Source organism: Telopea speciosissima, chromosome 1 (assembly GCF_018873765.1).
Source record: "Telopea speciosissima isolate NSW1024214 ecotype Mountain lineage chromosome 1, Tspe_v1, whole genome shotgun sequence".
NCBI classification, from domain to species: domain Eukaryota; kingdom Viridiplantae; phylum Streptophyta; class Magnoliopsida; order Proteales; family Proteaceae; genus Telopea; species Telopea speciosissima.
In genome coordinates this window covers 34,596,647-34,668,735 of record NC_057916.1, presented here as the reverse complement: position 1 = coordinate 34,668,735, position 72,089 = coordinate 34,596,647, and the positions used below count along the sequence as shown (strand labels likewise).

The 72,089-nt window shown below is 38.3% G+C and overlaps 3 protein-coding genes and 2 pseudogenes across 5 annotated transcripts; 4 read left to right on the top strand and 1 right to left on the bottom strand.

Moving 5' to 3' along the window:
* Positions 1 to 9,597: 9,597 nt before the first annotated feature.
* Positions 9,598 to 10,473, top strand: LOC122648587 (annotated as a pseudogene).
* Positions 10,474 to 13,616: 3,143 nt separating this feature from the next.
* Positions 13,617 to 15,829, top strand: LOC122648753 (trihelix transcription factor DF1-like). The gene is made up of 2 exons (XM_043841975.1): positions 13,617 to 14,225; positions 14,500 to 15,829. The coding sequence occupies exons 1-2, from the start codon at positions 13,639 to 13,641 to the stop codon at positions 15,827 to 15,829; spliced, it is 1,917 nt and encodes a 638-aa protein (XP_043697910.1). The 5' UTR covers positions 13,617 to 13,638.
* An 8,613-nt stretch (positions 15,830 to 24,442) lies between these two features.
* On the top strand, positions 24,443 to 39,725 carry LOC122638653 (serine/threonine-protein kinase Nek2). 2 transcript variants are annotated; one of them, XM_043831513.1, is made up of 15 exons: positions 24,443 to 24,501; positions 25,506 to 25,640; positions 25,804 to 25,870; positions 27,347 to 27,412; positions 35,215 to 35,261; positions 35,371 to 35,416; positions 35,538 to 35,618; positions 35,730 to 35,772; positions 35,859 to 35,908; positions 35,996 to 36,077; positions 36,160 to 36,209; positions 36,513 to 36,586; positions 36,847 to 36,898; positions 37,960 to 38,403; positions 38,967 to 39,725. In XM_043831513.1, exons 2-15 carry the CDS (start codon positions 25,555 to 25,557, stop codon positions 39,633 to 39,635), a joined length of 1,857 nt encoding a protein of 618 aa, XP_043687448.1. In that variant the 5' UTR covers positions 24,443 to 24,501; positions 25,506 to 25,554; the 3' UTR covers positions 39,636 to 39,725. The 2 variants fall into 2 exon arrangements, with proteins under 2 accessions (XP_043687448.1, XP_043687443.1); XM_043831508.1 differs by having other exon boundaries at positions 25,493 to 25,640.
* Positions 39,726 to 41,303: 1,578 nt separating this feature from the next.
* Positions 41,304 to 42,166, top strand: LOC122648742 (annotated as a pseudogene).
* A 329-nt stretch (positions 42,167 to 42,495) lies between these two features.
* LOC122672547 (protein IQ-DOMAIN 19-like) lies at positions 42,496 to 63,078 on the bottom strand. 2 transcript variants are annotated; one of them, XM_043870011.1, is made up of 6 exons: positions 63,066 to 63,078; positions 54,694 to 54,701; positions 44,420 to 44,916; positions 44,042 to 44,278; positions 43,095 to 43,778; positions 42,496 to 43,016 (listed from the first exon to the last, which is right to left on the bottom strand). In XM_043870011.1, the coding sequence occupies exons 3-6, from the start codon at positions 44,867 to 44,869 to the stop codon at positions 42,948 to 42,950; spliced, it is 1,440 nt and encodes a 479-aa protein (XP_043725946.1). In that variant the 5' UTR covers positions 44,870 to 44,916; positions 54,694 to 54,701; positions 63,066 to 63,078; the 3' UTR covers positions 42,496 to 42,947. The 2 variants fall into 2 exon arrangements, with proteins under 2 accessions (XP_043725946.1, XP_043725953.1); XM_043870018.1 differs by having other exon boundaries at positions 42,496 to 42,915.
* Between the last annotated feature and the right edge of the window lie 9,011 nt (positions 63,079 to 72,089).

Genomic DNA, 72,089 nt, shown 5'->3' with positions numbered 1-72,089 from the left:
GCCAGGTCAGGTGAGATCATTGATTATTGGGGTTTGCCTCTGGGTGGCGAGTGGCTTCTACCGGCGCGAGCTCCCTCGTAACAATTGAGGTTTCATCGATGGTGATAAGATAAGTGATCCGTGATGTTTCCAGAGTTATTGCAGTAGCAACTAGTGACTTAGATATACTTGCTAGGTAGATAACTGGTTAATAATTCATGCATCATGGACTATATGTTATTGCTTGTATGTTCCCCATCCCCTCACTGGACTCAGTGGAGCTTATCCCTCTTTGTGCAACCATTTTTAGATGCGTTGCAGGTGATGTTTTGGTGGAAATCTCTGTGGCTCTTTCTCTTGGATATGTTTTACTCGGTGTTGCTGACGTGCAATCGGTGACTTATATCGATGATGTTGATGACTGTGCCAATGGGGCACTTGGATCGAGATTCTTATTTCTTTATTCTTTTTTAGTTTCATCAATTGTATGGTATAAACTCTCTAATAATTACTGTTTGTTCTTAATTTTAATTAACCTCTTGAGAAAGAATGTAATATATTATTTGTCTATTACATAGACTTTTGAACGCTTTTATAATTGTAAACGCTTTCTTTCTTTTGCATCTACATGTACTTTTATTGTAAATGTATTTCTTCCTGCACTCTGATGTACATATGAGTTGTATTGAGTTGACTGTGATTTGAGCCACTGCATCGAGATCCTGACGGTGTGAGGTGACATGTGTCATCCTAATTATACCTCTTTTATTGTATTTTATCCCTTTCTGGGATGGGGGTATAATAATATGGTATCAGAGCGTGATGCTCTGCACTTGGAATCACAATCGAGCGGAATATCAATTTACTCTACACAAGTAGGTTTTATTTAAAAGACTTACAAGACAATGATATTGTATAATAAAACCTAGGTAGAAGACTAGATAGGCGTGAAAGCCAAAAATATCAATAATAAAACAACAATAATATGACACAGTAATGATGAATTAGCGTTCCATTCTTAGATTCAGCTTGATTACATAGACCTCCCCTTGAAGCCTCCACTAAGGTTGAATTCTCAAAAATTCAACTGGGTTTCTTGTTATTCTTACATAGAAGGAAGTAAATAAACTACAACAACTTAAACTAATAAATGTAAAGAGCATAAAATATAATAAAGGTGGGTCATGGATCCTAAGCCTAGCTTCATGTCACTGTCATTGTCAAATCATCTTTAGGTTTTAGTACTCTTTCCTTATGACTTCCCTCTTTGCTTTTGATTTGTCGTATATATATATATATATGTATGTATGTTTTTAGCCAAAATCCGTCGGATCTTCGATCAGATCATCTTTCAGAAAAATTCAACCGAGAATCTGATTAGGCCAACAACACCTATGTTTTGGCCCATTTTGTGGGACCAACTCATTCCTAACTTTTATGACTCCTCTTATATACAATTGCGGACGAAGTACCCCCTCTCTTTTGAGTTACAAGGTACGACAAATTTTGGGGACGAAATTTCTTGTAAGGTTGGGGGAATGTTATACCCGAACCCAAATTACACCTTAATTCTTTGGGCCACATCAAACTTTCACTGGTAGATGTGACGGCGCTGTCAACGGTCAATACTTGTGATTTTGGGTCGTGACAGTCAAGGAGTTAACTAGAATAAAAAGGGTAAAATTTCGATCTGATGGGCGATGTGACCGCGTGAAGGTGAGCATTTAATCCTTAAATATCATGTGTATGTGCTCCCTTCGTAACCCTCAAAAGGTGGGCCAAAGCCCAGAATTTATTACCTTGGGTTTATCCTATTTCTGGTGGGCTGGACCCTGAACTGGACCCGGCGGTGAGTCCACACCTGCCATATGATTTATTGTGGATAAGAAATTATGGGCCCCATCATCTTCTTCTGTATTTTAGTGTGGGATCTTAAAATATCTTAGGGACCCACTAGAGATAAATAAGGGTTTTGGAGTTATGTGGATTAATTCAACTATCCACTCACCTATTATAAATATCTTTGGGACCCACTAAAGATAAATAAGCTTTTTGGATTTTGTGGATTAATCAAATGACCTCACTAAGCCATGTGTTGATCTATGGATCCACTCACCTAGCCAAGTGGCAATCTATGGATTCACTCACTAACCACTAAGCTAATCCACTCACAAACCACTAAATATCCACTAACTATTCTCTAACTCATCTACACCTAGTAAAACCGTGGAGATGAGGAGAGAAAGGAAAAAAAAAGAAAAAGAGAAAGGAAAGAAGAAAGAAGAAAGGAAGAAGAAAAGAGAAGGAATGAATTGGAAGAACCCTAGGGCTTGTGTAGCTCTACCCTAGGAGTGTTTGTCTTGGTTGAGGTAGGTCCTTAAATCTATCTCTCTCTTTCTCTCTTCTTGAATTTCTTTTGGATTTGGGGAAAAACCATTCAATTGGGGGTTTTGACCTTGGATTCCATTTGGAACCCAAGGATGCTTTTGGATTTGATATCCTACTTACTTGGGGGCTTGAAGCTCACCTTTAAGACCTCTCTTTACCTTCTATTGGGATCTATTTCTTGGATCTAGGGTTCTTGATGGAGAAACCCTAGTTTTGAATCATTTGATTTGATTTACTCTTTGACCCCAACAATCCCTTGATTGGGTTAAAGTATTATGACCCTAGGTGGTTTAAAGACCCTTCCCCCAAGTCCTTGCAGACTAAAATCCGAGTGAAATCGGGTTTGGGAGCTCAAACCTTGGGATTTTTGGATTCAGCAGAGGGTGGACCCAAGAGTGGACCCAGACCAAAGTCCGCCCTGTGAGTCAGCATGCTTGCTGGTTCGCGCTGGACCCAGGAGTGGACCCAGACCAGAGTCCACATGCTTGCTGGTTCATACTGGACCCAGGAGTGGACCCAGACTAGAGTCCGCATGCTTGCTGGTTCGTGCTAGACCCAGGAGTGGACCCAGACCAGTGTCCGCATGCTTACTGATTCGCGTTGGACCTAGAGGTGGACCCAGACCAGAGTCCGCCCTGTGAGTCCGCATGCTTGCTGATTCATGCTGGACCCAGTGGTGGACTCAGACCAGAATGCACCCAAGAGTCCAGTCATGGGTTTTAGAGTATTTTGCCCGGGGTGGACCCAAGCACTGTGCCTCCACTCAAGAGTCCACCTAAACTCTATTGTGCTACCTTTAAGCCTAGACTTCGAGACCCCTCTTACCTCACCTAACTCACTTTGTTACACTTCTTTAGACACCATTACTCTTACGGTGAGACTTATCATACGTTGATCGACGATGAATCCTAATAAACGAATTCACGAACTAATAGGTGAGTGGGGTTGGGATTTTACTTAATTTGGGAGTGTTTTACATTATGTTATGCTTATATGTCATTTCTCATGCATACTCATTCTTGCATTTTTATAACTATATTTGTGAAAATTACGAATAGCGTTATGGATGGGCTTGTTAATGTCTTCATCATGCTTATAATTGGTCTGTTATGCGCCGTGTCGTGCTGGTACCCGGTACAAGATGGTATGGGACGTCATGTGCCAAAATACCCCTCGACACAATAGTTCATATAGAATGGCTAGGATTTTCGATCCCCTTGCTACGACCCTTACCAGCAAGGGTTTAGGTGTTGGGTGACCAAGGCTACCTGTGGTGCCTGAGGAGTGATACGAGGCCAGGTCAGGTGAGATCATTGATTATCGGGGTTTGCCTCTGAGTGGCGAGTGGCTTCTATTGGCGCAAGCTCCCTTGTAACAATTGAGGTTTCATCGACGGTGATAAGATAAGTGATCCGTGATGTTCCCGAGTTGTTGCAGTAGCAACTAGTGACTTAGATATGCTTGCTAGGTGGATAACTGATTAATAATTCATGCATCATGGACTATATGTTATTGCTTGTATGTTCCCCATCCCCTCACTGGGCTCAGTGGAGCTTACCCCTCTTTGTGCAACCCTTTTTAGAGGCGTTGCAGGTGATGTTTTGGGGGAAATCTTTGTGGCTCTTTCTCTTGGAGATGTTTGACTCGGTGTTGCTGACGTGCAATCGGTGACTTATATCGATGATGTTGATGACTGTGCCAATGGGGCACTTGGATCGAGATACTTATTTCTTTATTCTTTTTTAGTTTCATCAATTGTATGGTATAAACTCTCTAATAATTACTATTTGTTCTTAATTTTAATTAACCTCTTGAGAAAGGATGTAATATATTATTTGTCTATCACATAGACTTTTGAACGCTTTTATAATTGTAAACGCTTTCTTTCTTTTGCATCTACATTTACTTTTATTGTAAATGTATTTCTTCCTACACTCTGATGTACATATGAGTTGTATTGAGTTGACTGTGATTTGAGCCATTGCATCGAGATCCTGGCGGTGTGAGGTGACATGTGTCATCCTAATTATACTCCTTTTATTGTATTTTATCCTTTTCTGGGATGGGGGTGTAATAGTTTTAACATCCAACTGCTCAAGTTTTAAATCAAGTACAACTATCATATATAGCACAGTACAAATAGTCGTCAAACGAACAATTGGAGAAAAGATTTCGTTGAAATCAATACTTGACTTTCGACATTGTAATAATCTGGACTGTGAAATTCTTTTCAGTGAAGAAACTAGTTGGAAAGCATTGCCAATGGTATTTTTAAACCTCCACAATTGCAAAATTTTACATTTTTCTTAAAAGTAAATATGTGTTCATCTTTTCATGGTTCAAAACTTTACACTTAATTTTCAAATATGAACTTACATAACCCATGACTCTACACCATATATTAAATCTAACCAAGAACTAAGTCCTTATTATCCCTAACTAAGGCTTGATGATCTGCAATTAACATGGCTTTTTATTTATCGTCGTGATTTCTTCATTCTCACCATCATGTTTATCATACTTCTAGTTTTAGTGGCGTCAACCAACAACGACGAGTTGGCTTCCTCTTCCTTCATCTCCAATGACTTTCAGAATAACATTCGTAAGATCGTCCAAATTCTTGGTCTGATCCATAAAGTAGTGCTTACTTTAGTACTCATCTGGTACTATTGTAACGCCATCAAGAAATTAGAAGCAGCACCGATACCAGCCCCCTCTGTAGAGTTGGCAATGGGATGATTCGGTGATCATCAGTATGTCGATTGTCATAGCGTCTTTCAATAAGTATGTAATGGTACATTGGTTCAAATAAATTGTATGGTTTTGTCTTATGAAATAGAACAACCCAGTAGTTGACGTTAGGGTAATCCTATATGTCTTGGTTACATATTTGCATTAAGATGATCTTGTCTATCGTAGTTAGAGATTTGTCATAGTTATACGAATGAATTTGTGCAGCTCCTCCATCTCCTCTTCACAAGTTTTGTTTTTGTCCAGAGCCTCCATCTCTCCTCTTCCATAGATGCTCTCTATTGGGGAGCGTCATTAGACTCACAAATCTCCTAATATATACATTGCTCACACTCTTCAGTGATACATGCGTAAGCCGTGACACAATCATTAAGCCAACCGAGAGGTTTTGTAGCTCCTTTGGACTGTCCTTGGCCACCCTAACTTTCAACACCTGGCTCTTCTATATGCTCTTTTTAGCTTCATCTCCACCAACTTCATTAGTATCAGCTGTTCTTTAACATGTTGATTTTGAACATCTTTGAGAGATTGAAGTTCAAATATCTGTGGCAAGTCAAAAATTGGTTCTTCTTCATCTTTTTGCAATGAATCTTCAATGAAGACAACATCTCGGCTAACGACCAGCTTGTAGGCAGTATGATCTCACCACTTGTACCCTTTACTCCTGTATATTCAAGAAAAATACACTTTCTGGGCCTCGCATCAAGCATAGTACTTAGCTCTTGAGGAATCCACATATAAACATCAAAACCAAAGGTACGAAGAAACAAATAATCAACAAGTTTGCTAGACCATATATCTTCATGAATTTTTCCATTCAGAGCAGGCGTTGGGGAACGATTCACCACAACAAGCTATACATACAACTTCAGCCCAAAAATACTGCTAAAACCAACAAAACTTAACATTACTCCTAGCACGATTCATAAGTGTATGGTCCATACGCTCAACCATTCCGTTTTGTTATGGATTTCTCAGAACTGTGTAGTGTCTCTGGACGTCATGCTCAATGAAAATGTCTTTGAATTCTTACAAGGTGTATTTTCTTCCTTTACTAGTTTTCAGACATTTAATTTTCAATCCTTTTTGATTTTCCACCAAACCTTTAAATTTCTTAAATGAAATAAAAGCATCACCACTCGTCCTTTTAACGATAAACCCAAACTAATCATCAATAAAAAAAATAAAGTACCATGAGCTACCCAAAGGACTGATCAACATCTATTTCCAAAGTGTCAGAATGTATCAAATCAAGTACATTCGCACACTTAAAAGTGGAACGGAGAAAGGGAGCTCTGTGGAGCTTTCCGAATAGGCAATCCTCACAAAAATCTAAATTAATAGATTTTAAACTAGGAAGGAGACCACGATCAAGAAGTATCTGTAGTCCTTGCTTGCTCATATTTTTCAACGCCTATGCCAGGTTGTAGTAGAATCTGTCACTAACATTGGTGACAATAGTTTCACCCACTATGGCATTTCCTATCAGCCTATATAAGCCTCTTATTAATTCTCTGAGTCATAATGAGTGGTCCTTTGACAATCTTCAATCAATCATTTTCTAGTGTAATTTTGAAGCCATTTTCATCGAACTTTCCCAAGGATAATAGATTCTTCCGCAGATCTAGTGCATGTCGTACACTCGTACACCAGAAATTATACTAGTGATGCCATCAAAATTGTAACTTAAACATCTCTAATCCCCACAATTTTACATGAGTACTCATTACCTATGTATATTGTACAACCACTACATGACTAATATGTATGGAACCAGTCTCTAAGTAATGTCATATGGAAAGAAACACCTGCACAAATCCAGAATCCATTGATGGTTCACACTTTTAGTTGGAATTATAAACATTACCATGCCATCATCGGATGAATCCTCATTCTCAACAGTATTGCCTTGAGAATTGTTGAGTAGATGTAGCATGAGATGATTTAAAATCTTGTCGAATTTTCCTTGGATTTACAATCCTTACGTAAATGAACCTAGTTGGCCTGCAATTGATAAATCGGCTGTTTTTCTCTCATCTTGACTTCGTTTGGCCCGATTCTTATATGATAAGGGTGGTTACTCCATTACCGCCATTTTTCTTGTTTTGGGCTTCCCAAGGCCCAAACTCTGACTAGATGGTCCATTAAATCCACATGAAACCGATGCTTCATCTTAATCTATACAATTGACAGTCTGTTCTCTTTACTGTAGGACACAAGTAGGGTCCACAGTCCATACAATTCTTAGGGTCAATATAACCCACTCAATGCTGTAAATAATGAAAATTCATATTTACATGTACTGTTAATAGATATTCTTTGGGCTGACTGGAACAGATTCCGTCAAAATGAACCCGTTAAACACCTATCAGTCATAAAAATCAATAATTAATACTTTTATGGATATAGGATATAACGATTTACACTTATTTAGAGACTCATAAATACCCATTTAATTTTACCCATTTACCAAAAAAAAAAAAATACCCAAAAAAAAAAAAAAAACCATTTACAGGCCAAGGTGATAAAGGCCTCTAACATCCTAACAATGTCAATTGTCAATGCGTGCTCAATTATTTTTTAACGGGATTTTCGATTAGTACGAAAGATCAAAATCAAACTAATTAAGATCCCACCCTTAGTGAGGAAATGTAGAATCTTTCTTCCTAATCTAAATGCAAGAATAAAAATTAATACAATCAAAAATCTCAATATATGTAAGATGATTCTCTGAATTGAGAAAAGTTGCCACATTTTGGTAAGAATAATGAATACAGATTGGACTAATAGGGGTACATTACATCCGAATAATACCAAGTTTATAGGTATCGGTATTGGTGTTGGTTGATGGTGTAACGGGTAGGTATTGAATGCAAATTTAAAATGAACCATTTTTTGGCCGATGCAAGTGATCCATATCAGTATCATATCGGTGTAGGTCTGCGGTTATCCCGACCTAGTTATACCTCAAACATGGCCTGGTTTAGGGGCTATGATTGGAGCATGGACTTAGTTATCGTCGGAGGATTAAATGGTCGAAAAATCAGTGGTAAAATTATTTTAAGAGTAAAATGGTCCAATCCAACCTGATATAGCCAGTCTGCATTGGTATCAATAACAATACTGATTAGACCACCGATTCCGTGTACTAAAAGTTTTGATTTTTTTTTTGGGTAAACAAGTCTTTATTAGATAAGACATGCAAACTCATGGTATGGAGGAGAAACACATCTCTCACAACCATGGAGTGGATATAGGCCAATTAGTTGCGCATGTAAGCGACAAGGACCTCCTAGCCAAGGAGTCAACCATGCTGTTAATCTCCCGTGGAACATCAGTGAAACTACAAGATACAAAGACAAAAGATAGTTGGATGATGCCTTCAATAATCATACGAATCATCAATGGAGATGTCCTTCCACCATCTTTGATGTATCTAACCAGATTCGAATTATCAGACTCTACCATCACTCGCACGTAGCCATTTGCAATCATCTCCAGCATAGCCTTTCGAACAGCAACAGCCTCACCAACCAAAATATCAAAGAATGAAAATGGGTCTGACACAACAAACAATGGCACTCCACCGTGACTTCTTCAAATAAAACCAATCCTCAATTTGCATGAATCCAAGGATAAACTAGCATCATAGTTGCACTAAATAGAATCAACAGTTGGTGCCATCCATCGTTGTGGTATTGATGAAGTGGTAACCTTATAGGCTGCCAAAGTAGGAACCCATGCATCATGCCATATATCAATATCAGTACCAGTTCCAATCCTCCAATATAAACCCCTCCATAAGACATACTAAAACCTTTGATTGAAACAATGAACCAATCACTTCTAAAATATTCATTAATCTATACCTAATTAAAATATGAGAGAAAGAACACCATCCGATCGCATACTCTTTGCGCTTAGACACAGAGACGCGCATAATGACTACCACACACCCTGAAAAGATGGAAATGATCAAGAGTGCAACGGTCTGACCCTGTGTCTGGGCACCGGGCCGACATGTGCTCTGCGAACGGGTGGCGTTATTTCTCCCTTAAAATATTGGGAAAATTATACTACCACCCCTGAGGTTTGTACTAAATATAGTACGATCCCCTGTGTTTTCAAAATATACACCTTGACCCCCTGAGTTTAAGGTACTTGTTACACTCAGCCTCACTCCGTTAGAGTATTCCCGTTAGTTGCTAACGTGTTGGCCATTGATGCTTTAAAATGATAAATATAACCTTAATGGGGTGTGAGTTTACCATTTTGCCCATAGGGCAGCCCAAACTTCACACCCCCTTCCCCTGCTACTCGAATCCAACGTGGGTTTAGGGTTCATCTGCCTCAGGCTATCTTCAAACCCATCACCGACGACTTGCCTCAGGTTCTTGCTGTGGCGATCTGCTGAATTCTTCGTCGGTCTACTACTACTACCAAGTCTACATTCCAGTACATAATGGGAGAATCCGAATCCCAAATTATAAGGCGACCAGTCTCAATTAATCTCTTCTTTGTAAACCTCCATGGAATCAAATGCTCATCCATTACAAAACCCAAAAACCAATTCTGTGAAATCATCGAAAGAGAGAGATTTCCTGAATCATCTCGAAGCCTACCTCGCCAAGAGCGATGGCGTCGACAAGCTCCTCAAGATCTTCCGATTCGCATCCAAGATCATCCTCGTTTCCTCGGTGCTCCCCGAAACCCTCCCTCTAAGCCGTCATCTCAAAAGCTTCGAATCGAGTGTCGGCATTAGCTGTAAAGCCTTTCAATTAGGTAAATTCGTTCAAGATTTGAACGCTCTGAGGAACTTGAATTTCGATTCTAATGAAGAGTTAATCCTTTCCGTCATCGCTTACGGGGGTGAGACTCTGTATTACTTCATCGAGCAGTTCAATTGGTTGGCCAAAGTGGATTTGATCGACAGTAAGCACTCGTTGAGGCTATAGAAAATTAGTGCTTGGGCGAAGTTCATCGGGTATTTTGGTAGTATTACTTTGAAAAGTAGGGATCTGAAGAAGATTGATGAGGAAGAAGGTCGACTAAAATATAGGATCGAGATTGCGGCATTGAGAGGTGAAGGGTACAGCAAGGAAGCGGCAGAGATGCAAAAACTGGAACTTAAGAGATTGATGAAGAAGCTCTTGATTGTTCAAGATTTCATGGATGGATTGATGGCGTTCTCAGATATGCGGCACGGAAAGGGGTTTCTGAGTCCACTTCTGTTAGCTTTTGCAGGGCTTCTTTCAGCTTTCATTAGTTCTCACAAGAATTGGTTGTCGTGTTAAACTGGTTGGCCATTCGCTGCTTCAGGCACGACTGCACTGGAAATACCTAATTCGTTGTTTTCATTTTTCTTATTTTTGAATCAATATATAATCTCTTAGTGAGAAGGAAGAGGAATTTTCAGAATTTATAGAAGCGAAGCGTTTGAGCTTTGAGATAAAGAGAGGGAGCTCTTCAACTGTTTGCGTAGAAGAAGAAATCGAGAACTGTAAATTGGGTTCTCTTGCCTTTGAGTCTCTTTTTTCTTATGAATAAAAAGCCTCAATTGGATACAGGTTTTCTTATTGGTTCACTGAGCTCTTGAATGTGACATATTATTATCTATGGAACGATGGAATTCGAATGAAGCAATTATAAAAAAGAAATTCAATTGAAGCTCCATATTATCGTAGTTAGTATTCCTTTTAATACTTCCTCACCTTCTACTCCATCTTCGTTTCTTTTTCTGTGCAAGCCCTCATCCTCTGTGATGCTTTGATTGTAAGGAGTGGGATGAAGGTTGTAGTGGTGCTGGGGTGGTGGTTGAAGAAGAAAAAAGAAGAGGAAGAAATATTGGTGGGTGTTAGAAACAATATCATGGGCCGCAAGTATAGGACTAGAAATACAATAAACAAATACCAAATACAAGAGTTATCTGATTGGTATGACAGATAGTATCGCATCGCACCAACAATACAAGTCCTCTTGTGTAACCCGAACAATAAATGGTAGAGTCGAGTCGCATCAAACGATACTCTCCTTAAGGTTTTTAGATGCCCCAATTTTGCAATCCGGGTTGACCATGCATCTATACCCCCAAGATAAAACAACTCTCTAATCACATAGGTTGCAGTTCCAAATGTGATTACAAAGGGCGTCCAAAGGCTATATTCACTAACTCATCGACACTGACCGACTACGGTGGGAAAGAAAACATAATATAAAACTGCTTCTAATTATGTTTTTCAAAACAACTATTAGAGAATGAGCAAGACATCTCCTCTCTTTATATAGGAAAAGAAAAGACACCACTAAGGGATGTCTCTAAAAAAAATGCTCCAAAATATGTGTCTTTTTCATAAGGCTTGTTTGTTAGCCATTCAAACAAGTCTTCCAATAGGCACCCAGTGGCTATTTAGGTGTCTATAAGGAAAGACATAACCCTCTAACACATCCATCAAAAACGTGTTTTGAATCTTTAATTTTAAATACAATTAAAAATCCAACAAGTTTCATTTTTTTATATTAAAAAAATAAAAAATTAGAATAAGGTTATTTTAATTGAAGGGTAAAATTTTTATTTTAATTTTATATTTAAGACCGTCCACTTGAAGATGCTAGGTGTATATTTTGAAAACACAAGAGGTTAGATTGCATTTAGTATAAACCTCAGGAGGTGAGGGTATAATTTTCCCTAAAATATTTCAATCGTTCCTAGGCCTATCACGATAAATCAAGGCACTCCCTCCATCAGGGGTCAATTCCTTGGATCTACTCAAGTGCTCACTGGACAAACGAGGCCTGGACAGACGCGTGTGACTCGTGTGGCTGGTAGGGCTGAAAAGGCGACCTTTCACTCGGTCACTCCAGTTTCTGTCCAAAACAGCAAAACGCGTTGCTCAGGAAACGTTTACGTACTAATAATGGCTGGCTAACAGCAAAGTACCATGAGGATGACAGCTTATACAGAAATGAAATCAGATTATTCATTATTATGAGGATGCATGCATGAGTGCCATGACGGGGGGCTTATTCAGAAATCAGATTAATAGAAACGGTAGCTACTCAGCTTTGGTAGATTTACATCCGAGGATCAAACGTCCGTCACATATATATATATATATATATATATATTTATTTATTTGTGATTTTGATTGATATAAATTGAATTTGAATTGTTCAAGGTCTGACATGACCCATTTTTTTGATTGAGTTGTGTCCTTATTTCTAAAGACAAACAACCCGAGAAGAGAGTGTACTCGAATGGAATCGGTGATTTACATTTCATGATTATTAGGTGCATTATACATCATCCACTCTCAACTCTATCCTCTATCGTTTTCTTTCTCTAATACCTCAACCTATCATTACATTACGTTGGTGATGATGATTGCGGAAGTGTCTCTTCACATGGTGGTGGCTGCCAGTGCCGGGTCGGGATCTTTATCCTTTCAGTTAGGGTTATAAACGGATCAGATTTGATTCAGATAGTGCCATATTTGCATCTGCATCTCATTAGTTATCGAACGGATTCAGATAGTGCTAAACGGATACGGACACGGATACGGATCAGATATTTTATCCGTTTACATGTAAATATAGCTTTTCGAATAACTATAGTCTATCTGTATCCACATCCGTTTAGCTTTTGAACGGATTCGAATAGTGCTAAACAGATACAAAAATCGATTTCGGCTATTCATTTACGCCCCTACTCTCAGTTACACTGCCCGTACTTGACGTCAAGTACATCTAACAGTGGAGGCAAAAATGACTATCCTATCCCTTGCCCGAACATAAAAATTTCTTTAATTTGGTTTTTCTCCTAAATGGTTTTTGATCATTTCAAAGTTGGGATCTAAGTGATTATTCTTGTATATATTTTTGGTCTTTTAAGTAAGCACATAAATTGACCACCTTACCCCTGCTAGAACACTTTGCCCTAATGGGATCCACCCCCCACATTAGGGAACTAGGTTGGACATGGAATTAGAGGAGATAATTTTCCATCTTTGACTACGTAAAATGATACATAGTGATCGATGCTGTATCAATATTAAGTCACTCTTGATATTAATACGTACCGGCCGATACAACACCGCTGCCTCATGATTAGAGATGATTGAACGACATGAAATTGATATTGGTGGGACCCATGGTGAGCACGTGCAGTGTACGTGAGCTATAGTGCAGGGAAATCAATGGAGGAGGAGGAGGAGGGTCCATGGGGAGTTAACAGGGGTAGGTCAGATGGTTGGTTGAATCGCGCTGCTGGTTATTGATGGTATTCATGAGTGAGGGAGCGAGGGAGAGAGAGAGAGAGAGAGAGAGAAAGCACGTGGGGTCCTCTGCTGTGCTTGTCGTCACGTGTGGTGATTATTCAATATTGCGCTTATTGCACCATCATAGGCATCAGGCATAAGCTTTTCTCTTGCATAGGATTCTAAGGGAACCCCTCTCTTCTGATCTCCCCCCCTCCGAAAGCCAAAAATTAAGTGACCTTTTCCATGATATGAGACAAAGTCTTTGATGAAGAGAGAGAGAAAGAGCTTTTTGTTAGATTCATACTTTCTGATAGACCTAAAAGAATTGAATTTCCCTTCTACAGTGAGCAAAAGAGCAGAGAGAAAGAAAGATCTTCCCTTCACTCAAACCATGTTTAATGGAATTCCAGACCAATTCTACCAGTTCATAGATTCAAGAACACCTCTCACTCTCCCACTCCCACTCTCTCTACCTCTCCATGTCTCCCCTCCTAATTACTTCTCTGTCCTTGATCCCCCTTCTTCCCATCCTCACCAACAACAACACCAACAACAACAATTCATCTTCCAATCTCATCCTCCTCTTCTCCACCACCACCACCACCACCATCACCACCAATTGCACCAACAGTCACCAACTGTGGAAGATGATGAAGATAAAGAAGAACAAGAGCAAGAGGCCGAAGAAAGGGAAGCAGTGGGTAGAAGCATGGAACTCCTTGGGTTGAACTTGAAACCCTTTTCTTCCCAAATAACAGATCCATGGACAGAAGAGGAGATACTTGCACTGTGGAGGATCAGATCTAGCATTCAATCTGGCTTCACTGACTTCATCTGGGAACATATTTCAAGGTACATATTACTGCCCATTTAGTAATTTTAGAAAGTAGATTAGACTGATTAGTTGATTTGATCTCCCTAAAGAATGAAATAAAAAATTAGTTTTAATCACTTCAAGGAAAGTGGAGCTTGAGACTAGATAGAGTATCTAGCTTAAAATCTTCTATTTTAATTCTCTGTTTTTGAAAATCCCTCTTCAATGGGAAATGGGTTACTCGGTAGAAAACCAATACAAATGAGAAAACTGAGAAAAAACCCATTTTGATTTTTTTTTTTGTAATTTCAGGAACCTTGCAGAACTTGGATTCAAAAGGAGTGCAGAGAAATGCAAGGAGAAGTATGAAGAGGTGAGCAAGTACTGCAATGCCACCACCACCACCACTACCACTAGCTATAGTAAGAATTTCAGGTCCTTTAATGAGCTTGAAGCTTTGTATGAAGGGGTAAACCCCAACCACTCAGCTGAAAAGGAGGTAGTAATGAGTGATGAAGGAGTTGCAAAGATGAAATTGGATTCTGAGGAGAATTCAGGGAATGAAACCTTAGTAAATCCTACTGTGGAAAAGGAATGTGTGACCAAGAACTCAAGGACTAAGAAGAGGAAAAGGCATCACAAACTTCAAATGTTAAAGAGTTTCTGTGAAGAAATAGTGAACAAGATCATGGTCCAACAAGAGGAGCTGCAAAATAAGCTTCTCCAAGACATGGAGAAGAGAGAAGAAGAGAAGATTGCTAGAGAAGAAGCATGGAGGAAGCAAGAAATGGCTAGGATGGACAGGGAGATTGAGCTTAAGGCTCATCTACAAGAGATTGCATGTGATAGAGAAGCTACAGTAATTGAGATCCTGAAGAATTTGGGGTCTACTACTCCAACCCAATTCCAAAATCTCTTTCTGAAAAACAAAGATCTTCCAAAAACCTTGAACTCATCACAAAACCCTAAAGTGCCCACTTCATCCCCTCAAAACCCTAGTTCTTTGCCAAATCCTGCAGATGTCCCCTCCTCTTCCACTGTAGCCCTAAATGTCCACATCAATACTGATCATACAAAAGTGCCCTCTTCATCATGTACTCCAAATCTAACTTCCAAAAACCATGATTCCCTTGTTACCCAAGAGAACACAGCTCCTCAAAACCCTAATTACACATCCAGTACTGATAGAGAAGACCATGGCAAAAGATGGCCAAGGAATGAGGTTTATTCTTTAATAAACCTCAGGTGTAGTCTCTACAGCAGTGGTGAAGACAAGGAAGGCTCAAAGGTTCCTCTATGGGAGAGAATTTCACAAGGAATGCTGGAATTGGGTTTCAATAGAAGTGCCAAAAGGTGTAAAGAGAAATGGGAGAACATAAACAAGTACTTCAGGAAAACCAGAGATGCAAACAAGAAGAGGTCTTCTGATTCCAAAACTTGTCCTTATTTTCATCAATTGAGCAGCTTTTACAATCAAGGGAAGCTGGTAATAAACTCTGAAGGGCCTGAAAACCATTCGACTTCGCCGGAAAACCGCTCGGAACAGCCGGTAAATACCAATTTCAGATCACCCGATTGGGGTTTTAAACAAAATGACTCCCATGTTGATGAAGATCATGAGAACAACTTAGAATTTGAATAATCCCCAACCCTCCTTTTCATTTTTTTTTTGCTTTCTTGAGATCAAATCAATGATCAATGTGGCTAGGGTTTTTCCCTTTCCTTTTAAGTTTCTGTTATTATTTGAAATGGTTATTGTGGAGAAATAATTATCACTTAAGCCTAAGAGGCTAAGATCCAGAGAGAGAGAGAGAGAGAGAGAAAAGCACCGACATTGTAGCATATACGGTAACAAAACGATGTCTGGTTTTGTGTTGGGTGCTGAGGGGGTCCACCACATGACAAGGTTCTGAGAATTACAGAAGGGATTTCTTGTCATTTACTTACTGGGCGTTGGGGATTAACACCATACACGTAAGCCGCCACACCGCCGTGTCCCAAAACTTTGCGAAATCCCAAGTCAAAACTGTCAAACTGGTGGGACAGCATCACACGTGATGATCTACCTCGAGTGCCGTAAATAGATCTATATATAATAATGATACAATACAATACGGTGGGAGACGAAATGACGAACGCAGCGCCTTATATGTAAGGGTAATGATGTAAAATTCTTTTATATGTTTTAATATAATCTTACTTGTATTAAAGTTCAGGCTGTGAAGGGCAATCTAGTAATTAGTCCATTTGACCTAAATCTTAGTTTTCTTATAAATACTAGCTGGAGGCAACAACCTGGGTATTTCAAACTCAATATTTAGAGTATAATACTTTAAACAACCTTGTGCTTAAACCCTAAACCCTAACACCCCTTGCACCTGCTTCAGAGCTACTTGAAAGATTAACTTGATTGGGCGTTTGTATAACAATTGGGGGAGCATGAAACCCATGAAGAGTTCAACGAATCCAGATCTTCTACGGTGCAGCTACCCCGTTCGACCTGTGCTATGCAGACACAGGGTTGCTCGTGTAATGATCACCTTACTCCCGTTCGTATAAGGTGCTCGGGCAGGGGTAAAGCAATCATTGCACAATCCTGTGCCTGTGCAAGACAGGCCGGACGGGGCAACGCACCATGGAGGATCTGTTTCCAAGTTGAATCCATTCAATGGTTTTTAGAAATCCAACTAGATTCCTTCTTTTGATTTTAGTCATAATTGTATTTGGAACTTTGTTTATTGGATTAAGTTTTTCCTTCTTTCACATCCATGTTGAAAAATGAATCCTTCCATCTCATCTGATTAGACATAGGAGGAGTATTTTCAATCCTCTACCATAGAGGTGGGAGTTTATGATGACACATTAATCTAATCACAATATCAAATCACCAGTTGTAAGGGGGTTGGATCTTCCTTCTCTTTAGATAAAAAAAATCCATTTATAGTTTTTTTCTTTTTTTGATTAATGAACTAATAAAAATCAATAAAACTTACCTCTTCTAATATGATCTACAAGATTTTTGAATAAAAAATTTCAAAAAATCACATATTTAATAAACAGCGAATGACTTTGCACTTACACAGATGTAATAGGATGAACAACGAATGACTCCAAGGTTCAGCAACCTTTAAGTATGCCATCTTTAACCATGTGAACTCATGATCAATTACTACATGAGCAATCTCAAGAATCGCAAACCAGTGCAGAGGGAAAATAAAAAACGTATTAGAAAGAACATGTGAATAACACCACTGTTGTTACAAAATAATTGGAAGAATAATGGCTTTAAGTTGAAAAATTGGGGGTGTACGTAGAATTTTGAGGGGGTGCGTGTGAAATTATCAGAACCTTAAGGGTACATGAGGAATATTGGGTCCATTTGAAGGGGTATGCATATTTAACCCTAAAAATAGAGCACAACCAAGCTTGTGCTCAACAAACATATGCTAAAAATATTGTAACAAAATAGTAATGGTAGTATAAGACTTATCTTTTGTATATGAAATACAATCCTAAAATTTGTTGTAGTAGAAATGTTCAAAGTGTTGCACCAAGTTGTTGAGTCGGTATTCCGAAGACAACATCAAGTAGAAGACAAGGACGCTTGTTGAGTCGGTATCCCAAAGACAACATCAAGTAGAAGACAAGGACGCTTTGAAAAACTAAAGTTTCTGAAAAAATGGTGGGAGGGGATAAGGGGGGGGGGGGGGGGGAAGAATGAGTGAAGAAGTGAATCCATGTTTTTTGTTGTATTATCTTATAGAACAAGGTGAAGACAAGAGATTCAAACCCTTGATTTCCTTGGAGCCTGCTCTCAACCGGCAAGCTACCAACCAACTGAGCAAGCAATTGTCTTCAAGCCTAGCATAATGATTACTCTGCTATCATCTTGCTTCATCTTATTTTAATATAAAAAAAACTTATATTATGCAACTCTTTTAAGGTAAAATATGGGCTATGCAATTCTTTTAAGGTAAAATATCGGCTATCAATCCCATCATATATATATACACATTCATGTACATATACACATACAAATTAAGAAAGAGAAAAAGACCTCTATGCCGACATTGTAGAGATGTTTTCACTCGTCCCTCACATCCTAATCATGTGGGTTCCACACTGACACTCTCTTTCTTCCCTGACCGTGTAAACTCCTATTAGAAAAAAATGTTTCATATGCCGTAATTTGTGTAAGGTAGGAGATTCCCTGTCAGCACGGAAAATCCTCTTCCATGAAGGATAAGCTTACTTTCAAATTGAACAAGTAAAATTTAGGGTGACCGAAGTTTTATCAGTGGCTAGGCCCATCCAAACCATGTGCAGACCTATATACAAATTTTTTGTATTTTGATATTGAGAGAGTATTGCTTGTAGGCATTAGCAAGGAGTTTTGTTTTTTAATTGAATTCCTTCACCATGGTCATCAATACCGTTGGATTGCATTAGAGAGATAATTTTGATTTTGTAAATAAATGAGAATATAATGATAACATAAGACTCCAATCATAAGGTTACATCCCCATTAAAAAAGATATTCTCTATGGGTTAAGGAAAACTTAGTCATTTAAAACAAAAGAATAAGTCATCTTGACAAATGCAAAAACTGAGAGTACTGGCCCTGTTATCCACTACAACATCGATCCCTTGAGTCCTTCCATGGTAATTACTCCGCAAAAAAAAAACATAGTGGTAATGATATTCCAAAATTTTCTCTTAAAAGGACAAATAAAATAAAAATATGTATGGTATGGGCAAGATGCATGCTTATTGCCCCCTAGAACTAGAAAAGATATATATATTCTTCACAAGAGAAGCTTTTAGAACCAATAATTGCTCATAAAGCAGTGTCGTGGTAGCAAATGCATTCCTAGAAGTCAACTAAATCTATTAAATTTTTCCATTCCATTACTATCTTTGAATTATCATCTTAATAATAAAAAATAAAAATAAAAAATAAAAAAACTCCTGAAACCACTCCGAACAGTAGAACCTTCTAGAAAAAGCTTCTTCTTCCAAGTCAAGGCATGGTTTCATCATTTTAAAAAAACTTATATATATGAGGATTTCTGTGAATAAGCTATATGTTATATTTGTTGACTAGCTCTCTTAATCATATAACCCACAATATGTTAGTATTAATTCTCTTCAACATACAACATCGATTTGTGATGATATCTTTTTTTTTTTTTAAATTAATCCAAAGGGTGTTGGTGAAGGTACTAATAATTATAACAAGTCAAAAAATGAAAGAAACAAGAAACATAAAGAAGACTAAAGACTATAGAAAATCCAAAAGAGGCATAGCATGGGAAAGGGGACTATAGATATGAACTGAATTACATGTTATCTAATAACTAGACAGTGATGTTTACAATATCTCCACCTGATCGGTAGAAAAAACAAAACTGTATATGTATGCTTAAAGCAGTACTATAAATTTGTTTCAACATTCTTTTTTTATATTTATATTTGCAAAAGGAATAATTTGTTATCACCAAAGTGGTGAACTAAAAAATTGTAATCTTTTTTTAATTGTCCTTTGTCTTATTCTCAAAAGTTATTTAATGCAGATGTAAAAAAAGTTTTCAAAAAATTGAAAGTTATTTAATACAGATTTTATGTTAAATTATAAGATCTATCTTCATTAGGAGAAAAAAAACAAATGATATATTAAAAGGACAAAAAAAAAGTAAGATTACAATATTGTTGTAATCAACCTTGGTTACAACAAGAGTTCTCCATTTGTAAAATTCACGCATTCCCCTCTTAATATATACCATTTGTGTTCATGTATGTGCATATGTGTGAATTAAATATTAGTGATTTCAATACAATGCATGCAAGCAACTTAATTCAATAGGTTATATTCATCCTTATGTATTACATGTGATTGTTCCTAGTAATGTTTACATTTGCGCATATACAATAGAGTAGCCATATGTGTATGGTGTTGAGACATTGCATGTCTAAGGTTGTTTTAATTTGGTGATTCCTCACTTATGTTAAATTTAAAGGTGAAAATGTTTATTCTTATTGGTATTTCTAAACTTACTTTTAGCTTCATAGTGTGCATGATGTTTTGTGTGCAATGGTTCCTTGGTTGGTCAAGTCACCTTTGTGAGCTTGGTCTTTCGATATACAACATCAAGTGATATACTCAAAAGGAGATTAAAAAATAAAAAAAAAAAACCTTAAGTAAGCCTATCCAAGGTAACAATTGACAACTCAATTGACATCATTAGCCTTATATAAGTCCAAGCTATTTGAGATGTTTCACAAACAATGGGCTAAGAACTGCAGAAGTTTACTTATCAAGAACCATTTATTAGAAAACATCTTCGGAGTTAGGATTTTTCATATTGTAATTTGTATGTCTTTTGTGAAACCCTATGTAAGGCGATTCCCACATTTGAACACTTAGGACAACTAACCTAAAATACCTAATATGTACCCTACTGGCATAGATTGACTTTGGTTCTTTTGGTATTTTGCCTTGGGATGACCTTAACATGTTTAAGTTGTTTTTGACTCAAAAGAAATGCTTGTATTAGTTAATATTAAAGAAGTAAAAATCCTACCTTTACATAACCCTTTTTGGACTATTGATCGAAGCAATCAGCCGACTCGCTGTGTGTCCCATGAGCTCAAGGGTCCACCAGTCTGATCAACCAGACAACAGGTTCCTACCGGTCAAAAGGACTCCAGAGCTCCTTGTTGATCTTCACTTGTTGTATTCTGACAACTGAACTTTTGTAAACACTCTTCAAAATGTGTTGTTGTTAGAGATTGGAGAATCTCTTCATTGTTGTTAGGTTGTTAGTGGTGAGCCTAGTAAAACCACTAAGTTGGAATGTGAGCCTTAAACATTTTGGTTACTACTGAACTAAGTAAAAACATTGTAAGTGAGTTTGAGTTATAGAGACAGCCAATTGTGGTATCACTTGAGACTAGACATAGGCAAGTTGCCGAACCATTATAAATCCCTTGTGCATTGTTCTCTCTCTCTCTTAAAATTATATTTGATACTAACTCATTCACACCCACACAACTTGGGTCACTTAGTTGCTCTGGGTATTCAAGAATTCATTTGACAAGATTTTTATTTGTAACCAATTCACTTCCTCCCCTTACCTTTGGGTTGTCTCGATCCTAGTTTATGGGTCAGTATTAGACCTCATATTATAGAGAATTAAAGTGGGATGGATAAAATGGAGAAGCGTATCCAGAGTGATGTGCAATCGATGTATCCCTTTAACGCTTAAAGGAAACTTCTATAGGACTGTGGTACAACCGGCTATGAAGTATGGGGTAGAATGTTGGACAATTAAGAGTGTCATATTGAGAAGCTATGTGTAGCAGAGATGAGGATGTTAAGATGGATGTACAAAAAAAATGAGAAAGGATAAAGTAAGGAATGCGCATATTAGAGCTGACTTGGGAGTCGCCTCGATCAACGACAAGCTCCGAGAGAGTCGCTTGAGGTGGTATGGTGATGTTCAACGGAGGTCTAGAGACGCCCTAGTAAAGAGGAGAGATATGACCTTGATTGAAGGAGATAAAAGAGCGAGGGGTAGACTTAAAATGACTAGAGGGGAAGTTATGAGGAAGAACATGCACAGTCTAGGTCTTGTACTAAGTATGACCTCAAATAGAGCCTATTGGAGGGTTAGAATCCATGTAGTAGATCCCATTTAGCTGAGATTCTCTTGACTTGTTGGGTTGTGCCTCTTTCATCTTACTTTCGTCTTTCATCATTTTTTTTTACCTTTAAGTTTCCATCTTTTATTTTTCTTTTTTTATTTTTTTATTTCTCATCCCTCTTTTCCCCATCTCTTCATTACATTTTTTTGTTTAGACCTCAGTTTCTCTTACGTTGTTTTGATTGGATCCATATAGCCAACTCCATTAAGTTAGAATAAGACTGAGTTTGTTGTTGTTGTATATAGTCATGTTGGATATAATGATTATCAAAGTTTTCTTTTTCGGTTTATAAATTTTCACTTCCCTTCCCTTAAAGAACTATATATATGTACTAGCATTGCCGGGTTAACGAAAAACTCGTTTTCACGTGTGCAAACAAATGCAACTTTTCACCTACCAACAACCTATTCTTATGGCCATTCTCTACAACTTTGGTACATCTTTGCTACTTCAACAACTACGCATAAGGCCATAAGGTTCATAGGCTGGGTTAATAGTCCCATGTTTTTGGAGATAGATTTCATTTTTTTGTAGATCAAGATTTAATCTTTATCAAGAAAAAGAAAAACTTAATATTTTAGGATCCATAATAAGATTATCTTATTGGGTAACCTAATTTTGTCACAAAATGATGTGACTTTCGATTATTGGATGAACATTAGACATTCTAAAATAGATCACTTGTGAAGTTTCAGACTCATTCCAATTATATATTCCCTTGTATATTAGCATGCATCCCATTTATATACATGCATGCTTATGGTGCTTCGATTATTATTATGCACTTTCCCAAGGTCTTGAAATTTTCTAACCCTAATTTTCCACTTGGCAAAATTCTATATAGTCTAAAACTTGACATGTGAGCTACAAACATAAGGAACTGCCATTCCACAAAATTTGAACTCCATACCAATTGTCACATGGCAAATTTCAGGTTGCCTAGGTATGATAGATTTTTAGGCCGACCAGATAAGGTTATCTAACAGAATCAACCACTAAATAGTTCAAAGACTAAAAGACTTGATGGTTTGGACCGAGTTTTCAGATACCCATGATCTCTCTTCAGTCATTGTAAAGTTTAGATGGGACTCCTAGACCTTGAAAAACCTTCATCATAGTAGTGGGTGAAGGAAAGCTTTCCCCATGGTTTTGATTTGAATCATCATTGAATCGGTTGAACTCGGTCAAAATCTATTCGACTCGGCTTAACTCAGTCCAACCCAATATATAATTGGGGGTTATCGAAGGATTTTAATCCTCCCCAATTCCCTAAACGGTGCAATGCAGCAGTTTGGGATGGAGATGCCGACATGTGGCAGCTCAGACATCCAACGGTCCGAGCTCATTGATTTTTGATTTTTTTTCTCTTGAGCTCGGCACTGTTGGATGTTCGAACTGCTACGTGTCGGCATCTCCACCCTGAACTGTTGCACTACATAGTTGTAGAGAATTGAAGAGGATTATTTTCCGTTATGGAATCTGAGTCGTATCGCTGAATTCAGCCGATTCCGATCTGATTTTTAAAACAGTATTCCGACGGCTCAAGGCATGCCATCAAGAAACCTCCAACATTTACGGTTACTTATAACTACTTAATTAATTAAATCCTTTCCATGAAAGCGTCCTTAAAAATTAACTGCCAAAATAATAATCCTATATGTGACTTTTTTAATACCTAATACGTCCCTCAGACATTCCTTTTATTTTAAAAAATGCTTCTCATAAGAGTAAGGTGTCAATTTCACCAAAATTAAATCTAATCGTTTAAATTGGAACCAGTTAATTGCTTATAGTTCAGGTTTGATTTTACGTATTGTTAAAGCAAATTAAATTGGTTCAGTTTTGGATTGAACCAGTAAACTTTTACGATTTCTAAAATGATAAATCAAACCGATTAAACCAATTATAAACCGTATATAAAAATCAATAACAAATTGAAATGAACCGGTTAAGTTTTTATAATCGGAAATTGGGAACTCGAAACCAATTAATAATCTGTTCGATTTTGGCTTCTGTGAGTTACAATATGAACCAAACCGAACCATTGAGATCATAAACGAACTGATTAGACCCTTAGAGGAGGATTCTTCGGGTTGTCAACCGACCCGGACGGCGCCCAAAGCCACAAACATGAGGACGATTTAAAATGCTCGTGATCGAGTTGGTGGGGGATGGAGATGGTGGGGTCCATTGTTATTTTGTTCATTCAGGTCAGGTCGGTCCGGGTCGAATCGGTAGGCACGAAACTGACAAAAATTGCCAATTTAAAAATTTTTATACAGAGAAGAGAATCTGAAATAGTATAATAATAATGAAGGATTAAAATAACTACCAAATTAACCATACAAGGAAGGCTCGAAGCTCCTGCAATTGTTTGTTTGCTTCTTTGAACTTTAAAGTTTAAATCCCTCGCCACTACTTTTTCTTTTTTTAATCTCAAATTCTTTTGCCGCTCTTTCTCTCTTTCCTCCTGCAAATATGATACGACAGCTTCTTCGATGGTTCGATTTCGTCTTGTCTCTGAAAATGTAGAATTTCGGGCAATTCTTTCCTTCTCTCTTCGATAGAGATAGAGAGAGAGAGCTGGAGATCTCGTTACTCCAACTGTAGGTATTATGTTTGTTTGCCTTTTATTCTGTGAATCTATTGCTGATATGTTTACTTCGTCTTTCTTCCTCTTTCATGCTAAATTTTATTTTATTCCCTGTTTTTAAGCTTGAACTTGAACTCTCATCACTTCCTTTTGCTATTTTCAATTTCCTGAAGAGTTTCAGAGGTTCATTAACTGTTGAAGGTATTTCCTTATTCAATAGTTTAACTGAGTGTCTTTATTTTTCTTTCTCTTTCTTCCTCTGGTCGTGGAGCTCTGTTTTTTTTATGAATTTCATGGATTCTCGCGCAAGGATATGCATTTTTACTGTATGATCATCTCTTTTCCCTTTTGTTTTATCATTTGTGAAGATGTTTCCGTTTTTTAAGAAATTTTCCCGAGTTCTCGATGGTTTACTCCGTGATTCTGGTGCCTTTTACACCCTTTATTTTGGACCAGCGAGTAAACATTTTTATCCTAAGGTATCCTTTCAGAGTTCCTTTTTACACAATTTATTTAATTTTTGGGGGACGATTCCTGTCGTTCATCTCTCACAGAATTATCCGTTTTTTTTTATATATATATATTTTTTAAAATTAGGGTTTCTTAGTTCCTGAACTTGTTAGTACTGTAGTACATTCAGTCCTCTAAATGGTAAACTTGTTGCAGGTTCATATATATATATATATAACAGAAGTCATCTTGTTTCTTTTTGTTGCAATTTGTGCTGTTATTTTCTTGGACGTCTCTTTGGTTTGAGTATGTTGCATTTCATCTTTCCGGCTTTTTATGTTTATTTTCATGTCATGCTGCACTGTATTCACGATTTTCCTAAGAGTTGCATATATGGCCTATGGAGATATCTCCCTATAACAGAAGAGTGACCTTATTGTTCTCTCTTTGCAAAATGGAGCATTTTCCCGTGAATTTTCTTATCATTTTTATGGTTCAACCTTCTAGCTTTCGCATTTCTTTATATGTTATAGTGTATGTTGTACTTTATTTTTCAAATATGTTATGCTAGGTTCATAGATCTTTGAAGATATCAAGGAAGAAGAAGTACTTGACCAAAGATGGAGGAGTACGAAGTATTAGAGCAGATTGGGAAAGGGGCTTTTGGTTCTGCTCTTCTTGTGAGGCATAAAATTGAAATGAAAAAGTGAGGAATGCAATGCAGCATATTCGTATCGTTCTCCATGTCTATAAATTTTGTGAATACTACTAAACTATATAATTTGAAACTGGTAATTATTGTTTAAAATTTTTGTGTTTTACCAATTAATTTGATGTTTGGTTCTTTTTTTCCCCTGGTTTTTGTTAAGATATGTCCTGAAGAAGATTCGACTTGCCCGCCAGACAGACAGATCCCGCAGATCTGCACTCCAGGAGGTTGGTGTCGTGTACTTGTCCCGTTGTCTGGCTCCTTGGACCATTTTCTTTTTGCTCAAAGGCTGAATCAATAGAAATCTTGTGGTCATTGGTCACCAGTCAAGTTTTTCCCCTTTGTTTTTGAGAGATAATTCTGAAATCTTCTTGTTGGTTTGGAAGGAGATTGTTCCAATTGATGAACTTTTGGTTCTGAGGATAACCAAAACTGTGATACATGGCTACTTCATGTTAGAAACAAAACAAAGTATGATTCAAAGATCTGCTGGTACTAATCTATTAGAGTAAGTGAGTAACAGTTGAGTAATCTGTAACGTAAACTGGGTGTCTTGGTGCTCTTGGGCCTTTTGGTTTAATCTTGTTTTGGTTGGGCTTGTTTAGTCCTTTCATAGGACAGTGCCTTGCCTTTTTGTTTTCTAGCTTTCATTTGTTGTTGCTAGTTTCTAGTGTGCTCCCCTTGTTTCTTCCTTTTCCCTTCGGGTTTTAATATATTATTTCAACAACATAGCCTTATCCCAACTAAATGAGCCGGCTAAGGGTTTTAATATATTATTTGTTCACCCAAAAGAAATCTGTGATGTAAACTATGTAACAGTATAAGCACAGAGAAAACCAAGACCAAGAGGGAGGAGAAGAGAGAAGGGGACTGGAGATAGAAGAGATCGAACTGTCCAGTCCCCTCTCACAACCCTTTATTTATACGTGAAATCAGATTACAACTTAAGACTCCGAATCTTACTAGGAATCACTCCTAATCCTACTAGGAATTACAAGAAATAGAAAATACCAGGATTCAAAATAGAACTAGGACTAGGACTAGGACTAACTATTACACAATTACAACCATATTGTGAGACACTTAGGAGTTAGGTATCTTGATTAGGGCTAGGAGTACACTAATCGAGATACAGTAACCCTAGGAGCTTGATAGACACATCTTCAACAAACTATAAACTATGAAGTTATCAGTTTGGCTAAAGCATGTTGCAGATGACAGAACTCTCATTAAGGGTATACTTCACCCCGGTGGGATGTGGATATCATCTAGTGCTGAAGGGTATCTGGCAATCTTATTCCAGGGTTCAATGGGTGAAGCTAAGAAAATTGTAATATACCGGTAAATCTTGTTAGTGGGGAGAGATAACAAATGTTTTTGTTCCTCTGGCCTGAGAAAGTCCACTCTTCATGTCAAAAAGGAGGATTAAATGCAGAATCACCCCCCCCCTTTGATTCATTTCTTAATGAAAGCCAAAAGCCACACATCAAAATAGAGAAGTGCAAAGAAGTAAGGCAAACTTGAGTAAAATATTGCTTCTGAATCCTATAGGGACAGCTTCCAAGAATTCCTACTTGTTTACAACTTGGATTTTTCTTTCTTGATATGATATGAGTTTGGATGTCAGAAGAATATGATGCTTGTCTGGTACATCTAGCCATATGCTTGGCTTTTAAGTGCTGACTGGTTTCCTGGTAATGTAGATGGAGCTTATTTCCAAAGTACAAAACCCATTTATTGTTGAATACAAAGATTCTTGGGTAGAGAAGGTTAGTCTATTTTCTTCTACAAAACTTTCTTTTAATATAGTAGTTTACATTTTTTCTATGCTAGTAAGTAGTATCTGTTACCAAATTTCTGTTGTGTTTTGATCAGTGAAATAGGGTAAATATCTACTCTCTCTATTGCCTTTTAATGATGGTGTTGTTCATGATATTTTCTTCCTTGTGTCTTGAAGGGTTTTTATTTCCTGTGAAGATGTTTCTCAGACTTTTTCAAATTGTGAAATTCATGGGATCTTTGGATGCTGCTTCTTGTATGCACTATGAATTTATCTAATTTCTTCTTTTATATTGTGTATGATATTTTGTCGGAGGTATTTTGATTGCCACTGGTGGGCATGTGTTTGAAATTGATCCCATGTTGCAGCATTTTATCTTGTCAAGGTTAAAACAAGTAAATGGTTACTTTTCAAAAACAGAGAGTGTTTTGGTGGCTTAATAGACATTAGACAATATATTCTCTGCCAATATTTTTAATTTAAGGGTGTTAGATTTGGAACCTGATAATCTTGTCTGGTTGAGTCCTAGTGAGTTCAAATTTCAAAAATCCCTTTTGTTCTGTTGCTGAGTTGTTATTGGTCATATAGCTATCCTACTTATCTCTGCAATGTTTTAAAGTCGAAGAGGAAAGGATAGTTTTCTGTGGGCAGTATTTACAGGGGGGGGGGGGGGACCCTAAAGTGAGAAAAGTATTGGCCTTCTTATACTGTACAAGGATGATGCCTGAGGCTACACAATAAACCAGTATATACTTGCGAAAAGAGGTTGAACCAAACATGTCTAGTGTATTTTTTATTCCTGTAAACTCTCTACATGTCTCTGTTTGTACTCACTAAGCAGAAAACAATTGCACCACATCAAAGCAGCAAGAATAGAAGACCATGTCCTTTAGCTTCTCAAACTGTGCCTTGTTTCTTCCAAAATGTCACTAGTTGACTGATGCAGTTACATGCTGGGTAAGTTAGGAGTTGATTTATTTGTAATTTCATATATTTTTTATTCCTTTGATAGAGTCGTAGTGGTGGTGGTGGGGGGGGGGGGGGCTAGTAGAGAATTGGGAGAAATCTGAAAACGAACTCAGAGTTGCAAGGGGGAAGAGGGGTCACACACGCACAATCACACTTCACGCACACGTTTAGCACAATACAATCAATTTTCTATTCAATTCTGTCTATCTCGTTGAATACATGCAAGTACATAAAGAGAAAAGCAAAGACTCCTAATTAGACTCTGAAACTGAAAATAACTTGTAACCAAACTCTATCTATCTATCTCCTACGAATCCTACCCAAAGCAAACATCAGGAAATAAAAGACATTACATTAAACTAAACTACTTCCAACCCTTGTTGGACCAAAAACCCGGGCTGGTCTGGTTCTGTCTGGGTTTGGATTTCCAAACTCGGTCATGCTGGTCCAACTAGTCAAGTGCTACTGCATCACGTAGGAGATGGGTTGTGGTGTTTATTTCAAACTCTACTTCAGTTATGGAGTCTGCATAGGTTCGGTTTCTTGTTCACAAATCTTTAATAGATGCATTTAGTCCATCATTGGACAGATTAGTGGATTGCTTCACACTTGAGATAACGTCATTGGCTGCCAAGAGCTGTGATGCGCAAGTCAATCTCTCTCTCCTCTGAACTCCTCTCTCATTTCTGGTACAACCTATCTACACTCTCATCTTTATTCCATTAAACTTTGTTAGTATGTGTCATCTCCTTATTATCATCTTTCCCATTAAGTTTCAGAATCCCTTAGAGTTCCCTGTTCCAATGCTTATACTGGTTTGATGAGAGAGAGAGTTCAAACTCCCTCAGGTCACATCATTTCCACCTCAAATTCTGAGGTCTGAAACTCACTCTAGGGCCGACTAAAACTATCACACCCCAAACCACCCCCTAGGAGGTTTGAGCGGGTGACCCGGATATCCCACGATATCCGCCACTCCCCAAGGATCCAGAAACAGTACTTACATGTCACAAACCACACAATGAGGGTAAAAGATAATAAATGAATATCAGAGTGCAACGGAAGATCGAACTACCTATAGATGATTTATATTATTTATAATAAAATCCCAAATACCTATGTTATACCATATACATATCCATTTATGTTCAAAAAGTACATTGTCATGGTAATTACACTTCTTGAAAGAGAGAAATTCAAATAATAACAAAATTTCCGTAGATCAACAACATGAGGAAGATCTATAGTCCATCAACAGCTCCATCGTCCATTGGCAAACCAGTACCTGCAAAATCACCTAAAAGAGAATATACAAGAGTGTGAGCTCCACCGAGCTCGTGAATGAAATATAAACCATGCGTGCACATGCAAGCACAACCATGAGCCTATATGAATGATATTCATTGTTATTATTAAGCCACCTAACGGACAAAACTAAGGCAGATATAGTGCTACTACAATCCCCAATACATGTATCCTTGGTGCAGGCCTCTAACCCCTTCCCGCGATACACCCATTGAGTTGTTGGAGAAAACCAGTCGACTCCAGCATCCCTTTCCAAGGTCAGCCTGACCGGCCTTCTAGGTTACCATTGAGTTACCACTAGCCCTATTAACTGATGGGCCAACAGACATCACCTGTCCTAGTGACCCGATGAGTCGACTGACCGAGCAATGCCCTTGAGGACATTGGCCTCACACTTTTGTGGTATCCAACACCTAAACCCCTTTTGGCAAGGGTTCGTAGCACGGGTGATGATTATCTAGCCATATGCATTCTATATGACATAGCATGAGTCGGGTGGTGCCCTACATCCTATTCTACGGGCCACCACTAGCCTCATTTCCAAGCCGGCTACGGCATCTAGACTAACAGTTTTAATGATATCGTACAAGTCGGGTGGTGTCAACCGCATCCCATTCTACGGGCTACCACCGGCCTCGTTTCTATTTAGGCTAACAATTTATATGCAAGCATTCCATCAACAGTTCTCAACATAATTCCAATAAGAATATGAGAATATAAATATAAAGACAGAAAAGTAAATTGTTATTGTTATCATAACTCATTAGTTATGTTACATCTACATGTATGGTGTAATTCCTCTCCCCTTGGCTATGCTCCACTTGCTCGAAGGATTGCCGGTTCCCAAAAGCACCTTGATATGTGTCGTCGGGCAAATAGTTAAAACCTATGGTAAATAAATTAGGATTTTATATTAATACACATTAAATTACCCTAGGAGACTAGGGGTAACCATGGTTTAGCTCCCAAACCAGGGCCAGACTCAAAACAGATAGGACAGCAGCAGTGGTCGATTGGTATTGGTCCATCCAATGGACCAGTAGGGCTGCAGTGGCTAAAATAAGAAAGGAGTTTATGGTTTCAGACCAAAAGGGGCCTAGGTATTATTCTAAGTAAGCTCAGATGTTAAAATCATGTTTTTCAATCATGGTTTGTACTGGTTGATTGGACTGGTCCATCCAATGGACTAGTGGCAATCAACCCATTGCTCAAAATGCAAGGACAGGGCTGAAATAGCCTGGTCTTCAATATGGATCACACATTGGTCTCCAACAAGGTGTTCCAGACCCTGGGGTAGGTCTGAGGCAACACAGGTTCCAGTTTCCTGTAGTGGTCGATTGGTATTGGTCCATCCAATGGACCAGTGCAAGTACAACTCGAAATTCGTAAGAGCCCGCACTGTTTTGGCTTGGATCTTTGGATCAATGGCTTGCATGAATGATCAGGAGGCATTGTTGGGTTCCATGCATGATAAACAACACATCCATGGTGAAAAATCAAGCATGCATGGGGTTTTTGGAATATTTGGCTTGCTTGGCCACATGCATGGCTTTGTACACTTGGATTTGCAGATTTTCAGATAAGGAGGAGTCTCATCAACTCCAAGTCAGCACTGCAGTGTGCACATGGTTAAGGAAACTATATGTTAACAAGGGAAATCATACCATACACCATAGAATCATGTTCTAGGCTTAACATAGGCATTAGGATCAGCCATCTAAGGCTGGGAATGGCTGTTACAGCATGTATTTATCATAAGAAAGGTAGATGGAAGGTCAGACATGGCAGATCCATACATGCATGTAAGGTTCCTAGCTCCTAAGCTAGCAATACATAGTTATTATAGTAGAAAACATGAGATGAATCAAGGATTGATCATGGCTATAGCCATAGAAAAGGCTAGGAATCAGTATAGAACTACTGGGTTTGAGATTACCTTGTTGAATCCAAGCACAAGGGGGGTTCCAAGCCTCTTCCCCTTCCTCTTCCTCTTCTTCTTTCTCTCCTTCTCCCTCTCCAACGAAATGAATAGGAGAGGGCTTCTATTTTTGAGTTGGCTTATATACAGGCTTGCCTTAGGGTCTGTTTGGCTAGAAACCATTTTGCCCAAAAACACATTCTAAGGTTCCTTTTAAATGCACATGGGCTATTAGGTGGGTCCCACATGGCCACATTGTCGGGACAATATTCTTACGAGTCCATCTAAGCACGGGGAGGTGATTCGGGGTGCGAGACATTGGGCCCCACACATCTGAAGTGAATTTCGTGTAGGACAGCGACCCTGTAGGGATGAACCAGTAGATGAATCCCTGCTGTTTTTGCATTTGGGCTCCACAGAGGCTTGTGCCATGGCTTGGGCATTGCCCATGCATAATTTTGATCAACATTCAGTGTTTTAAACATTTATAAGTAATTAAATTCCTAATTTAATTAAGTGGAAGCTTTACCTTAGGTTGTACATCAATTGGTGTACAGAACAGCAACACAAGGTTGGTGGTTGCCTCCGGACTGGTAGGTATGAAATCGTTGGATTTTCCCCTTAAAAAATGATCACCTGGTCAGTACACCATAGGTTGCTGGTGGGTAAGACTTTGGATCAATCGGGTTCCGGACCTACGTTCGGAGTTCGGGTCAGGGTTCGGGTACAGATGTAACAAAAACCCTAGAATTCGAGGCTCAAATTTTATCCCCATCATGAGATTTAAATCTGAACTAAGTCCTGGTGCTGATCTTTCCGCTAGACTTCGTTTCACACCATTGTTGTTGAATGCCACGTTATTAAATCCCTTGGTTGTGTGTAGCATTCAATCAATAGTTTTCAAGGCGGGAAGGCGACCATGGCGTTTTAGAGGGTAAAAAATCAAGGCGACACCGCCATGGCGACAAGGCGCCCAAGGTGTCCAAGGCGACCAAGGAGCCTGGACGCCACACCTTGGCGATGCATTGATAACTATGCATTCAATAGAGGTGTGAGCTGTGAATCCTTACCTGAGGTTTTGAGATCATTGGTTGCCCTCTTGACAGAGAACTCTCCTTTGATGGCAGATCTGGTTCTATTGCTGGGTAATAATTGTCATGAAGTTGAAGACAACCTCCTTTGAGGGCTTATTCTGCCTCTATTTGTATTTCTGAAAATACCCTCTCTTATGAATCACCTCTTTAGACTAATCCCCGATTGGTTCCATAATTTGTTATTATACCTCTAGGGCTTGATATTGTCTCTTAATTACAAATCTACCACTGCCATTGTTAGCTGTGCTATTTATCATCTGGGCGACCTATAATCGTGGTTATTGAACCCGAGGTTGCATCATTGACATTTGCGACATTATCCACAAGACATGGTGATCTTTCAATATGTAAGACTGAAATTGCAAAGGTCAGTGACTGAGAAGATGAGAAACCTATGGTGTCAAGGCGTTGCCAGCGCCTAGCCGGCAAAGCATTTCAGAAGGCCTAAGTAACCGGTCAGCTTTCTTGTTTAGGGCACCTAGAGCTAAAATGTGGGAAAGGGAGGAAAGGATGGAAATGGGGAAGAAGAAAACAAGGGAAATGATGGGAAAGTGGGGAAAATAGGGAAGAAGTCGAAAAGGGAAGTAACAACATGACAGTCATCTCTGCTACTGCTACCACAGGAAGAAAATGGGAGGAGGAGAAGGAAGGTGCCACCTGTCTACGCTTGAGGTGTCCAATTGATTTGTCTTTGCTTGTGGTGTTGAATCGATCTTGCAACTCATCTAGCTTCAAGGAAAGGAAGGGGATGAAGGCAGTGTCCTCTTTTCTCTCTTTCCTGTTTTTATACATAGACTTAATATGGTTAGAGGATAAAACTTTAAAATTTTACAGATAAATCCTCCCCCACCCCCCCTAAGCATAGTATATACACATAACACCCTCAAACTTACCATTTTACCCCAAACCCTCCCCTCCTCCCACTTTAGGCAGTATGTTTTAGTTGCTTAGGCATTGCCTAGGTGCCAAGGCGTCAAGGTACCTTGCGACCGCTTAGGTTTGCCTCGACACCATGACCAAGGTTTAAAATAGCGGTATCGGCTATACTATCAGAAGGGTGATTTTAAGAGACATCGTATCAGAGAGAGCAAGATGTGCAAAAGATATGTATGAAAATAGTCAAGAAACGTATGGAAATGCTTAGGATATATGCAAAATTCAGTTTTGAAGCATTAAACACTATACATAAGTAATATGTAAAATATATTATGTATGAGAAAGAGAAGAAAGTATGATGAGATAAGTGCATTCAATTTATTATACATAAAAGATGAGGTTTCTTATATGTACTAACTACTAATACCAAATTTCTTTTAGGTATCGTATCGGTACCTTAAAGATACAATACATATCGGTTAGTATCGGCGGATATGGAAGGATACTTAAAACCTTGACCATGAACCCTATGGAGGAGACTTTAGAAGATCTATAATTATGCCAGCTCCATATATATTTCTCACAAGACCTTTTTTCTATTCCAAAACTCCTAAATCCTAACGCCTTACATGAATATCTATATGGGAAAAGGTTGACCCTTCAAATTTCCTATCACCACCTATTTTTGTTGTATGGATTACTAGTTTTTTCATTCTGATGATTGGGTGGATAGAGTATCCTTTGGATTGGCTACTGTGAGTTAGTCCATCTCAACCATATGCCCACCGTGTATTGGATTCTTCCTCTTGCATTTTCAGTGGTCCAAATTCTTTCAAAACTTGATTTTCTGGTCAGTCTTATACCTGTATCTGGATGTTTAGCAAACTTCAATTGAACTAAAACTTGACGCATGAGTAGAGTTGCCATGGACATATCAATGTAGCTTGGGTGCCAACCAAACTGCCTTATGGTAGATATGGACACCAAGATAGGAGTTGTTTCCCTATTTTTTATCGTTAACTTTTGGGTGTCCTTAATGTTGTTAAAATACTTATTGGCCGCTTATAATTGTCCTTGCTTTGTAAGGAGAGATGAAATTTATAACTGAGTTATCATTATCCTTAAACCTATATAGAATCCAAGTCAGTTTTTTAGAAAGCAAAGGCCTGAGACAAGGTCTTTGGACCTCTAAATGCATAAGGTGAATGTCTCAAAACATTGGGTTCAAGTCTCAGAGACCTTGCTTTTTGTACATAGGAATTAAGAATAGTTCTTGTGGCATCATTACTGCAATACTGTTGTGTGCCTCTATGCAATCTAGTGCAAGATGACCAATCTGCACGTGTCCTTGTTTAGGGGACTGAGAAATACTATTTTCCTTTTGGTCACCTCAGCCATTAGAGCTCAAGTTGGACGTTGAACTCATTAATTCTCATTTTGTCTTTCATATTTCTTCAGAGGATCCAGATGACCTTATGTGAAATCTATGTTTGCACATATATCCCTCATCCTTAACAGAACATATAGAATAAAATTTTCATAGAACTTCCTTTCACTTGTTATTGATTATGAAATTTATGATGGATATGGCCTAATATTGGTCGGGGCAACGTTGATTACTTGCTACAGAGTTGTTACGTCTGCATTATCATAGGTTACTGTGAGGGAGGAGACATGTAAGTATCCATTTTTCGCAGTTACTTATTATTGAATTGTGGATCCACCTGAATGAAAATAGATCTTTGGGTTATTTTGTTTTCTTCCCCTTATGTTAACGTCTTTCAGGGCAGAAGCTATAAAACAAGCCAATGGTGTTCAATTCCCTGAAGAGGTTGTAAAATTAGTGTATACTTTTCTTCTGTGCTTCTCTACATGTTTCAGTTTTTAGTCTTGAGGCAACTATTATTCTGCAAGCTTCCTATCTCATACTTAAATATTTGAACTGTATACAGAAGCTTTGCAAGTGGCTGGTTCAACTCTTAATGGCACTTGATTACTTGCACACAAATCATATTCTTCACCGTGATGTGAAGGTCAGTGCCATTCCTCTTTGTAATGGATGATGGTTTCTGTTAGGTTTTCCCTACCTGGAATCTCTGAACCGGTTGTGCTGTTGTACTGATAGTGTTTGAAAATTTCTTCAGTGTTCAAATATATTCTTGACAAAACAGCAAGACATACGGCTAGGTATGTTAATCATGTAGTCTTTTCAATGTTTAATTCCTGAATAACATCCAATCTTGCTGAGCCATATATATTGTCTTTGACTGTAGGTGATTTTGGACTAGCTAAAATTTTGACTTCTGATGACCTTGCATCCTCTGTGAGTCACATGAATGAATTGGTTTCTCTTCTAAGTTTTTTTTTTTAAAGTTGATACTGTAATTACTAGGGCTTTCACATCATTTAGGTTGTGGGGACTCCCAGCTACATGTGCCCTGAGCTGCTTGCTGATATACCTTATGGTTCTAAGTCGGACATTTGGTCTTTAGGTAATCTGTCTTTAACACTTGTGTGGCTGTATTATACTTTCCACCTATTCAGATGGATATTTTAATGTATGTATTTATCCAGGATGCTGCATATATGAAATGACTGCTCACAAGCCTGCATTTAAAGCCTTTGTAAGTGTAGAGATCTTTGTGATTTCTTTTACTGATTAGTGGATTGCAGCGGATCTTGTTTGTTGAATGTATAATTTGTCTCTAGATCCTTATTTCCTTGTATTTACACTTTTTCTCTGCTGTGTTAGTGATCTACTGTGTCATTTGTTATGGCTTAGGCATCAACTCAACAAAGGACCATTTTTTAAAGTAGAATGTCTCAATAGAGTGTCAGTTCATTGGGGGGGGGGGGGGGAAAGAAATTGGGATTTATTCCATGCTACTATTGTGCTTGGGCAATTAATTTTATAGCTCTCTGAGCAGGATATGCAAGCGCTCATCAACAAAATAAATAAGTCCATAGTGGCTCCACTTCCAACCATGTATTCTGCTGCAATGTGAGTACTCATCCTCGCTTAGTATTTGTGTTGTTCAGCAATCTTGCAACAATTATAAATTTTGGAAACAGTCTTTTTGAGTGGATGTTTATTGAGATTGGTGTACGACTAGAGTAGATGTTATAAGATCTGGGATGTGTAGTTATTTCATGTTATTTGGGGATTTGGTTGTTATAATTATTGTTGTCAATATGTCACAAGAAACTCTTGCTTTGATTACTAATGAAGGATTCTTGTGTTTTTATCATTTTTATGTTCAGTCGGGGACTCATCAAAAGCATGCTGCGAAAAAATCCAGAACTCAGGCCAAGTGTATGTCCTGTAACCTTACGTACAATTACAGACGGTGCACATATAGATAATATCTGGATGTTAACTGTCCATATCATTGTATACATGTCTGTGGTTTTTTTTTTTTTTTGGGGTGGGGGGGGGGGGGAGGGGCTTTGGTAACCACCAGTTGCTTGATCTTCAAACATGACACATAGAAGCAGATATTAACCTGCTCAATTGTTTTCAGCTACCAATCCCTGGAGTATGTTTGATGTTCTTTTTCATCCTTAGCTCAATCATAGTTCGAGAACTCGCGAGATCTCGCCGAGTTTCTCGGTTTTTGGAAAAGCCTACACGAGACTGCCTACGAGTCTCAAAAGTGCAATATCTCGGCGAGATCTCGGATCTCGGTTGGATCTCGGTTTCGACCCATTATTTTAACCCACCTACCACTTAAATACTTTACCTAATTGGACAAAACTCGACATATCTCGGCGAGATCTCGGGTCCAGATCTCGGGTTGACCCAAATTTGAGGCTTCGAGTTGAAAAAAAAAAATGCACCAACTCGGCGAGATCTCGACTCGTCTAGGTTTTTCCAAGAGTTGAGTTGGTAACGAGACCCGAGTTTTAGTACCTTGAGCTCAATCAGCATTTCATATAAAAGTAATGATGTTAGCAATTTTCTACCAAAAAAAAAAAATGATGTTAGCAATAGCATCTTTACCCATGACAAACTTTAATTATTGGTGCCCCAAGTTTTGATATAATCAACATGTTCTAGTATCCCAAATTAGTTTTAAGCATTCATTGCTCAAGCATCATTAGGTCTCCTGGGCAGGATAGCAAAGACAGTGAGTCCTGGACACCTGCATGAATGTTGTCCATTTAGTTTCCCTGTTTTCGGCAGAAGACTTGTCAAGTTGAGTTACCCTGTTGTTAGCATATGCTTTTTATATCAAAATGTCCTTGGATTCATCCAAATTTTAGTTGGTCTGCTAAAGTAAAACATGGCTCAGATTTTTAGGTTTCATTCTCTTATTTTTCAGTTGTTATAGTTGTGCACTTGTTTCAACTTTGAGCTGTTCTCCATTATCTCAGGCGGCAGAGCTACTCAAGCATCCACACCTTCAGCCTCACGTTCTTAAGATCCATCAAAAATATAATAGTCCTAGACGCAATACTGTACCAGTCCACTGGACTGAATCCAATTATATGAAGAAAACAAGATTTTCTGAACCAGAAGATGTTCATCTTGTCAAGGATAGGGAGAACAGATATTCATTCAGCAATGAAAGGATCTTGAACCCAAATGTATCTGGTTCTGAGCGAGAGTCTCTTTGTTCTACTGAAGGAATACAGGAGTTCCCAAGTTATCTGAATGAAAAGCTAGCAGAATTATCAGTTGGAAGCACCCATGAAGAGATTGATGTCTACAAGCCAAAAACTGTAAAGACATCAAATGTGGCGAAGAACCCTGGAATGACTCCAGCTAAAGCTTCTGCAACACCAAAGAGAACCCAAATTCGTCCAAGTCATGAATCAGTGAGCTCATAATGAACAGATAATATTAGAACCACATGTCTTAGTTTTTAAATATTCCAATTTTTACAGCAATTACTTTCTCTGCACCAAGTATTTTCAAATTGACATAATTAAACTTGATTGGAGAATATAAAACCAATTGAGAAACACCGAGTATTCTCAAGAGGCTACAGAGTACAGACTACTTCCATGCCTGTTGTTAGAACTGTACATACTGTGGTAGACATGGAGGTTCAAGGTACATAGTGAATCCCACCTCACTCTTATTTTGGGTGAATACTGAGACATATGCTTAGTACTGTATTATCCATTATAATTATTCATGGGGTGATATAGAAGACAAAAAGAAATCCAATGCTTAGAGTGTCCACCCCAGTCCTTTAACTACTTTTTGGCATCAGATATCTGCTGAAGCTTATACAGTACATGTCACTCGAATGGTGATCAAGAATTGGGCCGCCATTGAGCAATATATCCGCGGCTGCTTCTAGTTAATTTGACTTATTAATTTTGTAGTTCAATCCTTTCAGTTCTTGATTGTTTCTTATTCTTTGTATATGCAGGTTCCTGTATCAAAAACTCCAGCAAATAAATCTGTTCAGCCAATACGTAGAGCCTCACTGGCTTTGCTTGCTAGAGCTTCACCCGTGGAATCCCCTCGCAGATCCAATGCTAGTCCCCTTGGGAAAATGAACTCTCCAGATGTCTCTGTAAATGCTCCTCGAATTGACAGGATTGCCGAGTTTCCCTTGACCTCATCTGAGGATCCCTTCTCTCCCTTCCGCAGAACTTTGTCCCGGTCCACATATGGCTCTGCCTCACCACATTTTGTTGACCGTTCCATCACCAAAGACAAGTGTACAGTTCAAATTCATGATAGAACGTTTGCAAGGCCAAGTTTCAGTGATGCATGGCATGGAATTCGACACAAAACTTATCAGTTGGGTGTGGAAGATGGAAGTGAATGCTCGGACAGGAACCCTACTGCTGGGCCATTGGGATGGACCTCACCTGACTATCAGCAGCGTCGGTTTGACACCTCGTCATACAAGCAACGAGCTGAGGCATTGGAAGGTTTGCTTGAATTCAGTGCACAGTTGTTGCAGCAAGAGAGGTTTGAAGAGCTTGGGGTTTTATTGAAGCCATTTGGGCCTGGGAAGGTTTCTCCTAGAGAGACTGCTATCTGGTTAACCAAGAGCTTCAAGGAGACTACTATGAGACAGGAAGATTAAGAAATTTATGGTCTCAAATGAAAATGAATTTAATCACTTGCTTCAAATTTGATAATCAGGTCATCAAGCAAATTGATTTCATTTTCCTGTTATCCTGAGCTTGAGTTTATTGGCTTCAACATAGCTTTGAAAATCCTACGCCATGGGAGACTGTACAATAGTTAGATTACCGTAGGCATGCATGAACATAAAAATACATGGGATTCATGCCAATACATGTATGACATGTAGAAACCTTTTTTGTTTCCTTGTAAATTCATCCCCCGAAAACAAGAAAATTGAATATTTTTACACTTCAAAATTAAGATTAATTAACCAAAAAACAAAGATATGTCAAAATCTAAACCTTTGCACCCCGAATCCATTTTCTAGGTTTTTGGCCTATTTTGACTGATCCAACTTGCCAATCTAAGTTTTAAAACCTTGTATTTAGGAAGATTTAAAGATAAGTCAAAATAGACAGATACATGGGCAGTTGGGCTCTTCAGTATTCCTTCAGCCCGGTCCAAAAGCGGACATTGTGTTAACCCGGCGAGGTTGCAGGTATGACTTGTCAGTTGTGAGCCACTGGACAAGAAATATGGAGTCATGAGAGGCCAGGAACTTCACCGTTGGCGTCATGTTCCTATTCTGGTCTCTTCGGATGCTGTGCCCGCGATAGAAAGAGCAATGGAAGCTGATGCAGAAATTGTTGAACCAGTCCAGCTCCATCCATAGCTCATATCTCATACGATTATCTATCTACTGTTCTTCTTCGACTGATCTTGATGGTCTCGATTCTATCTCGCCAGCCATTTAATGGAAACCCTAGGAACGTTGCCGGCGTTGGACCCACTCTACTGGCAATTATGGAGTCTCTAGAGGTTCGGAGCTCCATCGATCTCTCCTTCCACTTTCTCCAAAGCACTACTCACGATCATAGTAGCGGGATTCGTAAGTTAATTCTCTCCTCTCTGGTATACTAGTCTGTGTGTTACTTAGTTCAAAGTATTTCCGACATTATTATTGATTACCGGTTACTTGTCTGAACGAATGAACCTCTCTTCCGATGGAATTCATTTTAGGGTCACGAATTATATCAGTAGTTGAAGTACAATAGATTAATGAAATCTTTGGATTTTCGAGTTTCATTGTCAAAGTATGATTGCTTCCAATAAATTTTAATCTTTAACCTTGATATCCTGCCACATTTTGTAGATGTTAACCTGCTGGAAAACTCCAACTTTGCACTAATTCTTGGCCAGGCAGTCAAACATGCCGCCTTTTCACTTGTATCTTCACCCGAAAACCTCTAATCCGAGTGTTCCTCCATGGACTGTACATAAAGATCTGGTGACAATTACTTTTGGCATCCTTTTACTCTCTTCACATCTTAAAGAGTAATCTCAATACCATAAATACCTTCACCTGCGATGCATTGCTGGCTTACTAGTTTCAGTTGTGAATCATAATTATATTTTTTGTATGGACATTGAATTGCTTTTGGCTGTTTCTTGAATTTATAGGCTATTGAAAGTGGTTTCTGGACTAAATTTCAATCTGAACTCAATATTTTGTCATAAGTTATTTATCTTATAGCACAAATACTATTAACGCATTATGATTTAAACCAATTTCTCTATGCTTCTAGCTTTAGTCGGATCTATGTCAATCAGCCAGCAAATTAATACTCTGTTTTTTTATTCATGAAATTCCAGGACATTGGCTTTGGAAGTGATGTTCCTCTGAAGAATCTGGATGGAAGTGTGTCATATTTTGTATTGGAACTGAAATACATACAGCATCCAAGTTTAGAACTCACTTGTTGCGGGTCAAACCATGGGGGTGGAGGCAGTCACATTGAAGAGGAAAAGATTGAATGAGTTTCAGGATAATGAAGTTAAGAATCTAGGAACCAGTTTTAAGGAGCTAGGATTATGCATGATGGAATTTGGGCTCTGCTCAGAATAGGTATGCGACAAGGCCCTCGGTGGTCAAGAGCTAGAGCATCGTGAAAGGGTGTCTTGTACACTATCACTTGATTCTGGATATACCTTATTCTAAAAGAAAGTAAAACAAAGGATAGAGTAAAGGATGAGTTAAGCATCAGTTCAACTTAACTGTGGAGCAAGAACAGCAGATAAATGAACAAAAAGAGCAGAAAACCTGACCTCCTAAGGAAATGAAAGATCCTGCAAAACTCTTTCGAACTTGTGGCAGCAGTGCCATTATGATTATGACATTTTCACTGTTTTAACATCTCTAATCTTTCTTTCTCAATGCCAATCACATTTAATTGAGCTAGTGCGGCCTCCCCACTAGGGGCACACATATTTGCAAATATACGACCCAACAAGAATAACTTCATACTAGTATTGCAAGTTGCATTGTTCAGGTTGGTGAATCAGCTGATATCTTATCAAAAGGAGAAGCTTTTAACTCTTCACTCTGTGTGCAAGCCAATAAAATAAGATAATTTGAGGAAAGAAACCTTTGTTGTTTTATGCAAAATGCATGGAGCACAACTTTCACCATTCTGGGTACCTTACTGAAAATTTAAGATCAAATGGGCAAAGTTCTGATTCTTATGGTGAAGAAATCCATTTTGCTGGGCAGGAATAACATAAACTATGTCAACAGATCCACAAGACTATGTTTGGAATGCAAGAAAAGAAAAGTAAAGAACAGAAAAGAATTAAGTTGAAAAAAAAATAAAAAATGAAGAGAGAAAAAGATACATAAACTCATTACTTTCATTATTACTTGTCTTATTATGCTTTTCTTTTATGTTCTACGCAGAATTTTCATGTGGAACTTCCAAACTGTTTATCCAAGCCTAATTCTTCACATTCCTCACTGCATTCTTTTTAGTAAGACATAATTCAGTTCGAATTTTCATTCTTAGAATTATCTTTACATGCTTTATGTGTTCAATTGTCAGCCACATTATCATTCTCTAGCCTGAAAATCTTTAAAGCTGAGCAACAAAAAATTGTAGACACCCAAAGCAAAAACCAGGAATTTGTAAGTGGTTCTTGAATTCCCCTGTTGAGACACTTGAAACTCCAAATAGAATACAATAGGTTATTTTGAGCTGCATCTACTTCAAATACTCTGTAATCTGAACAATCTCCGGTTGAAGCTTGCATCACCCTCTGTCTCCACACTGTTCTTCTATTTTGAAGGGTCTCAAATTCTGGTCATAGTGGTGGTGAGGGATGAGCCGCCAGTATAGCAAAGAAATAACAATCTTATTTTGGTGGTTAAGAGATGAGAACTTTCAGAATCTGTACCCTTGGTGCTTCACTCACAAAATATGAAAGTAACAGAAAATTAGACTTTGAAGAAACCAACCATTAACTGAAACCCAATGCAGCAACTAACTGCAAACCCATGTCGAATCTTGAAATTACTTTACAGGAAGAATGTAACAAATTCATAAACAGTGCAAATTGTTTATATTTTGGGTCAAAAACAAACCTCATATGGAACAAGAGATCTGCAGTAATTGGTATTTGTCAGCACTGTACTGGTGGAACCACACTCACTATCCTTGAGTGACACAGTGGATCTATCAAGCTTGATTGACCATGGATATTGGTATCCATTAACAGCAGATCCCACATGTGAAGATGAGCGCTGCATCCGAACACCCCGAGGAATGTTACGTCCTTCCATTGATGGCCTTCTCCTGCTAGGTTGTCTCTCATATGATTCAGGTCGTTGCTTCGGTGCACTGTGTGACCGCACTTTAGCTCTGGATGATTCTGTGTTGGCCATGTAATGTGGATGGAATGGGTAATCAGTGGATGCAGAGTCTGCATATTCATGCCGAGGGGAAGCAAAAGGAGCTCTTGTTGGGTCCAGTTTGGATACGGCAGAATAGTACTGAGGACTGCTTTGTGCTGTAGCAAAGGAATACTCCTCAAAATGACCACTGCAGGCTCTTGGGCTCATCTCAATTAACGCTGATGGAGCAGGTGAGGTCTGGATTTGATCCTGCTTCGTGTTCAAACCATTACTTGGATAATACGCAGAGAATCTTGGATCTATTCGTTCTTGTGAGTTGTTAGAATAGCTAAGCCTGCTCTTTGAGCTTCCCCTTTGTTGGCCAATATCCATCTCTACGATCTTAATGTTCTCCTCCAGGCCTCTATCGATCTCCTACACTCAAAAATGCCCAGATTCCATGGAGTATATAAGGTTTCTTTCTTAGTTCTGATTGAAAAACAGAGTCAACGGAATTTTCAACAATTTTCCTTCTTGAATTACCCAGGGATTAAAAACGCTTTTCTTAATCGTGAAACAGAGAAGAAAAGGAAATTTTTTTCCAATTTCACAGTTAAGAAATCAGATAATTTCTCATTTTCGAAATCTCATGGATGCAGGGTGGTTGGAACTTGGATTTGCTAGCAGAGGACACTTACGCCGTATGCTTGTCTCTGTCGGATGTCCTGCGAGGATTTTCTATGAATTGATTGTCTCTGAGTAATGGGTTGTGGTTCCTCGGCCATCCGGAGCCTCTGAGCTCGAGCTCTTGTCTGAACTATAATCAATGCCTGCATGCACCGGAGGGTAGCAGTGGCCTGTTTCCTCACCAGGTGACCCCTCACCAGCGCCTGCAATTTCACTAATCCTCTCAACGCACATAATGCTCTCTTTGCCTGTCAATAACACTAAGAACTGGTCAATTTTTACTTTCATCTGCAATCTTACCCGCTATCCCTCTTTCGCAAAATTTGGTTCTTACGATTATAAATTGACTTGAAGGGTGGGTGGGAATTTGAGAATTGGTGAATGCATACCAGATAAGAACGGAAGGCAGATTGAATCCTGATGGCGGCGGTTTCTTCAACAACAATTGTTCTAGCAGGGGCAGGAGCATTGGTAAGGCGGATAACAGCGGCGGCAGCCTGTGCTGCTGCCACAGCTGCATCGGCAGCTGCAGCCGTAGCTGCGGCTACAGCCATGACATGCTTCTTCTGTTCATTCTCAGCATCAACCAGTGCATCAGTTGGTGCACTGGTGGGAACAATCGTGTCTGTGGAATTGAAATCCTTTGTAGCCATAGCCGTGGCTGAAGATCTCCTGAAACTCCATCTTCTTTTCTCCTTAGGAGTAGAGGGTGGAATTGTAATGGGTGTCGTGGGATTCTCAGTTGAAATGGAAGTGGGTTGACTGTTACAGTTCTTCTCCTTGTCTTTCTTCCCACCACCATATAAGAAGCTTTTGATCCATTTGCTAGTCTTCCCCATCTCTGTCAAACTAACTAAAAACCCATAACAGAGAACAGAGAAGGAAGCAGCAAAAGACTGATTATTCTAAACTGTCTTCTCATCTGTTAAACTTATATTTCAGGTTTTGATTGCTTGTGTCTTTCTTGCTTGTTTATGTTTGATGGCCCAGCAGAGAGAGAGAGAGAGAGAGAGAGACACAGGAAAATTCCAATTCCACCTCAAACGTTCATGAAGATTGATGTCCATATATACACATTTTTGGAGTAGCAAGAGAGATGGATTGGAGAGTGAAACGGCCCGCTTGGCGTTGTATAAAATAAATTGTTGCGTCGTGTAGTGGGGTTGAAGGGGTCGGTGAGGGTTCAGTGACCATGTGAGAGAGAGGGCCACATTGTTAGATACAAGAATCCGTGTAAAATACTGTGTGTCTATGCCTGCCTGGTGGTTGTTGTTGTAGTATGTACTTTGTGGACTGCCGATCTATGTGAGGGACCATTATCTCATTTACCCAACACCAACTTGGTTCACTTAACCTAGGGTGTCAATTTTCAGCCCAAATTGGTTGGACCGATTGATATCGATTGGGAAAACTAAATCGAACTTTTATTGGTTTGGTTTCAAATCAAAATTGAATCGAATTGATCGAAAATGGAAACCAAACTAAACCCATAAAATGATTTAAAAAATCGATAAAAACAACATAAACAACCAGATAACAGATCGATAAGAGCCTTTGAAACAACATCGATAGAAGATTGAATCAAACCAATTTGAAACTTATCCTTGATTTAAGGGTTTGGTTGCATTTTGACCCGGTTGTAGATTGAAACAACCAACAATTGACATCAAGGATTCAAAACACATAATTAGGGATTGAATCGGTCTCTGTCAATTTTGATTCAGATTGAAATCGATCAAAAAAACCCTAAAATCAATTTTTAGATCTAATCCGAAATCTCAGCAATTCTAGGATGTTGGGACAAGAATCAATTGAATTGTCATTGGTCACTTCCAATTCTAATCTGAATTGATCGATTCAAAGTACCCGATTTCAGATTGACATTGTTAGGCTTAAACCACCTCCATAAATAAAACATATAAAGAAGATCGAGTTTCCCTCCACTCGTGGTGAATGAGATCCCAATCACCATAGGGCAAGAGAGAATGAAAAAAAATATCAAGAAGGTATTTGAAAATATACTAAAATCCTAAAAGAGGTTTGTGAACCCCAAGATGGTGGGTGAACCTTCTATATAATTCTATAAAAAAAAAAAAAAACAATTTATCTAGATTTGCAGTTGTAATGAGTAGCATCTACATTCCCAAAACATAGATGCTTCTTTTAGAACCGTAGCTTAGAATTTAGATGGAAGGGTGGGGACCACACTGTTATATTGTGGTGGCTGGTGAGCCCACGTGGTGGTTATCTTTAAGCCAGCTTAAGCCACTCTTCACTTCACTGCGATCCCAAGGCAAGGAACCTCATGAAGTTTTTTACTCCTTCTATCCTCTAACTTCTAAGTCCATCCGTCCTATTCCACGGTTCCCTATCCATTTAATTAAAGCTTGGAAGGAATCACTGGGTTCCACTTGTATTATTCCTTTTGATGGTGACGTTGGCTTTGGTGAAACTTAAAACCCTAAATGAGGTTAGTTGGAGACTTAGACTTGGAGTCGGTCAATTAAGGGCCTAAGACTGAGGATTAAATCCAAACCCGTCTACACAAACGACCTATTAGTTATGCCAATTCAATGTGTATTGTTCATTACAGGGGTGTAAAAAACCCATGGTACTAAACCGGTTGAATCAATCAAAACCAACTGAACTAAACCCTCATTCAAATCAATTAAATTGAGATTGGACCAACAATAACTTAGTCTTATCGTAATTAAATGGGATCAGCTACATGGATCATTTCAAAACAAAGTAGAGAAAATTAAAATCCTCACAATGGAAAAAATGTAGAAATGAGATAAGAAAAACGAGAAATGGAAACAAAAAAAATAAATAAAGAGATGAAAGCATAAATTGAACCGAACCAATTGCTATTGGTTTTGCATAAACTAGACCGAACCAACCATTTGACTGACGTGAGAATCCCTACCGACACTACAATTGGTGAAATGGGGACCCTTTTACTTTCTGAGTTAGTAGTCAAAGAGGGCCAGAAGACGCGCAGTTGTTCATTCCTTATTTAAATATGAGCGAGAAAAGCGGTCTTAAAACCAATTTGTGGTGTGGGGTATGTGCGAGTGGACTCGGAACACCCAAAAAATAGAGAAGAAGAAGAAGCTACAAATGGGGATGGGACAATTTCCTACAAGGAGATGGGTTGAGTCATTGTTAACCCTCAAAATAAATGGACCCACTAAGTTAGACCAAACAAGAAATAGGGCCCATATATAACTAGGATTCAAGTAATTGGAATCGGTAATGGGATCGGTTTCCTCTGATTTCGATTCTGGTCCAGTCAGAATTGGCCAAAACTCTAAACCAATACCAAAACGTGAAGATCGAGGAACCACGTGGATCAATGGAGCCCCCATGGGCTAATGGCCTTTTAAGTGATCAAGAATTTAAGGACAGTAGCGTTTTTCTTTAGGTACATAGGTTTGTTTCACCAATGGTGAAGAATGAGAGTCTCCTCCTCACGATTGAGAATGACCCTTGAGAAAGAATATTTTTTACTCCAAAGTTAAAGGGAATCCGGATCAGCTACCCACATGGGGAAGGGTGGGGACAGATCTAACTCCTCCATGGGGCATGGGTCCCACACCCCATGGAGGATTCAGATCTGTTCCCACCTATCCCCATGTGGGTAGCGATCTGAACTCACTTAATGGATGGGAGTTAAGGATGACATAAGAATCCAATCGTAGAGTCACCGGTCACATCACCTTAGGTATTGGTATTTATTTTTTTGAGGAACGTACTTTGTGGGGGAGTGCAAGGGCCACGTGCACACAATAGCAAATGAGAGCACACATTGGCATCTTGGGGGTAGTATTTCTACCTTTCATGGGTGGTAGTCATATCAAATCCCCCCCTCCCACCACATACACACACACACACACAAAAAACATTTTACCTAATTTAAGTTTGGGGAAAAGAAAGCTATTTAGTCACGTGGATTCTAGGCTCAGACACAAGAGCGAGCGAATTATCATTCTACCCCTATGAAATAAAATAAAAAAAATAGCATCCATGTTGATGCCTCTATGCGTGTTCTCATTGCCCCCACTTTAATACTTTTTCAACATTAGAAGGATAATTACAAACTGGGCGGAGGGAGAGGTGTTCTGTCTTTTGCACCAATTGCACAAAGCCTTTGTGGCAATACCAAATTTCACAAATTCAATATTGAGCATCCATTTCTTAAGCTCTCTTTTTCGCCACTTATAATGTATTTGGTATGCATTCTCAGAACATATTTTGAGTCTAAAATTCATTTAAAAGAAACCCAATTCTTATATTCTTTTCTTGCTTCAAAATTCATTTTAGATCCAAAATCTTTCCGAGAATGTATACCTGATACAATTTTAGTTTGCAAATCTTTTGAGTCATGTTCTCTAGCAAAATTGCAAGAGAAATTTCATTGAATATTGCCATGAAACCTAAAACATTACACTATAAATTAACAATTTGGATCCTCTACTGCCGAGCTGCCCGGTAGGACCGTGTTACTCAGACACGGTGTTGCGTGCAACATCCGCCTTACCCTTACCCAAACTCCTTGCCCGAGTGGGGGTAAGGCGGTCTTTGCGCACAGCACCTTGTTTGGGTAGCACGGTCTTGCCATGCAGCTCGGTAGTAGAGGATCTGGATCCATAAATTAAGGGGAATATATTTGTATACGGAGATTCTCCCATCAACTCTTTCAAATAGGGGGCTGAAGTGTTAAAGTCATTTTTAATAGGCATTTATGTCAATCTGACTGCATTTAATGTTGATCGGGCAAATGCACAACAGTACGTGCATGAAAACTTTTGTCATAACTAAACATAAACCATTAAATCTAATCTGAAATTTTGAAGATGATTGATTCCCATAGAGAACAAAGATGTTGGAGTTGTGGAAAACATTGCTACTATTATTGACTAGATCTAAGAAAAATCATAATTGGATGATCGACAAAGAGAACGAGGAAAATCAGATCAGAGGAGATTAAAGAAAGAGAGGTTGTTCTCCTTGCTACCATTGCTAGGATTGTCAGAATTGGTTTACAGATTAGGATTTAGGCTTTAAGGTTTATGGTAGATACCGTCATCTTGTGTTAGTTCAAAATCACAAAGTAGTAGTAGCACGCAAATGTTCACTCCCAACATAAAATAATAAATAAATAAATAAAAGATAGTTATTCATGCAACAATGGAAGGTGAAGTTTTTGTAAATCACAAGATACATTTGAACCATTTATTTTTATATTTTTTTAAAAAAATTTAAACCATCTTCTCACTAGAATTGGAAAAGTGCAGAATACTATTTAGAATATGTATACACATGCATGGACATATACAAGATATGTGTAAATATAAAAGGGTCTATTTTATGGAATTAGAATGAAATTTGATAGATGACTTATCTAAACCATGTCTTTTTATCCAATAGTCGGAATGGGCATATTATCTTTCTCTGTGTTAGAATAAATACCTTGTAATAGTAGCTACCTAGCGTAGTTAGTGAACTGTGGTGCGCTTCATTCCCATGCTCACCAGGAGGTCTCAAGTTCGACTCTCCTGGCTGTTACCTCCCCCCTCTCCAGTTCCCCCACATTTGGAAAAGTAACAGACAGAAAATATTTTGTGAGAAAAAAATCTCTATTTGGTGGTGTTTCCTACACTCTCTCACACGGTACCGTGAGATGACGCCTTTGCCCCCTTGATAGATACCCAAGCATGCTTACTCATTGACCCAGACGCTTGAGTAGAAACCATGCGTCCAAGTAGAGATCTCTTGCCATTTATTTTATATAGAATGAAAGAGCATTATAAAAACAAAATTTTCATTACCAAAAATACCTTTACCTCATATTGTATTAATTAATGACCACCGGTTTGTATATATATGTGATCAACATCGTCATAGTGACAGGATTGGTATAAACACCAAGCAAACCCCAAAAGAGATAAGATAACAAGGGAATACGAGAGATGTCTATTTTATTAGGTTTATCTATTTATTTATTTATTATATTTTTGGCAAAAATATATTATATAGTTTATGAAGGTTAAAAAAAATTTGAGATAGAATCCTGATTTGGTGGTGGTTAGGAGATGAACGTAGTAGGGCCGGGTTATGGCTTACTCGACATCCCCGGCCTAGTTGCCAACCCAACACCCATATGCTTAGCCACCCAATATTTTAATTTTTAATAGCATTGTTTATAAACATGTTCAGACCTTATCTTTGGCAATCACGTGGGTTGTTTATATGCTCCTCATTTGACTCCAGTGTTAGAATTAGGGAAACATCTGTCTCTCTCTCTTCCCCAAGTGAGGTTTTTATATGATTGAGATTACAAGTAGTCCTCTTTACCTAAAGAAAAAAGAATACAAATAGTTCTCTCCAACGATTTCTATCGTTTAATGAGTGTCCAATGAGGCATCCAATGGTTGAGTTGTTGGATATGCATAGAGATGTGTGTCTGCATGAGACCCGATGGGTATCTCGATGTGCACCCAGCATACCAATCGTTGGATACCTCACTGGAAACTCCCTGGGTGCTGGACTCACAAGAGAAGAACCGGATCCACAAAAGATTCTCTCTCTCTATTAATTGAGCTTTATGCATGATTTTTAATCAACTTTTAATGAAACATATAAGGAAGTCCAGTGATAAAATAAGTGGAAATGGGCCTTTGATATTTCAGTGGAGGGCAAATCAAGTCAATCATCTGATTGGTGATTCATGTCTAAGAGAACATAAGGGTTAGGGTACCATTAATTTTTCATATCCACCCTATAAGAGGGAAAAGTTTCTTTTTTATTTTATATATTTTAGTGATTTGTAGATCTCTACATATCTGGATTGATAACTTTTAGCCATGTTAAATTATAAGTCATTACGATTCACAAGTATATCGGGGTTTAAAATATTGGGGTTCCACATGAAAGCAATGATACCCCATCAGATGAGAGTAATTCATGTAAAGGTTTAAAAGGATTTAGGTGTTACGAAATAACAAACAACCCAGCAAAATGGCGATTTACAAAAGAAAAGAAAAGAAAGAGAAAGAGAAAGAGAAAGTACATACACAAAGACAACAATTTACATGATTCACCCCCAAAAGGTAGGCTACATCCACTGTTGAGAGATAGTCTAGATCCATTATTTCGATGAAGAAATTACAAACCCTCTCACCATCTCTCAAAGAGATGACCACTATATATTATGTTTTCATGCATTACAATATAGAAAAAATCCTAACTCAAGAAAGTACAAAACTACCCTCAAAAACGCACCCGATCTGGTCCAAGGTACAAACCAACATAGGATGAATAATATATCTAATCGAAGATCGAGATCTTCAACAGAACTTTCTGGATAAAAACTGAGATCAGGCTTCACCAATAACATTGGGCACCCCTTTTTAATGGCTTACTTTCAAGATTGAGTTCTACCCGACTTCCAACACAAAATCTAAAGCATATATCGACTAAGATCATTCATGTTTAGCCATATATGATCTTGTTTAACCATTGAGTTAGGTTTTAATGCAGAAATTTTACCAAAATTATTAGCTTCCTCTCTCTCAAAATGGGATTAATCATGTGGCCTCTGCAACACTCTGTTGAAACATTCTATTATCATTCGACAAATCATATAATAATAGGGATTTAAGAAAGTTTATTCTTGCAGTTGGTGTGTTGTCAGCAAAATTAGGAATCATTTTAGTTTTAGCTTTTACACCACATATATTAACTTTTGAAGTCAGCTGCAAGGTGAGGAGTACATTAATTTCTTTCTAGTTTTCACAAAACCAAAGCCCATTTCTTTAATATTTACTTATTAAAAAAATTATGGTAATGACATTAATTATATGATTGCATTTCCAGCCATGTTCTTTCTTATTCACTCATGTGACAGAAAGGAATCCAAAAACTTATCTTATACTTCATTACAGGTGGAGTTAGAGAAAAGCCATTGGATCTAGCTATATAAACCTTGCAGCTTTTTAAGTATTGAAGATGGGGATGAATCAGGGATGGAATAATAAGAAACAAAAGGGATATAGGCAAGTGAGGTTGCTTAGTTGGGAAGATGAAATTAATCTCCTATCTTGTCAGCTTTTGTTAAATTACTTGCACTTGTGTACTTCATTTTATTCCACTAAGCACATGCAGTGGTGGTACCTTTTGATTAAGGTTTAATCCCTTTTAATTAGTCTTTTTTATTAGTTGTCACTAACAGTCAAATGTCTTAAGAGGATACCTGTTTTGTCTCCTTGTCAAGGGAGTATCTATACCCAACTGGGTGAATCAATTTGGCAGCTCAGATTGGGATATATAAAAATGTTTAATTTGACCCAATTATTAATAGTGGTTTGGTCCTTTGTCCTTTCAAATCATATTAATTATGAAACTAAAATGATCTAAATAAGTTAGCTGCAGGTTTTTTTTTTTGTTTTTTTAATCTATCTAACATGTCCCATACTCCTATGGGACTTTAATCACAGCCACTAGAGAGAGAAAGAGAAGGGTTGAGGAGGGTGGGGGATGGGGTGTGGGGGGTTGAGAGGAAGGGGTGCCTTAAAGCACAAGGTATAGACAAGAGAGTTAGGATCGGGCTCCTCTCCTATGAGCCCAGTGTCCAGTGAGGTATTCAACGGTGCTGGATTGTTGGGCACCCGGGGATGTGTGCCTACATGGGTTCCGGCGTGCATTCTGGTTCACCCAACAGTCCAGCGTCATTGGATGTTTCACTAGGCACTCCCTGGGCATTGGGCTCGTAGGAGGGGAGTCGAATCCAAAGAGTTGAACTTGTGATCTCCTGAGAGCCTATACTCAAGGCACCAACCAATTGCATTAGCAGTTCTCTTAGGCCAGAGCCCGAGCTCCTGAAAATTGTCGGATTCTAGTGGTTCCCCCCCCCCCTCCCACACACACACACACACACAAATGAGCTTTTTCTCTAGCTATATGGTTCATGATTTGAGTTTCTTCTCTCATTGTACATTCATAATGGATCATATCATTTTTAACTTTTAGGTCTAAATAATGGTTCTAAGAAAAGAAAATGACACAATCTACTCTACGAGACTACGACGGATACATGGAAATAAAAGAACTAAGGAGAACATGAAAGCAGAATGGCAATTCACGTAGGCTGTGCTTGGTATGCATTATCAGAATAGATTCTGGGTCTAGAACAAATTTTAAAACCAGATTCCTCTCTACTTTCTCATTTTAGAATGTGCTTTAGACCCATAATATATTTCGAGAATGCATATCAAACACAGCTTTAGTAAATTAGTGTGGTATCTTAGGTTGTGATTGTATGCTTTCTTAGAACAGATTCTGGGTCTAGAATATATTCTCAAAACCGATTCATCTCCATTTTCTAGCTTCAGATTGTGTTCTATACCCAAAATCTATTATGAGAATGTATATCAAACACACCTTTAGAAATCAATTGAAATTTACTTACTAAACTAGTATGGTATCTTGAAAATTTTCATTTCACACATGCCTACATCTAATCACTTTCCGATTTGGCATAACAAGATAAGGGATATGTCAGTCAAATTAAATTTGGGTTACGAGGCTACATGACACCAACAAGGTTTGATCAGCCCAACCCAACTTTAAAGGCTGCTGCCATCAACAGGTTTTGCTTCCTGTTAAATTACAATCAGGGTTCAGGGACGGAATCGGTTATTGGGGATTCTGATCTATATCGGATTGAAATCAGCCCGAATCGGTGTTCAAGAACCCTAGAATCAATCATCAGATCCAAAACAGGGACTTTCTAGGGTTTTTGAGTGCGAATCGGCCATTTCGGATAGGTGGAAATCGGGATCAGTCACGACTGAGTCCGAATTGAATTGGTTAGTTCACCAATCCGATTCCCGATTCCCGATTCTTACAACCCTGATCACAATGTCCGGAAGGAAAACCACTACAAAAGCTCACATTTGCAGGAGAATTTTAGGAAGAGTTCTGTATTTAGATTAACTGAAAACAAAAGGGAAGCAATTGTTAGGTTACTTCCAGACCCAACGTTACCTGGTTCTGAATTCTAATTGGGACTGACCTGGGCCCAGGATCAAGATAGGCCTATGTTTCCCAAGTCCTAACACAAACACAAGCTAGGTTTAGGTACAGCCCAATCAAGCCCACCCACATTTTAAGCAATCATAGGAGAGGGGGAGATCCAGAAACCCTTATAAAATCATATTAGGCAACCATATTTTTTTTTTAATTTATATCTTTGTTATTTCAAATTAATGACAGGTCAATCCAAAGAAACAAAAAATCCTCTCCAATTTCCCAATGATTCAATTCGGGGTGGAGAGGTCCAGACCTTGGCAGGTGTGACATCCAATGGTGCCAAGCACGAGAGAAAAAAAATTTGGTCAATGAGCTCAGACCTTTGGATGTCGTGCAATTCCTGCCTGTCAGGTGTCGAACTGCACCATTGGGGAATTAGAGATGATTTAAATTCCCAATCCAACGAGTTGTGGGCATTGTATCAGCTGTAAAATCCAAGGTCATTAATTGTTTCCAAATTTTGGAAGGCCTATAAGTTTTGAGGTCGGTGAAATACAAGCCCAAGAAAGGGAAGCCCATCAGAAGAGGCTAGATCATCCCCTCGGGTGGTAGTGAAAACCTGTAACGAAAAAACTAAAACTAAAAGATCCGTATCAGCCAAAAGCAAAACAACAAGAAGTCTTTAAGAGGAGATTCTAAGGGTGTGTTTGGTTTGTATTTTTGGAATAGATTCTGGGTATAGAATTTGAAATGAGAAAATATAGAAAAACTTATGACAAGGTTGCTGCTGTGTTGGGTATGGATTCTTGGAATGCATCCTAGGTCGATTTCGCATTCTCGAACGATATAAACAACTATTTTTATCATCCGAGAATGCGAAATCAACCTAGAATGCATACCAATCACAGCCTTCATTTCCTATTGACTTCTTATCATTGTAACCCATTTTTAAGCCTGAGACATAATAAAGCTTTTTTTTATCCCCTCCAACACGCCAGTACGTCTAGCGCACATCAAACAGCTAAGCGGGCTGGCACACACCCTAAGAACAACACTAATCGTTTGATACACATTGGCGCACTGGAGAGGATCCGGTTCCAAAAGGTTTACCCACCCATCTAGAGTCATTATTAAACCCCCCCCCCCCCACCACCTAAATAACATTGAATCTATCCCTCTATAATGATGTCTATCCAACTACCTTGAGTGAAGGGAAACTCGTGGTCCCATATTTTATATGCTTAATCATTTAAGCCTTTATATTTATATTGCTCCTCTCCCATTTTGCAATATCGATTCCAATTTTTGTGTTACTGGTTTTGTCATTTTTTAATTGAGCACAACTCTAAAGTATCCCACCCGTGATCTAATAAATTAGTGCAATCAAACACTTACAAAGTTGTTTTATCTTAGAGACCGATTCACATAATCTAGTTTGCACCATAGGAGTGTCTACTTAAGGAGAGAGACTATGACACAACTCAGCCTCACTGTCTCCTTATGAGTTTTCATGTTATTTTCATATTCATGATGCCATGTATGGTGTTTGTGTTTATATTCATCCATTATGATTTGTCTACGTTAAGATATGTCCATTGTGCCTTTACATTTTTTGGATTATAATTTCCAATAGTTTGTATTTTCACAAGGTTCTTCTATCCATCGGAACAATAGGGTGGTTATGCTCATTACTAAACTTGTTCAAGAGATGAAATAACCAAGGTATATCTTTTTATCAGAGGTTGAATCGGTCATCGGAAAAAGAATTAAACAAAAAATTAGGATACATTCTGGCAAAATGAAACTCCCATGGAAGAAAAGCAATTGAAACGCTTTCATAAAAATTCTCGCAAAATCGAGAATGAAGTTTTCATTCTGTACATGTCAGATCATGAATTAGTAACTACATTCAATCTCCAAAAAAGTCCCAATTGTTTCAAATTTTCTATTTTTGAAATGGGATATTTTCAAAATCCCCATGAATAGGATCAAACCTTGTTCACTGGTATTTACATGAGATTCTTCTTTCTTATTCTTAAGCAAGCCTCTGAGAGAGCTTAGTTGATCCATGATTTATGTTTCATCTTTCTTTTCCTTTCCATTTGTTTTGAGAAAGATATTGATCGAAAAAAAATCAATGGAAAAAGAAAGAATCATCTCTCAGCCTAGTAATCCATAATGCCCACCAGCTATGTTATGTGGGGTCCAGATTTTGCCTATCTTTGACACCTAGAGTCCATGATAGTCCCAGATGTCATTTCAATTTTTTAACACTTGTATGTTATGTATATATAATAATAGATTGCCAATTTGAAATAAGTATAACAAATATTAAAGAACCGAGTTTCCCTTCACCCAGAGTGAGTGGAATCCCATTCACCGAGGGGTGGGAGAGGGCCGGAATGGGTATTGAAAAGGTATTTTGGAACATACTAAAAACCTATGAGGGATTTGTAAACCCTAGGATGATGGGTGAACCGTCCTCTATGAGTGGAGGAAAACTTTTTCCAATATTAAATTTGAGAGTATTTGAATGACACCTCTATAGGGGTATTTAGAATTTGACATCTTTAATTATCCTTTGTCTTATTTTCAAAAGTTCTTTAAAATAAGGGAATAAATGACTTTTCAAAAGTAATTTCAAAATGAAAAAACCACTAAATTTGATATCAAATTTTTTTTATTTATCTTATGGATAAACAAATAATTCACAAAGTAATCTGAATATGAATTTTTTTTAGTCCACCTTTTTTTTCAAATTTCTAAATAATCAAAACATATTATTCTAAATTTTTTACCTTTCGAATAATTCCGGAATTTGAATTTATCAAATATAGCATTAATTAAGATTTGGAGACGCCATGTATGGTAAAGGTTAATCACTAAAATCATAGTGGGAATCTATTCGATGTGGATCAGAATCTAGAAAAAAATACCTTCTTCCAATTCCATAATCCCTCCCCTAGTTTTTGTTTTTCGGTAGGATCCCTCCCCTAGTTACTACCTTCGTTTGTTATCCAAACAAATATTATAAGGCTTAGGGAATTATTCGGAAGGTCGGATCTGTTTGACCTATTTTGTAAGAGTGTCAATTTAGAACCAAAATTTCTACTGAAAAAAAAAATTTTGGGATCAAAATAAAAAACCATCCCACTAAAAGGAATAATTATCACCTTCAATTCGCGGGCACCTTCAATTCCTCCAATTCTTCTAATAAGAGGGAGTGGACCCCACCTTGGGCAGTGTTTTCGGGTAGGTGGTAGGATGGTCATTTCTGCCTCCATGTGAGGAATTGGAGGAATTGGAGAGGGCAGCGAATTGGAGGGGATAACGATTCCACTAAAAGTTGGTATCGGACTGTCCCATTACTAAATAGAATGATATTGGGATCTGATTTTAATACCGAATAATAAATGAGATGGGATTCCCAACGGTATTAGTACCGAAATACTGATTATGTACTAGATGAAACCAGATCTACCATTACCATTTTGAAGGGTATATTTCATGTTTTTTGTTAAAGTTTTATGACTGTAGTTTGATGTATTTGGGTGGTATTTTCTCTTATAGAGGTTTCAATTGGACATTTACTTCTGTTTCTGTAAACTTGATTAGTGATGACACTAAAACTATATGTGGACTTATTTATTTCACCCTCATTAATTCTTAATCATCATTTTAAGAAGCTTATGTGTGAGTTTAAGGAGCTTGAAGGAGTAAAATCATGAAATTCTTGTTTACTAGAGTAAGGATGAACACCTTAGATTTCATAATAGCGAAAAATTTCTCAACACTACTAATGGACCCATCTCTTTAGGAATCATTAAAGTTCTTCAACCTTTTTTATTGTGCCAATTTTTTAAGAACTGATACCATACCATCTCAAATAAATAGGAAGATTCTGGGATTAGCATCTTTGATATCGACGCCAGTAATTGACACCCTTACAAAGTCTCGTTCCCAATCATGGTTCTAAGTATTGGGCGATATGTATCGTTTTTATTAGTCACCGATGTTGATACCTTATCGATACCGTATCGATAGCATGGTACGGACAAGGGGTAAAATGATTAGAAAACTCATTTTTTAAGAAAATTCAAGGGTAATTTTGTTCGATTCAACCAATCCAGGTCGATACCATATCAATATCGTATCGGTTTTGCGTGTTACCGATACCCATTCCAATACCGTGCACTAAAACCATGTTCGCAATCGTTACAAAAACAAAAAGCTAAATATTATGTAAAATCCATGAAGAATATTAGACCTGGCTTCTGACAACGACCTTTCCACGAAAGTGACCAGTCTCTCCAAAAAGACCACAACCATAAAAAGCCAACTTAGAACCAGCATTCCCACCTTTTCTCTTTAGAATTTGGATCCTCTACGGCCGGGTCAGGGTGCGGCCTTACACAAGCCGGGGTGAAATGACTACCCCATCCACTGCCCGAGCACCTTGCCCTAGTAGGATCCATGCCCTGCCTGTGTGAGACTGCATTGCCCTCCAGACCATTACCCGAGTTCCGAGAGAAAACCCTTAAAAAAAAAAGGTGGATTCCACAATGATGAATACCCCTTATATAAGGAATGCGACTTCCCAGGATCTCAATGTGCATTTTCAATTCTTCCCTCTCTTTATCTAATAATTAATCTCTCATGAAGTTAGGAAAGGATCTGTCTATCTATGTTCTTTGTTTGTTGTTGTTGGATTAAGATTAGGATTTAGAAGCAGAATTGCAGAGATATTGAGTAATAACTTAACCAAAGAGATAGTGAAACTAAGAAATTAAAAATGGCAGGGATGATACCAGGGGTTAAGCTGCTGGTTCGAAAACGAAGAATCCATTGTCATCAATACGATATCGATCGTAACTCTCGTTGTGATCCTTTTCTTACACACCGTATCCGATGGTCGTCTACACCAACCACCACCAGCAGCAGCACCGTCACCACAATGGACGCCACTGCTCTCGAGGCCCGCATGAGGCTCGAGGAAAAACTCGGCAGCTTTCGTTCCAGGTTTGTGCTTCTCTCTTGGAACCCCTGTTCTTCTCCTCTGCCAGCTCCCACTTTGGTTTTCATCTGGAATCGATGATTATCAGCTTCATTGGTATCAATATATATGAGAAATCATTTCCATTTCATTTCTTTTAGTGAATTTCCTAGAATTCATGTGGCCGGCTCTGATTCATGAGAGCTTCATGGGAATTATAGGATTTCACTCAAGATCATTAATTTGTAACTTCTATCTATCTAGGTCTGATTTGTTCGACTTGGTATCATTTAAATTCAAAAACAGGTGGAATAATAAGCATCCTCAACCTCCTCCTCCTCCTGTCCAAGTACTCAGAAGCTCCTCTCATGATCACGTTCTTCAGTCGAACCAGATTCACAGGAATGAAACAGAGACGAGAACAAGAGAAACAGAAGTTTATACATCAAAGGGAGAGATTTGCGCTTTTTGCCTAGACGAGCTGCAAGGCCAGCAGGAGATCACCAACCTACCTTGTTCTCACAGATACCACTCCGATTGTCTTCTCCCTTGGCTCGCTTCACATTCGCATTGCCCCTATTGTAGATCACTCGTTCCCTTGTTCTAATTCCACTCTTTTCATTTTTAACAAATTATAATAAGGGTTATTAGCTAATTAATCTTCATGAGACACAACCTAATTTTTCTATCCATTTATGTCCCTCGCTTTATGACAAGTGTTCCTCCCTTTATTTTAAGTATACTAACAACCCTTTCATAGTAACCCACATGGATAAAGGTGAATGAGCTTAGTTATTAAGTTCAGGAACGACAATAAAACGGGTATGGATACATTTGGTAATTAAACAGCTCAGTTAGTAATAATATTATTAAAAAATCTAGTGTAATAAAATAGTACAATAATCATACGATATATATTTAATACGGCCACTTCATAAGCAAATATGTGGGCCGGATATATATTCACTATGTAACAGACATGCAACCATGAACTCCAAGGCCCTACTCCTATTAAACAGATTTTGCACCAATGTCTATGCAAATAGTAAGGATTCATGCCAATCACTAGTTACAGGTCTACCTATTCGGTAGTTGATAATGATCATGCGACACTCATTTCCAATGTTTTAGAAGATAAGTTAATTTGTTAAAAAGAATTAACCTAGTAGAAGTTCCTTGCCACTGGGCTTGCTATCCCTACACCATACCGATGGACATCCTTAGTTCCAATAAGAACTGCAAAAATGGCTTCTAATATACCATTGTTAGATTCATTCTTACTTAACAAAGTAGAGGGAAGGGAGAAGAAAAACATAGAACCGTTCCTGAGTTCCTCTTTAAAATCTAGAAAGGAATATATATATATATATATATATCCTATATATATACACACACACCACGGATTCAATATACACAACCTTGAGCTGAGGCGAATCCATTAGAGGAGACTGCACAGGTGGAAGAAAATATTTTCTTAGTAAAATTAAAACCTTTCAATAACACTATCGTAAACGATGAAATTTCCCTTATAGAATGTATTCTTTTTATAAGTAAATTATAGTAAAAACGAAAAAGGAAAAATAAATAAATATACCAATACAGGCAGTGACCTAGAACCCCCTTTAAAACAGGCTAAAGGAGGGAAATGAGACGCCCATAAGAAAAACGGGACAGGCCCTGCATCAACAAAAGTGCCAAAAACAAGAAAGTTACAACCAATAGTAGATACAGAATTCAATATCTCCCCTTAACCAATTTACAAAATTCCTCTGGGAAGTCAACCCATTGGAGAATAGTCTCTACATCACCCGTAGGTAAAGAGACAATATAATCTGCTGGTTGATTCACCTCCCTCCACATATGCTTATTTTCTGTCGAAGAAAAAGAGGCACTCAAATGGTGAATTTTTCTCTTAACCACTATACTGCCCAAGGACCTTCAATCTTTCCATTTAGCATGTCTAATGTCAACTTGGAATCTGACAGAATGCTCACATCATAGAAACATTTTCAAAATAGAGTCGCACCATAGTAGCATCACGAATCAGCCCACCATAAGTTGCCTTTTCTTGGGATAGAGAACCATCACAATGCAAAGCAAATATGGATCCGACTCCTCTACTTCCATCCATGGCACTTCCATCTTACTTCCGAGCCTCCACAGATCGCCACGTGTCAAAGCAGTCATCCAACGTTTGAAAATGAAAATATTCAAAAAATTTCAAATTTTCGTTCAAACCCTTATGAGCCCATTGAACCGTGACTTAAACCCCTAAACAACCCAACCCAACCGGCTCAAATGTTACTCAAACCAAACCCCTAACCCATCTTCTCTCAAATCCCTAAACTCTACGAAACCCAAACCCATCTTGTTTCTCCTCTTCTTCTTCTTCTTCCACCCCAAAACTCAACAGCTCTGCTCCGCTCCGCTACTCTCTTCTGCTTTTCTTTCGAAAATTTCAAAGAAGCCTTGCAATCGTTCCGGTTTAATAATAGTTACCGCTAATTGCTTGATTTGTTTTAGCTACAGAGATATTAAATTGTTATCAAAATTGTCATCCAAAACATCTGTTTCCAACAGTAAACTCGGGTAAGACTATCACACTTTGTTCTATCTTCTCTGTCTGTTCTCTTGTGTGAAATGTTACCACACACAGAGAGAGAAAGAGAGAGGTGGTGGTGGTGGGGGGCTAAAACGGATCTACAGTCTCCAATTTAATTTCGATCCAATTGGAAATAATAGGAGCAGAAGGAAAGGCAAGGCTGGATTTGAATTCACAGTCTCTGTAATCGAGGAGAAAGGAAGGATTGTGTTTAAGGAATAATAAAAGAGATAAAGGAGGAGAAGATGAAAGATTTAAGTGAATAAAGAAAGGGAGAAGAGGAGAGGAAATGAGGAATAGCGAGATGGTGTACTGGTGTGAATGGAGTTTGGAGACCCACGTGATTGCCAGGGGTATAAGATGGGGGCCCTGCATAAATCATGTGGTCGATGCTAGCCTGGCTTCTCATTCTCTCTCGCCATTAAGAAAAGCTTGAAGTGGAGAGGCAGAGTTTTGTTGGGTTTGAAACAGAAAGAGAGCAAGAACACCTATAAGGTTTCTTTGAATTTCCATAACCCAACCGGAACGATTGCAAGGCTTCTTTGAAATTTCCGAAAGAAAAACTGGGTTCGTAGCGGAGCGGAGCAGAGCAGATGAGTTTTTTGGGAGGAAGAAGAAGAAGAAGAGGAGAAACAAGATGGGTTTGGGTTTCGTAGAGTTTAGGGATTTGAGAGAAGATGGGTTTGGGGTTCGGGGTTTGGTTTGAGTAACCTTTGAGCCGGTTGGGTTGGGTTGTTTAGGGGTTTAAGTCACGGTTCAATAGTCTCATAAGGGTTTGAATGAAAATTTGAATTTTTTTGAATACTTTCATTTTCAAACGTTGGATGACTGCTTTGACACATGGCGATCTGTGGAGGCTCGGAAGTAAGATGGAAGTACCATGAATGGAAGTACCAATAATTCGGCCCATGGGCCCTTGGGCCCATAAACCCATGGTGAATGGATTTCTATTTATATATCAGACTAGGGGTGTCAACTGGTCGGGCTCGGTCGGTCTTGGTCGGGCCTAGCCGGGCCTCACCAATTTTATAGGTTGTACCGTGTCCGACCTTTTAGGCATTCGGGCTTGTCTTGAGCGGATAAGGTACGGTTTTATTTCGGTCGGTCAGTGTTCGGTCTTTAATCGGGGCAACCTTATTCGGGTTAAACGGGCCTAAACCGGGCTCAAAACGGGCTAGTGAGCCGTTTAACTCTAAACGGTCTCTAATCGGTGTGGGTTTACTAATTGACATGCAACCAGAATTTTAAGTTCAAGCCATCACACCGTTGGGCAGTCACGGTACACCTAAACTCAAAGTCAAATAAAGCTTATCTCTATTAAAATAGTAGCACAAAACTGAATAGAAGCACATCTAACAAAGTAAGTAGAAGGAAAAAAAATAGCAGCACAACACTGAATAGAAGGCACATCTAACAAAGTAAGTAGAGGGAAAAAAAAAATTGCAGCACAACACCAAATAGAAGCATATCTAACAAAGTAAGATCTAAAAACTAAAAACTAAGCCTCATTTCACCTACGTTAGTGTATCTAACCAATAAATGTCAAAAACCAACAAAGAAACAAACAAAAATAGGAAATTTGAAGGGAAGGGGAGGGGAAGTTTATAAGTTAAAGGGTCGGGCTGGGTTGGGTTGTAACCAATCGGTCTAGGTCGGGCCTGGAATCGATTGGTCCGGTCGGGCGCCCGACGGGCTAGGACCTCACACCGGGACCGCCATATTACTAAACATGTCGGGCCTAGGCCCGGCACATTTAGTAATTGGCCTGGATCGGGTCGGGCTTTAACTGGGAGGGCTCAGTCGGGGCTACCGGGCCGGGCCTGGAATTGACACCCCTATATCAGACCACATGGATAAGGTGTTTGGTCTGTTATCGATTTCAAGATGTTTATCAGGTCTTGTCTATTTTTATAATGGTCCTTTAAAATGGTTGCCTACCATCTACCTCTCCCAGACCCTGCGAAATGCGGGAGCCTTGTGCACTATGTACGGCCCTTTATCTATTTTTTCACATATAAAAAGCATTCAAGTGCAATGATGGCCATCCATCTCAAGGAAGGAAAACTCGGTTTTTTTTTATACTTGAGGTACACAATCTTTACAAAAACTAGGTCTATAAGTTACCTCGAATTTTTACCCTATGTTGTAAGGCACGGTCTTTCTTGCATCGTGCGGCGCAGAGGCCATGTGCGCCATGTGGGGCCCATGTACCACATGGCCTCTACAACAGACGATGCGATAGACATGCTGTAACAGGAGATGATAACATGTTCGATTCCATTCAACTTTTAGATTCCCTTAACCCTTTTGCCGCATTGGATCTCCCATAACCCCTTGGCCCCGCCTCCTAAGTCCTACCAAGGTTTTAGTAATCAATATCCTTATTGGAATCGGTAAGGATTAGTCAAGTTTACCCCTATTTGTTTCAACAAAAAAAAAAGATTTTTTTTAAAACATTTTTACCCTTGTCTATAACGACCAACTGATACAGGAGCAGACAAGAATTGATATCGGTCTCCATCAATACTGATATAAATTAGCCTATCCGACACCGGTTAACCATGATCCCTGCAAAACCCTCAATGGTTACGGAGCGGACTGTTTGGCCAAATTCCGATCCCTGCCTAGCTACCTCTTCTGTGGTAGACGGCAGGAGCTTTGTCCGTCCTCTTCAATAAAGTATCTTTCTACCAAAAACAAAACAAAGCAATATGTCAAGGCACTACAAGAAATGTGATTTTTGGCGACGGTTTTTTACCGTCGCTAAAAATACATTTCTATCGCTAAAATATATCAGCGATGGTATCTTTAACCGTCGCCACTCCGTCGGCTAAAGTGACGTCGGAAAAAATGGCGACGGTAAAATAGCGCCCGTCTAGCAAAATACTTTTTGGCGACGGTTTGTTTTTCTGTCGCTTAAAATGTACTTTTTGCGACGGTTTTTAACCGTCACTATAAATTCACATATTAGATGACGGTATTTAATTTACCGTCGGAGAAAATGTATTTTAGGCCACACTTATTCTATTACCGTCGGTAAAAATAGTTCTTTAGCGACAATAATACTTTTACCGTCGCAAAAAAAATGTTTCTTTTTAAAAAAAAAATTTATAATTTGTATAAAAAAATTTCACCTATAATAATGACATCCAGATATAATATTTATTCATTTCATAAAAAAAAAAACTATTAAATACAAATACCATAATTTCATTACACTTTCAATCAATTATCCACCATTGTAATGAACAAAAACAGCAACAAAAAAACTTATATTTTCATTGTACTTTCAATCAATTATCCACCATTGTTGTTAACCAAAAACCAACAAAAAACATCCAAAAAAACTTCATCCATCTTTCGGGTATGTTCACAGTGTGTAAACTTCAAAAAATAATAGAATAATTCTAAGAATAATAAGTTCTTGATCATTTCAATATTAAAAATCTAACAGAACTTAAACTTCATATACAACAACCAAACTACTGCAACAGTGCAACTCCATTTAAAGAAGAAATCACCTTCACTTGCATCCATGGATCATTGGGAGAAGTTGAAAGGTGCATAAGAAAACTCCAACAAAGAAAGTTACGTCATAACCAAGCAAAATACTCTTTCCAATAACCTGCTATTTAGATGATTATCAGCAGTCTCACTAATGTCAAGAAGAACAACAAAATAAAACCCCTACTATGTGAACTGAGTATACCTACAAGTAAGTATTAAGCTCATATTCCAACAGACCGATCTTGAAACTCTAAAGATGTGTCAAAATTATACCTTCCCAAAATCAATTTCTTTTCAAGAAGTTCTGCTATGGAACTCATGCAATATAATGAGCTCTTATATTCAGCTGTTAGAGAGACTTAAAAATAGGAAAAATAGCTAGGACTCATGAAATATAATTAATGAGCTCTTATATTCAGCTGGTACACCTGAAGCATGTAACCTTCTAAAGCATGGTAGTTCCCTCCTCTCTTAACCCACATCAATAGGAAAAATAGTTAGGACCCATCCACTATAAAGTAATCACAAAATATTCTAGATGAATGGATGTAATAATTATGTTGTGAAGCAGATGTACCTTTATGATTTATGCATAAGGATGAGTGCTTTGTGCCTGTGCATGATGACAGACATTAAATATCAAAAGTGCAGTCCATTCTGACGAAGCAATGGTGTAAGCTACGTAGTAGTGTTTGAGGGGTCATAACAAGAACCTGCAGTCCATATCACACACAGTAAGCACAAACAAACCAAAGTAGATAAGTAAATTAATGAGAGCTATGAATTTTCAGTAATGAGAATCTTTATTGTATTTCCATCCATTTATTCTATTAAAAGGTCACATAAGTCTTAGTATTCAAATATGCTCCTTTACAAGGAATGAAGGTTATGCATTAAGAGTGTTCACTTTGTTAAAGACCCATGTGTTCACTTTGTTGAAGTTTATCCATGCACAGATAACAAACTCACATTGTTACCCACACATTCAGATTTATCATTCACTTTTGCAATTTGGATTATTTCACATTAATTCCTGTGTATTTGGAGTGGATTTTGTGATTCTGTATTTCTTGGTTAATTTTTTTTACTTTCAGCTTTGTGTTGCATTGTAGATCTGTGTTTTGAACCAGCTTATCTGTCGGTTGCTCTATTCATCTCTCAGTTGCTCTCGACCTTTAATTTGTCTGCTATTTGGGCTCTGCCTCAAACAAGAAATTGCAATTGATTGATAGTTTGTATCGGTAGATTAGAACTTGTAGGCCGAGGGGGGGGGATCCTTGAGAAAGATAAACCTCATGTATATGGTATGTTCTCCCCCCAAAACAGTATTGCTGTCATTATCAAATGCAGCACCAAGATTTGAAATGATTTTATACAAGATTAATAAGAAGAGAAGTTAGAAAATAGTAGCTTGGTAAAATTAAACAATGCAAATCTCAATACAGAAGAAACATGCTATCATTACCAGAAGTTGATTTGCATTTGTCCATTACTTTGTGAGTTACTACTTGAGTTCCTAATTTTTAGGATCTGAAGTTGCTAATTCTGAAACAGGACTTGTTCATAAGATATAAATGTTGGATAAGGCTCTTCTTTGGTAGAGCAAAATTTCAATTTCACCAAGCTACTACTTAAAAGATCAAACTGGCTCATTTGAAATAAGTTCAAGAGCCCTTTTCTTGGTCAAAGAGGATAAGTATGGGGTATGGTTGGAATAAAGAGACGGATGTGTAGTTCCAATCTAGTTTTTAATTTGCTATTAGTTAAGGCTATGATTTGTAGGCAGCAAAATCACCCAACAAGTTAGAAACAACAAGATATCTTTAAATCCCCATGGTAGAACATCATCAAAACTGGAAAGTTTTTCCCGCTAATCAAGTAGAAACTTTGATATAAAAAAATCAACTATTCAATCCAATGGACAAATACTCTGATTTACTAGTTAACCAAATTATTAACTAATGGCAGAATTTTGCAACTACTCAAGTTGGGAATGTAAAATGGATAAAAGATTCACATAAACAAGTTTTCAAAAATACCCATGCATTAGATTGGATCAAAGTATACCATTAATCTGACAATGTCCTTTCAGCTCTTAGTTTTAAGAATTTATCTCATTTTTGGTAGTGAAAAACCCTTTGATAAGGATTTGACACCCAAAAAAGCATCAGGAGACATTGTGACTTCCTATTAATGCAGCTGAGAGTCATTCCAGCTTCTATGACTCCTCACGATAGAACTTGAGCAGACCTCCAACTTAATTTGTAAGGAGTCTTGCTCCTCTGATTGACAACTCCAAGACAAATCCACACATCTTTGATTTAATGGGAATGGCACAAACCAAGCTCTTTTATCCTACACAACACTCACAAAAAAATCCACAAATCTTTGATTTAATGGGAATGTCACAAACCAAGTTCTTTTATCCTTCACAACACTCACAAAACACTGGATGACCCATCCACTTAAAAATTTCTGATTTAACTTTTATTGTATCAATCACTTTGCTATGTTAGATGAGATTCAGCAAACTAGCTATCCTAAACCCAAATAGTAATCACCTGTGAAAGATAGAAAAACTGCACCATTAAAGGCATTCAGTTCAATTGTTAAAATAATAAGAAGAAGCTATAAGATACTACTAGATGAACACCGATTACATTTAGACACAACTATATAGAAGCATAGTTGTTACGGCGTCACGGTGATCCAAGTCGATGGAGGGGTGTCACGTCGATATATCGACATGTCGCCCGCCATGGCGAGCATGTCGACCATGTTTTATTTTTTATTTTCTCCATTTTTAATGGTTTAATAGATGTATACTCAAGCCATGTTTTATTTTTTCTCTATTGTTTCTCAAGTTTTAAGGATGGCAATCTTAAAATTAAGCAGAATCTAAGAAAGGGCATAAAAGGGTTTCGATTTAATGACTAAGGGTAAACTTGGAGGGATGTGTAAAGTATGGACAAAGGGGAATAAAAGAAGAGAAGGGTACTTCAGGAAAAAGGAAAAAATAAGGGTTTGTAATAACCCACGATCGGATTTATGGTTATCTTCAACCTGGGACGGAAAAAGGCAAAGTATGAAGGAGATAACTCCTTCAACTCTTCTCGGTCCAGTCTAAACCTTCAAGCAAAGCATCGCCACATCATGTTCTATCAATTCCAGCAAGAGCTCATCACAGAAATCAACTAAGCAAGGAGTATTTAATTCCTGGAATCAGATCTGGCGACTTCTTAGTTGCAAAACAGAGACAAAGAGACAGGAAGAAGAAATCGAAGAGGGAAAGAGAGACAAGAAGAAGAAATCGAAGAGGGAAAGAAGAAATAAAGAAGAAATCGAAGAGGGAAAGAAGAAATAAAAAAGAAATCGAAGAGGGAAGGCAGAAATCGAAGAGGGAAAGAGAGATAGGAAGAAGCAATCAAAGGACGCCATGGTGTAGGTCGCCATGCAGGCTTCTCCAGCGCCAGGACGCCATGGCGACGCCATGACAACTATGTATAGAAGGGAGGGGAAGAGATAAAAAAAAAAAGCCTATGCAATGGACAACTGGAAACCTAAGAAAATCAAAACACACTTTAACAAATACTAAAGTACTACGATAAACCCTAGCGAGCAGATAGAGAAGAATTGCATGCAAATAATGAGAGAAGTGGGGGAAATCAAAACTAACAGGTTCAAACACCAGTTTGAGAGAGAGACCGGCAAACATCACAGTCAACCTTAGAGAGAGAGAACCAAACCTTACAGAGATGGCAGTTCGAGCAGGGAATTCTCTTATAACCTCTGTTTCCACCATCCTCTGTGTCGAGCGTGATAAATGCTCAATGAGGGGACGCGAACAGTAGAGAAGGTGGTGGAGAGGGGTTGCTATAATCGACTGTCAGAACTAAGACGAACAAAAATTCAAGTGTTAGACCATAATTATTTTTATCTTCTCATTTTTGAAATAAATCAAGGGGGAGAGGAAAAAAGATCCTCAAAATTTACAAAAGTCCCAACAAGCTTCTTTACTGCAACTGCTGCCTGGAGAAATTTTAGAGATCAAGCACTCTTTATTTAGTTGTTAATGGAAGTTGTGAAGTGTTGATGCCGATAGAACTCAGAGTTGAAACCATTGGCCTGAAATTTCAGGCCACACAAAGCCCTGTAGAGGGGTTCAATCGATTGAGTCTCTTCCTCTTGCCACTGGTGTTCACGAGCAAATGTTGAAGATGACTCCTCCTTTTTTCCTTTGGTAATTAAAAACCATTTTAATCCCTTCTCTAATTTGGGACTAGGGTTGTAAAGAGGAGGTTTTCGAGAGGGAGGGCGGGTGGAAGAAAAGAGGTCAGATTAAGATATGAGAATGGGATTGGGGCTACACATAGGGCATTTCGATATGGAGATGGAGAGCGAGAGAAAAGGAGGCCGAAATTGAGATGTAAGAAGGGGGTTAGGGTTTCACATAGAACGGTTTGCGGGAATCGAAAAGAGAGGTCGGCTTGAGAAGAGAGAGAGGATTTCGTGCGGGAATGGGATAGACTGATAGAGAAAGCGGGAAAAAGAAAAATCAAAACGCAAAAAAATGATAACGGTTGAATCGCGACGGTAATATTATTAACGTCGTATATTTTGTTATATGACGACGAAAGTATTACTACCATCGCGGATTAGAATAATAGACGACGGTGTTTTTATTAGAGTCGCAAATTAATACCTATTTTCAACGACGGATAACTGAAAAATGTCGCCCAAATTAGATTTTCCACGACAGATAATTATAAACCGTCGCCTAAATTATATTTTCCATGACGGTAGATTATAAACTGTCGCTCAATTCTGTTATCCACAACGGAAAATTTCAAACCGTCACGAAAAATATATAGGGCGACAATAGCATATTAACCGTCGTCAAAAATTATTTTTAGCTATGGTACATTTTTCTAACCATCGCCAAAAATCACATTTCTTGTAGTGACTCTAATTGAGTTGTTAGAGAGTTATGTATTAAAGGTACTTTGGGAACTAGTTTATTTACTTATTGTCTTACATTATATTTGTCATTTTTATTTTTCACCTCCCTAGGGAGTTGTATATAATTCCATATATTATGTTAATGAAGTAATTTAGGTGTGGAGGAGATCATTCTCTAACACACAACATTCTACAGCAATCTCTCTTCTTCTCTCTTCTCCCTCTCTTTCTCTTCTTCAACCTTCTACCCACATCTTTCTCTCTTGCTCTCTTCTAATCTTTAGATTCCAACTTGGTATCAAAACACACGGTTTAGGTTTGAGAGTCATGCTTTGAGTTCTCCGCTCCCATTTCCTCTCTTTGGAACCCTAGGTTACAAAGGGATTCCAAGGAAGAGAATACCATGTGAAAAATTTGAAGAAACCATGAGATGAACTTGTTTGAAGATCACTGGAGCATCAAGAGGAGGCCTCACATGAAGAACTAGCGTTTTTAAAGCTCAAACCAAAGTGGGGCAGTTTTTCCCCATTATCGACAGCTTTTTTCAATGGTACAAGATCTCGTCGAGATCTCGAAAAAAAATCGATTTTGTGAAGTCTCAAGACGAGACGGTAGGAGATACAGGATTTATGCAATATCTCAGTCGAGATCTCAGTATCTCATCGAGATCTTATGGTATATCTCGATCTTGATTCGACTCGGTCGAAAACCAAGCTATAAAAAAGAAATCCTCTCGGCGAGATTTTGACCTCAACTCGAAATCTTGCCTCTATTTCGCCTCTCTCGCTCTGTTATGAAGAAAAAACACTTGGTGGTGAGGGTTTTGGTGCTTTTTATTGGTAAATCTCACCTCAAATGAAGATTAAAGCTTGTAGATTCAAGATTGAAGCTTTAACATCAAGAGAGGGTTTTAGTTCTTTTTTTCATAGATTCATGATCAATACTTGTTTGTTGACTATGTAATTTTTATATGTGATACAATATCCACTGACACTCATTTCAGTACTAGCTACTCTCAAATGGTAGGACTTATTATACACTTACACTTGTATTTGTTTAATTTATGTCTCTTTCCAAGTTTCTAGCAATTATTAACAAATCATCAAACCATCACCATGTATGATTATGAATATGATGCCTAATGCTTAAATGGTTTGTGGTTTCGTGTTTTTAATTCCTAATGCTTAATTGAGTTGTTTTACACCTCTACTTTAATATATGTGTTCTAAATATTGTGTGGAATAGCCTAGGGTAGAGCTTACCTACGCCGTAGACTACCAACCTAGGATCCGAAGTCAAAATACTAGTTTGGGTTTGAATTTGTAAAAAGTAATGTTTCCATTGTATTTAGAAGGCCTAAAATAAGGTGGGTGTCAAGTTTCAGGACCTATCTTGACTATATGGCCACCAAAATCCGCCACCGAGCCAAGACAGGAAAAAATACACCAACTTGCCGAGATCTCACCAGAACTCGATTTCATGGCCTGGCGAAACCAAGACCTAAAACCTTGCTTGTTTCTTGGAATGGGCGTCACTCTCATTCGCTTGCCATTGAGGTTGGGGTAGGATCCATTTGGATTGCCCTAGGCCCTCCTTTCATCCCCTCTTGCCCTCGATTCATGAAGAGGACTGTTGAGCCACAACTCATTTCTTACTTGATTTCAAGGTACCGCCAGTCACATTCCCCTATTTTTTTTTTTTTTTCTTGTTTGTAGCTGCCTTGGGTTGTGGACTATATTGTGTGGAGGCTTCTTCCCTTAGAAGACCTAATGGAGTTTCCCCATCACAAAGAGGACCTTATGAATGGAAGATTGATGACTAAGAAGACCATTCGAAGGACAAAGGGCCCTCCACACTGTTGCCGCCAGCCTATTGGTTATGTTCTTGTTTCTCTCTCATCAAGCATCCATTAGAAGTAAGGCTTGGTCCGTTAAATCGCCCAAGGGGTAGGTTTCATTCCCCTATG

Coding starts and splice junctions, on each gene's coding strand:
- LOC122648753 (XM_043841975.1), top strand. CDS start 13,639: ATGAAGAGAGAGAGAAAGAGCTTTTTGTTAGATTCATACTTTCTGATA. Junction 14,226..14,499: donor ATCTGGGAACATATTTCAAG/GTACATATTACT, acceptor TTGTAATTTCAG/GAACCTTGCAGAACTTGGAT.
- LOC122672547 (XM_043870011.1), bottom strand. CDS start 44,869: ATGGGGAAGACTAGCAAATGGATCAAAAGCTTCTTATATGGTGGTGGG. Junction 44,279..44,419: donor CTGCCTTCCGTTCTTATCTG/GTATGCATTCAC, acceptor TGTTATTGACAG/GCAAAGAGAGCATTATGTGC. Junction 43,779..44,041: donor GACAGAGACAAGCATACGGC/GTAAGTGTCCTC, acceptor TTTTGAGTGTAG/GAGATCGATAGAGGCCTGGA.
- LOC122638653 (XM_043831513.1), top strand. CDS start 25,555: ATGGAGGAGTACGAAGTATTAGAGCAGATTGGGAAAGGGGCTTTTGGT. Junction 35,909..35,995: donor CTGATGACCTTGCATCCTCT/GTGAGTCACATG, acceptor CACATCATTTAG/GTTGTGGGGACTCCCAGCTA. Junction 36,210..36,512: donor AGCCTGCATTTAAAGCCTTT/GTAAGTGTAGAG, acceptor CTCTCTGAGCAG/GATATGCAAGCGCTCATCAA.